Source organism: Lissotriton helveticus, chromosome 4_2 (assembly GCF_964261635.1).
Source record: "Lissotriton helveticus chromosome 4_2, aLisHel1.1, whole genome shotgun sequence".
Lineage (NCBI taxonomy): Eukaryota > Metazoa > Chordata > Amphibia > Caudata > Salamandridae > Lissotriton > Lissotriton helveticus.
Window position 1 is genome coordinate 117,499,474 of NC_136064.1, and position 72,089 is coordinate 117,571,562.

The window sequence follows — 72,089 nt, forward strand, 5'->3', positions numbered from 1 at the left end:
ATTATGGGTAGTATTTTCAGTGCACTGATACCTGGAGTGGGAGTGGTTCTGAACACTCACAGAATTTGTAAATTGTCTACTATAGTGGATGTATTGTCTACTGAGACAGCTCATGGATTTCTGCTGGTCAATACCGAAATGGTTGCGATCAGATCAATGGTTTTGCAGAATCGACTTGCTCTTGACACCTTATTAGCGAAAGAGGGCGGAGTCTGCCGGATGTTGAAGGTGCAACATTGTTGCACTTATATTCCGGATAAAAGTGTACAGATCAAAAGATATGTGAAAAATATGACTAATTTGGCAAAGGAACTCAGACCACTCGAGGTTGATAGTGCCTGGAAGAGACTGGTAGATGGTCTCTCAAATGTAGGTCATTGGCTTGCTAGCGTAGGTAAAGGCTTATTGTTCAAGATACTGATGCCAATTGGAATTATAGGTCTTATCATATTTCTCATTTTTGTTTGTTGTAAATGCCGCAAGCGCACCAAAAAGCACGAGGTAAATGCAAGAGGGTTGAAACGGAGTGTGGATGAGATCGAATTGGAGGAAGTGAATGATCAAATATACAAAAAGGTGAAGACTTCTCACCCTACCAGAACTGAAAGAGAGAAGTTGGAGCGATTGCTGGATGAGATAGAGCTGTATAAAGTGTGAGAGAAAGTTGGCATCTGGTTCCATGTATTTTGTGATGATAGTAAATATCATCAAAGAGGGGATTGATGAAGCAAAGCTTCGCATATTTGCGACCTTGCTGTATTCAAGAACCTCGTTTATGTGTAACAAGGTAATAAGTGTATGTCTTACTAACATTTATATTAAGTTTGAGTAAAAGTTTATGAAGCTTGCCTATGTGTATTTCTAATGCATTTAATCCGTGTACTTAAAATATGGCCGCCGCTTGTATTTTAGTTACTGCGCATGCGTCAGCCACACTCACGTGTCCTGACGCGTCTGCAGAAGTGGAGGGAAAATAATGCGCATGCGTAATACATAGCTGTGCCCATCATGTGGTACTGCTCGTGCCACTGCTCTTGTGATTGTATCCATGTAGCTAACATATAGACTGCATAAGTATATTTTATGATGATAAGTTGAAAGTACAACCCTGTGATGTGATTTCATAACGTTATGTTTGTGTATTAATTTGTTCTCGCTTACTTTTCATGTACCGCGGGGAATGGGGGTCCGAACTGATTGGGAGCCATATTGACGGTCTCTTCTGCGCATGACCAGAGAATACTGAAAGGTGGCAACTTTGGACAGTGGAACTCAGCCAGCTGGCAGCCACAGTCAAGATGTGCCTGGGAAAGCCACCTCTGCGCTACGAGAGCGGAGAATGTTGCTCCTCATGTGTTACAATGTTAATTGTCACTCGTATTTCTGCACAGTTTCTCATGAGAACCCCAATCTCTCTAGGCGGTACCCAAGTATGCTAATATAGGCTCAAAATAGCGTATTCTGATTGGTGTGTTACCCAAATCCTACCTTAGGACCAATCCAAATTGAGGGATTCTGACACTTTGCAACATTGGGGGGTGGTACACCGTCCCAAAAGAGTATATCTACCCTGGGTTTACCTAGGGAATTGTCCGACTTGTCTGGTTTAGCTGACCTGTCACTGACCCATCGTACTCAATAGGTGACTGAAGATACAGAGAGCTGCGGAGCACTCTGTCCGAATTTGACCATAGACTAAGGTTCTACTGAACCTTAAAGTGCTGGCAAGCACTTTGCTGGGAGTTCGCTGACCCAATCAGGGTCTTGATCGATAGCTGCATAGAGGGTGGAGCGCAGGCGTTGCTTCCAAACTGCGGGTGCGGTCCTGTCCTGAGCGGTCCTGTCCTGAGGGTTTGCTGTCCCGTCCTGAGGTCCTGTCCTGATTCCTAATCTGAGGGTATCCTGTCCTGTCCGGGGTGTCCATTCTGCACCTGCTGTCCTTTGAGGGGTATCCTTCCTTGAGGGTTTCCTGTCCTTAACTGACCCGTGGCCAGGGTTTGGTTTCCACACCAGTCTAGGTAAATACTGCTCTAAGTTCTTTAAATTTGCACCTTTCTCTATTTCTACCTTTCGCTACAATAAAGTGACAACCTTTGCACATGTTGATTTTTCCATGCTTTTGCTGCAAACTATTGAATGAAAGTCATTTGCATATTTTTCATGATATGTTCCCATGTCACCCTACCTTTTAGAGATTATATTTTGCATTGCAGTTTGTCATTTTCTGATATGGTCTAGAACCTCCTTACCTAGACTGTTTAAAGGTCCCTTCACTTTAAGTTTAGCGTGTTACTCTTTATAGGCCCTCCTATAGTAACCCATGCATAGTCTGTCCATGCTTGAACATTTCTGAGATTATATAGTATTTTTTTCACTTGCATTCCATATTACATTTTGAATGGTTACCCTGTCGTTATTTCTCTATAGCTATATAATTTACGTTATTTTGGTTATTGATTGCCTCATTCTAGTGTATCTCATGCTTGATGATAACGAACTTTAGATAAACATTTTAAACCTTCCAGTTGTCCGTGGTCATTTAAACAATATTGAATGTCATTTGAAATTGCATTTGCTGCCTTTCCTTTTACAGCTAGGCCCCTGATCCATTGAAGTCATAGGTACCCGTGTCGGTGGATGGTAAGTCGGGTACACTGAGTCATAACAAGTAGGGAACACACACAATTGGTAGCAGCCCGTGAAGTCGCCTGGTCAATGAATAGTGTGAATTGAAAGTATATGGGCCCTGAAGCCGGAAACGGCGGAATCATTGGCTGGGTGACCTCGCGCGCTCTATCAGTACTTGAATGCTGCAAGTGGGCACTTACAGAAAACTTTTTTTCAGTTTGAAGACCTCCTGTTCAGACAACAGCATGGCACAAGCATGGGAAGTACTTTTGCTCCAAGTGAGGCTGGACTGCACGTCAACCACTTGGAGGCACAGATAATTCTGTCACAGCAGAACCAATATCGCCAAAAATATTTAGAATGGAAAAGATATATTGATGACATTCTAGTGATATGGGAAGGTGATGAGACAGAAGCTAACACTTTCATCAGTTGGCTAAACAACCAAGACCCCTTTCTGAAATTCACACACACAATGAGTAAGTCTGAACTAGTATTCCTAGACCTCAACATTTTTGCTAAAGATGGCGTCTTGAAAACCACAACACATTTTAAACCAACTGCCAAAAATGCCTTTTATTGTATAACAGTTTTCATCCACGCCACCTTAAAGAAAACCTCCCCTTCGGTCAGTTCTTGAGACTGAGGAGGAATTGTTCGGACACTGCTGATTATGATGCACAAGCAAAAGAACTTGCTGACAAACTCAAAATACGCCAATACCCAACGAAAACCATTATGAGGGCTAAGAAAAGAGCAAGGAACAATCACAGGGACGCCCTTTTGGAGACCTATGAAAAGGAAGACACAGTAAAAGAAACCAAACCAATATGCATAACAACAGTCAGCATAGCATCAGACCAAGTTGCATAATTTGTCAAGAAACATTGGCAAATAGTTAACAGTGGCAAACTAAATATACCCACACCAATGTTTTCCCATAGACGAGCAAAGAACCTAAGGGATTCACTAGTACACGCCCGCCCTAAGCCGCATGACAGAAACAACCAGCAACTTATCAGTACTCTACCCACTGGCCACCAACCCTGTGGCAACTGTAGTGTGTGCCACCTTACTAACACTACAAAAGAGTTGTATTCAACACAGGCCACACTTGGGAACTGCGCAAATTCACACATTGCAACACAGTAGGAGTTGTATATCTCATACCATGCATATGTGACTTACACTATGTGGGAATGTCCACAAGAAAAATAAGCACAAGAATTTGCGACCATCGCAGTAACATTCGGTGCCACAGGGCAAGCACCAAGATGCAAACCAGCATACCCCAAATGATTTGAGATGGGTGGTCCTGGAACACATGAAACAATGTGATAATTTAGAACAAGCACTGTTAGAAAAAGAACAAAGATGGGTGTTCAAACTCCGCACAGACAGTGTACGATTTAATGAGAATATACCTTGGGGACATTTCATGAAATAACATACAACACTCCCCTGGAGAAAAGATCCCAGAATAGTCTGCTTAGTGGGCTCCAGCCCTAAATGTAACCAACTTATGTGGTACAAGTATCCTTTACAAAATGTTGTGGTATTCTAGAATAACCACAACTCGCTCTCGTGACACAATGAGGGCTGAGCAGGGCCTTTTTTCATTCCTCCACTCCCAGTGGGAAGGTCATTCAATAACCCAAACATAAGTGCCTTGCAGCAACTGAATAAAGACTGTAAAAGAATACCATCTCCGTCATTAAAAAAGACAATAATAATACCTAGAAATCACTCAAAGCCCTTGATGCGCAAGAAGCGGAGTAACCATGTGTAACCATTTTTTCACACTAGTAAGAAGGCGATTCAGTAACCCAATCCAAAATGGCTGCCGAACATATCGACGGGAAGTGAGTATGGCTCCCCCGACCAGGAAATAAAATTATAAAAAAATTATAATTACATTTATAAGAACTTTTAATAAATCAAATCCCATTAAATATGGCATATTTAGTATAGACCCCGCATGTCTAAGAAAACGCACGCAACAACCAATCACAATAATGAAGTCCGTAGTGTACCACCAGTTGATACTAACGCGCTCTAGTCTTTTTTACAACACGTGGCAATCGCCATGACAAACAGTAATACTTAAGATGGCCCCCAACACTGACACGCTAAAATGCGGTCGGGCCTGGGGTGTACAGGTTGAATGGACGGAGGACTGCCGAGCTAAGTAAGTGTTACTTGAATTTCCTTTACAATAGAATACGGGTAAAATCCAAAAGCTTTATGAAAGGGTTCAATGCTTTTGCCTTTGACTCGTGAGGGACATCTCATAACGACTAGTGGAACTGCAGCTTGATGTAAGAATAATTTCAATGCATTTGCATTTGACTCGTGAGGGACATCTAGTAACGACTAGTTGAACTGCAGCTCTTTGTAGAATTATTTTGATATTGGATACTATAATATTCACTGCCCACTGCTAATCTCGTCCCATAATGCTTTGCAGGGCCTTTGGTTGGGATTGTTTTTTTTGCCAATAACTGTGCTTGGGGTGGTCCTAAGAGGATGTACCACCACCGAAGTTCAACAAGATGAGCTTTTTGTTTATGCTCTTTGTGTTACAGGCATCTGCTTGGTCCTCCCCCTAGGTTGGGGGGGAACCCAAAATCATCGCCTCTCTCATTGTCTAATATTTTCATTCAAAAAGTTCACTTTTGTGATTCGGTTATATGCTTTTTAGCATGTAAAATTGCTTTATCAAAGCCTTTGAGGATGTTGTTGATTTAGCTGCTATGCTACGTGATCACAAACACAACAATGATGGACAGAATGTGGATCAATGTCACACATTCACCCCAGTCCAAAGATCTGGGCCCAAATCCATCGTTTTTCCACTCCACACCACCCTGGGTTAGACAATGGCGATATGCAAATCAGCGCTGACCCTGTGCCCCATGGGAACAGTCCAGTCCGAACTACAAAAGCCATGTCTTTCCCAGAACGGAAACAAGCATCCGAGGACCGGCCCGGTTTTGAGGTAACACCTCTCTTCAGCCCGGCTAGCTTGAATCCAGTGGTGTGGAGTGCCTGGGACTCACGTCTGAGCATCCCCAGTACACTTAGAGCGGTAACTGCAAACACAACAATGATGGACAGAATGTGGATCAATGTCACACATTCACCTCAGTCCAAAGATCTGGGCCCAAATCCATCGTTTTTCCACTCCACACCACCCTGGGTTAGACAATGGCGATATGCAAATCAGCGCTGACTCTGTGCCCCATGGGAACAGTCCAGTCCGAACTACAAAAGCCATGTCTTTCCCAGAACGGAAACAAGCATCCGAGGACCGGCCCGGTTTCGAGGTAACACCTCTCTTCAGCCCGGCTAGCTTGAATCCAGTGGTGTGGAGTGCCTGGGACTCACGTCTGAGCATCCCCAGTACACTTAGAGCGGTAACTGCAAACACAACAATGATGGACAGAATGTGGATCAATGTCACACATTCACCCCAGTCCAAAGATCTGGGCCCAAATCCATCGTTTTTCCACTCCACACCACCCTGGGTTAGACAATGGCGATATGCAAATCAGCGCTGACCCAGTGCCCCATGGGAACAGTCCAGTCCGAACTACAAAAGCCATGTCTTTCCCAGAACGGAAACAAGCATCCGAGGACCGGCCCGGTTTCGAGGTAACACCTCTCTTCAGCCCGGCTAGCTTGAATCCAGTGGTGTGGAGTGCCTGGGACTCACGTCTGGGCATCCCCAGTACACTTAGAGCGGTAACTGCAAACACAACAATGATGGACAGAATGTGGATCAATGTCACACATTCACCCCAGTCCAAAGATCTGGGCCCAAATCCATCGTTTTTCCACTCCACACCACCCTGGGTTAGACAATGGCGATATGCAAATCAGCGCTGACCCTGTGCCCCATGGGAACAGTCCAGTCCGAACTACAAAAGCCATGTCTTTCCCAGAACGGAAACAAGCATCCGAGGACCGGCCCGGTTTCGAGGTAACACCTCTCTTCAGCCCAGCTAGCTTGAATCCAGTGGTGTGGAGTGCCTGGGACTCACGTCTGAGCATCCCCAGTACACTTAGAGCGGTAACTGCAAACACAACAATGATGGACAGAATGTGGATCAATGTCACACATTCACCCCAGTCCAAAGATCTGGGCCCAAATCCATCGTTTTTCCACTCCACACCACCCTGGGTCAGACAATGGCGATATGCAAATCAGCGCTGACCCTGTGCCCCATGGGAACAGTCCAGTCCGAACTACAAAAGCCATGTCTTTCCCAGAACGGAAACAAGCATCCGAGGACCGGCCCGGTTTCGAGGTAACACCTCTCTTCAGCCCGGCTAGCTTGAATCCAGTGGTGTGGAGTGCCTGGGACTCACGTCTGAGCATCCCCAGTACACTTAGAGCGGTAACTGCAAACACAACAATGATGGACAGAATGTGGATCAATGTCACACATTCACCCCAGTCCAAAGATCTGGGCCCAAATCCATTGTTTTTCCACTCCACACCACCCTGGGTTAGACAATGGCGATATGCAAATCAGCGCTGACCCTGTGCCCCATGGGAACAGTCCAGTCCGAACTACAAAAGACATGTCTTTCCCAGAACGGAAACAAGCGTCCGAGGACCGGCCCGGTTTCGAGGTAACACCTCTCTTCAGCCCGGCTAGCTTGAATCCAGTGGTGTGGAGTGCCTGGCACTCACGTCTGAGCATCCCCAGTACACTTAGAGCGGTAACTGCAAACACAACAATGATGGACAGAATGTGGATCAATGTCACACATTTACCCCAGTCCAAAGATCTGGGCCCAAATCCATCGTTTTTCCACTCCACACCACCCTGGGTTAGACAATGGCGATATGCAAATGTATGTGTATGTATGTATAGGCATTTATATAGCGCACTACTTACCCGTAGGGTCCCAAGGCGCTTCGACCGCTGCGAAACCCTTCCTGGCTTCCCTGAGAGATGGTCCCTTAATGGGTATCTCCAGGGTGAGACCAGGCATCCCCGGCGGTCTGGTGGGGCCGTTAGTGAAGATGAGGCAAGCTAATGCCCAGAGTTGCCGAGTGTGAACGCTGATCAGAGTGGGCACCGAGGCGAGAGAATTATCGAGTCCGCTGACCCTGGTCCAGAAACCTGCCGCGCCGGGAATCGAACCCTGGTCCCGGGCCGTCCTCTGCTCTCGGGTCTGCCACCTCTAACCAGTGAGCCACACTACTTCACAAATCAGCGCTGACCCTGTGCCCCATGGGAACAGTCCAGTCTGAACTACAAAAGCCATGTCTTTCCCAGAACGGAAACAAGCATCCGAGGACCGGCCCGGTTTCGAGGTAACACCTCTCTTCAGCCCGGCTAGCTTGAATCCAGTGGTGTAGAGTGCCTGGGACTCACGTCTGAGCATCCCCAGTACACTTAGAGCGGTAACTGCAAACACAACAATGATGGACAGAATGTGGATCAATGTCACACATTCACCCCAGTCCAAAGATCTGGGCCCAAATCCATCGTTTTTCCACTCCACACCACCCTGGGTTAGACAATGGCGATATGCAAATCAGCGCTGACTCTGTGCCCCATGGGAACAGTCCAGTCCGAACTACAAAAGCAATGTCTTTCCCAGAACAGAAACAAGCATCCGAGGACCGGCCCGGTTTCGAGGTAACACCTCTCTTCAGCCCGGCTAGCTTGAATCCAGTGGTGTGGAGTGCCTGGGACTCACGTCTGAGCATCCCCAATACACTTAGAGCGGTAACTGCAAACACAACAATGATGGACAGAATGTGGATCAATGTCACACATTCACCCCAGTCCAAAGATCTGGGCCCAAATCCATCGTTTTTCCACTCCACACCACCCTGGGTTAGACAATGGCGATATGCAAATCAGCGCTGACCCTGTGCCCCATGGGAACAGTCCAGTCCGAACTACAAAAGCCATGTCTTTCCCAGAACGGAAACAAGCATCCGAGGACCGGCCCGGTTTCGAGGTAACACCTCTCTTCAGCCCAGCTAGCTTGAATCCAGTGGTGTGGAGTGCCTGGGACTCACGTCTGAACATCCCCAGTACACTTAGAGCGGTAACTGCAAACACAACAATGATGGACAGAATGTGGATCAATATCACACATTCACCCCAGTCCAAAGATCTGGGCCCAAATCCATCGTTTTTCCACTCCACACCACCCTGGGTCAGACAATGGCGATATGCAAATCAGTGCTGACCCTGTGCCCCATGGGAACAGTCCAGTCCGAACTACAAAAGCCATGTCTTTCCCAGAACGGAAACAAGCATCCGAGGACCGGCCCGGTTTCGAGGTAACACCTCTCTTCAGCCCGGCTAGCTTGAATCCAGTGGTGTGGAGTGCCTGGGACTCACGTCTGAGCATCCCCAGTACACTTAGAGCGGTAACTGCAAACACAACAATGATGGACAGAATGTGGATCAATGTCACACATTCATCCCAGTCCAAAGATCTGGGCCCAAATCCATCGTTTTTCCACTCCACCCCACCCTGGGTTAGACAATGGCGATATGCAAATCAGAGCTGACCCTGTGCCCCATGGGAACAGTCCAGTCTGAATTACAAAAGCCATGTCTTTCCCAGAACGGAAACAAGCATCCGAGGACCGGCCCGGTTTCGAGGTAACACCTCTCTTCAGCCCGGCTAGCTTGAATCCAGTGGTGTGGAGTGCCTGGGACTCACGTCTGAGCATCCCCAGTACACTTAGAGCGGTAACTGCAAACACAACACTGATGGACAGAATGTGGATCAATGTCACACATTCACCCCAGTCCAAAGATCTGGGCCCAAATCCATCGTTTTTCCACTCCACACCACCCTGGGTTAGACAATGGCGATATGCAAATCAGCGCTGACTCTGTGCCCCATGGGAACTGTCCAGTCCGAACTACAAAAGCCATGTCTTTCCCAGAACGGAAACAAGCATCCGAGGACCGGCCCGGTTTCGAGGTAACACCTCTCTTCAGCCCGGCTAGCTTGAATCCAGTGGTGTGGAGTGCCTGGGACTCACGTCTGAGCATCCCCAGTACACTTAGAGCGGTAACTGCAAACACAACAATGATGGACAGAATGTGGATCAATGTCACACATTCACCCCAGTCCAAAGATCTGGGCCCAAATCCATCATTTTTCCACTCCACACCACCCTGGGTTAGACAATGGCGATATGCAAATCAGCGCTGACCCTGTGCCCCATGGGAACAGCCCAGTCCGAACTACAAAAGCCATGTCTTTCCCAGAACGGAAACAAGCATCCGAGGACCGGCCCGGTTTCGAGGTAACACCTCTCTTCAGCCCAGCTAGCTTGAATCCAGTGGTGTGGAGTGCCTGGGACTCACGTCTGAGCATCCCCAGTACACTTAGAGCGGTAACTGCAAACACAACAATGATGGACAGAATGTGGATCAATGTCACACATTCACCCCAGTCCAAAGATCTGGGCCCAAATCCATCGTTTTTCCACTCCACACCACCCTGGGTCAGACAATGGCGATATGCAAATCAGCGCTGACCCTGTGCCCCATGGGAACAGTCCAGTCCGAACTACAAAAGCCATGTCTTTCCCAGAACGGAAACAAGCATCCGAGGACCGGCCCGGTTTCGAGGTAACACCTCTCTTCAGCCCGGCTAGCTTGAATCCAGTGGTGTGGAGTGCCTGGGACTCACGTCTGAGCATCCCCAGTACACTTAGAGCGGTAACTGCAAACACAACAATGATGGACAGAATGTGGATCAATGTCACACATTCACCCCAGTCCAAAGATCTGGGCCCAAATCCATCGTTTTTCCACTCCACACCACCCTGGGTTAGACAATGGCGATATGCAAATCAGCGCTGACCCTGTGCCCCATGGGAACAGTCCAGTCCGAACTACAAAAGACATGTCTTTCCCAGAACGGAAACAAGCGTCCGAGGACCGGCCCGGTTTCGAGGTAACACCTCTCTTCAGCCCGGCTAGCTTGAATCCAGTGGTGTGGAGTGCCTGGCACTCACGTCTGAGCATCCCCAGTACACATAGAGCGGTAACTGCAAACACAACAATGATGGACAGAATGTGGATCAATGTCACACATTCACCCCAGTCCAAAGATCTGGGCCCAAATCCATCGTTTTTCCACTCCACACCACCCTGGGTTAGACAATGGCGATATGCAAATCAGCGCTGACCCTGTGCCCCATGGGAACAGTCCAGTCCGAACTACAAAAGCCATGTCTTTCCCAGAACGGAAACAAGCATCCGAGGACCGGCCCGGTTTCGAGGTAACACCTCTCTTCAGCCCGGCTAGCTTGAATCCAGTGGTGTGGAGTGCCTGGGACTCACATCTGAGCATCCCCAGTACACTTAGAGCGGTAACTGCAAACACAACAAAGATGGACAGAATGTGGATCAATGTCACACATTCACCCCAGTCCAAAGATCTGGGCCCAAATCCATCGTTTTTCCACTCCACACCACGCCGGGTTAGACAATGGCGATATGCAAATCAGCGCTGACCCTGTGCCCCATGGGAACAGTCCAGTCCGAACTACAAAAGCCATGTCTTTCCCAGAACGGAAACAAGCATCCGAGGACCGGCCCGGTTTCGAGGTAACACCTCTCTTCAGCCCGGCTAGCTTGAATCCAGTGGTGTGGAGTGCCTGGGACTCACGTCTGAGCATCCCCAGTACACTTAGAGCGGTAACTGCAAACACAACAATGATGGACATAATGTAGATCAATGTCACACATTCACCCCAGTCCAAAGATCTGGGCCCAAATCCATCGTTTTTCCACTCCACACCACCCTGGGTTAGACAATGGCGATATGCAAATCAGCGCTGACCCTGTGCCCCATGGGAACAGTCCAGTCCGAACTACAAAAGCCATGTCTTTCCCAGAACGGAAACAAGCATCCGAGGACCGGCCCGGTTTCGAGGTAACACCTCTCTTCAGCCCGGCTAGCTTGAATCCAGTGGTGTGGAGTGCCTGGGACTCACGTCTGAGCATCCCCAGTACACTTAGAGCGGTAACTGCAAACACAACAATGATGGACAGAATGTGGATCAATGTCACACATTCACCCCAGTCCAAAGATCTGGGCCCAAATCCATCGTTTTTCCACTCCACACCACCCTGGGTTAGACAATGGCGATATGCAAATCAGCGCTGACCCTTTGCCCCATGGGAACAGTCCAGTCCGAACTACAAAAGCCATGTCTTTCCCAGAACGGAAACAAGCATCCGAGGACCGGCCCGGTTTCGAGGTAACACCTCTCTTCAGCCCAGCTAGCTTGAATCCAGTGGTGTGGAGTGCCTGGGACTCACGTCTGAGCATCCCCAGTACACTTAGAGCGGTAACTGCAAACACAACAATGATGGACAGAATGTTGATCAATGTCACACATTCACCCCAGTCCAAAGATCTGGGCCCAAATCCATCGTTTTTCCACTCCACACCACCCTGGGTTAGACAATGGCGATATGCAAATCAGCGCTGACCCTGTGCCCCATGTGAACAGTCCAGTCCGAACTACAAAAGCCATGTCTTTCCCAGAACGGAAACAAGCATCCGAGGACCGGCCCGGTTTCGAGGTAACACCTCTCTTCAGCCCGGCTAGCTTGAATTCAGTGGTATGGAGTGCCTGGGACTCACGTCTGAGCATCCTCAGTACACTTAGAGCGGTAACTGCAAACACAACAATGATGGACAGAATGTGGATCAATGTCACACATTCACCCCAGTCCAAAGATCTGGGCCCAAATCCATCGTTTTTCCACTCCACACCACCCTGGGTTAGACAATGGCGATATGCAAATCAGCGCTGACCCTGTGCCCCATGGCAACAGTCCAGTCCGAACTACAAAAGCCATGTCTTTCCCAGAACGGAAACAAGCATCCGAGGACCGGCCCGGTTTCGAGGTAACACCTCTCTTCAGCCCGGCTAGCTTGAATCCAGTGGTGTGGAGTGCCTGGGACTCACGTCTGAGCATCCCCAGTACACTAAGAGCGGTAACTGCAAACACAACAATGATGGACAGAATGTGGATCAATGTCACACATTCACCCCAGTCCAAAGATCTGGGCCCAAATCCATCGTTTTTCCACTCCACACCACCCTGGGTTAGACAATGGCGATATGCAAATCAGCGCTGACCCTGTGCCCCATGGGAACAGTCCAGTCCGAACTACAAAAGCCCATGTGCCCATGGGGCACAGGGTCAGTGCTGATTTGCATATCGCCATTGTCTAACCCAGGGTGGTGTTGAGTGGAAAAACGATGAATTTGGGCCCAGATCCTTGGACTGGGGTGAATGTGTGACATTGATCCACATTCTGTCCATCACTGTTGTGTTTGCAATTACCGCTTTAAGTGTACTGGGGATGCTCAGACGTGAGTCCGAGGCACTCCACACCACTGGAGGCAAGCTAGCCGGGCTGATGAGAGGTGTTACCTCGAAACTGGGCCGGTCCTCGGATGCTTGTTTCCGTTCTGGGAAGGACATGGCTTTTGTAGTTCGGACTGGACTGTTCCCATGGGGCACAGGGTCAGCGCTGATTTGCATATCGCCATTGTCTAACCCAGGGTGGTGTGGAGTGGAAAAACAATGGATTTGGGCCCAGATCCTTGGATTGGGGTGAATGTGTGACATTGATCCACATTCTGTCCATCACTGTTGTGTTTGCAGTTACCGCTCTAAGTGTACTGGGGATGCTCAGACGTGAGTCCCAGGCACTCCACACCACTGGAGGCAAGCTAGCCGGGCTGATGAGAGGTGTTACCTCAAAACCGGGCCAGTCCTCGGATGCTTGTTTCCGTTCTGGGAAGGACATGGCTTTTGTAGTTCGGACTGGACTGTTCCCATGGGGCACAGGGTCAGCGCTGATTTGCATATTGCCATTGTCTAACCCAGGGTGGTGTGGAGTGGAAAAACAATGGATTTGGGCCCAGATCCTTGGACTGGGGTGAATGTGCGACATTGATCCACATTCTGTCCATCACTGTTGTGTTTGCAATTACCGCTCTAAGTGTACTAGGGATGCTCAGACGTGAGTCCCAGGCACTCCACACCACTGGAGGCAAGCTAGCCGGGCTGATGAGAGGTGTTACCTCGAAACCGGGCCGGTCCTCGGATGCTTGTTTCCGTTCTGGGAAGGACATGGCTTTTGTAGTTCGGACTGGACTGTTCCAATGGGGCACAGGGTCAGCGCTGATTTGCATATCGCCATTGTCTAACCCAGGGTGGTGTGGAGTGGAAAAACGATGGATTTGGGCCCAGATCCTTGGACTGGGGTGAATGTGTGACATTGATCCACATTCTGTCCATCACTGTTGTGTTTGCAATTACCGCTCTAAGTGTACTGGGGATGCTCAGACGTGAGTCCCAGGCACTCCACACCACTGGAGGCAAGCTAGCCGGGCTGATGAGAGGTGTTACCTCGAAACCGGTCCGGTCCTCGGATGCTTGTTTCCGTTCTGGGAAGGACATGGCTTTTGTAGTTCGGACTGGACTGTTCCCATGGGGCACAGGGTCAGCACTGATTTGCATATTGCCATTTTCTAACCCAGGGTGGTGTGGAGTGGAAAAACGATGGATTTGGGCCCAGAGCCTTGGACTGGGGTGAATGTGTGACATTGATCCACATTCTATCCATCACTGCTGTGTTTGCAATTACCGCTCTAAGTGTACTGGGGATGCTCAGACGTGAGTCCCAGGCACTCCACACCACTGGAGGCAAGCTAGCCGGGCTGATGAGAGGTGTTACCTCGAAACCGGGCCGGTCCTCGGATGCTTGTTTCCGTTCTGGGAAGGACATGGCTTTTGTAGTTCGGACTGGACTGTTCCCATGGGGCACAGGGTCAGCGCTGATTTGCATATCGCCATTGTCTAACCCAGGGTGGTGTGGAGTGGAAAAACGATGGATTTGGGCCCATATCCTTGGACTGGGGTGAATGTGTGACATTGATCCACATTCTGTCCATCACTGTTGTGTTTGCAATTACCGCTCTAAGTGTACTGGGGATGCTCAGACGTGAGTCCCAGGCACTCTACACCACTGGAGGCAAGCTAGCCGGGCTGATGAGAGGTGTTACCTCGAAACCGGGCCGGTCCTCGGATGCTTGTTTCCGTTCTGGGAAGGACATGGCTTTTGTAGTTCGGACTGGACTGTTCCCATGGGGCACAGGGTCAGCGCTGATTTGCATATCGCCATTGTCTAACCCAGGGTGGTGTGGAGTGGAAAAACGATGGATTTGGGCCCAGATCCTTGGACTGGGGTGAATGTGTGACATTGATCCACATTCTGTCCATCACTGTTGTGTTTGCAATTACCGCTCTAAGTGTACTGGGGATGCTCAGACGTGAGTCCCAGGCACTCCACACCACTGGAGGGAAGCTAGCCGGGCTGATGAGAGGTGTTACCTCGAAACCGGGCCGGTCCTCGGATGCTTGTTTCCGTTCTGGGAAGGACATGGCTTTTGTAGTTCGGACTGGACTGTTCCCATGGGGCACAGGGTCAGCGCTGATTTGCATATCGCCATTGTCTAACCCAGGGTGGTGTGGAGTGGAAAAACGATGGATTTGTGCCCAGATCCTTGGACTGGGGTGAATGTGTGACATTGATCCACATTCTGTCCATCACTGTTGTGTTTGCAATTACCGCTCTAAGTGTACTGGGGATGCTCAGACGTGAGTCCCAGGCACTCCACACCACTGGAGGCAAGCTAGCCGGGCTGATGAGAGGTGTTACCTCGAAACCGGGCCGGTCCTCGGATGCTTGTTTCCGTTCTGGGAAGGACATGGCTTTTGTAGTTCGGACTGGACTGTTCCCATGGGGCACAGGGTCAGGGCTGATTTGCATATCGCCATTGTCTAACCCAGGGTGGTGTGGAGTGGAAAAACGATGGATTTGGGCCCATATCCTTGGACTGGGGTTAATGTGTGACATTGATCCACATTCTGTCCATCACTGTTGTGTTTGCAATTACCGCTCTAAGTGTACTGGGGATGCTCAGACGTGAGTCCCAGGCACTCTACACCACTGGAGGCAAGCTAGCCGGGCTGATGAGAGGTGTTACCTCGAAACCGGGCCGGTCCTCGGATGCTTGTTTCCGTTCTGGGAAGGACATGGCTTTTGTAGTTCGGACTGGACTGTTCCCATGGGGCACAGGGTCAGCGCTGATTTGCATATCGCCATTGTCTAACCCAGGGTGGTGTGGAGTGGAAAAACGATGGATTTGTGCCCAGATCCTTGGACTGGGGTGAATGTGTGACATTGATCCACATTCTGTCCATCACTGTTGTGTTTGCAATTATCGCTCTAAGTGTACTGGGGATGCTCAGACGTGAGTCCCAGGCACTCCACACCACTGGAGGCAAGCTAGCCGGGCTGATGAGAGGTGTTACCTCGAAACCGGGCCTGTCCTCGGATGCTTGTTTCCGTTCTGGGAAGGACATGGCTTTTGTAGTTCGGACTGGACTGTTCCCATGGGGCACAGGGTCAGCGCTGATTTGCATATCGCCATTGTCTAACCCAGGGTGGTGTGGAGTGGAAAAACAATGGATTTGGGCCCAGATCCTTGGACTGGGGTGAATGTGTGACATTGATCCACATTCTGTCCATCACTGTTGTGTTTGCAATTACCATGCTACGTGATCAAGCACAGATTTTGTACAGTGCTACTTGCAATTTGCGGAGTGTGAATTAGTACAAACTACGTATGCTCCATTGGCGTAGCGTAGTATGCGCCCATGGTTATTATTTACACATATATTAATGGCTGTCAATACAATAAAAAAATCACAAAATAGGTGGTGGTCAAGGGACATTAGTGCTCAGTGTTCAGTGGTGTGCAATATATACAGGGTGGTGACATTTTTTTACAAGTAGGTAATGGGCCAGATAATACAAGGAAATGCAATAAGGCTGCCGGATGATGATTCTTTCCCCTCGGCAGCGCGTTTGGATGATCCGGGCCTAGTATGGTTGTCGAAGTTTCAATAAAATCTATGCTCCCTTGGGTAGTCAAAAGAGGGTCTTCATCATGACGGGATTGAGAGGGGGAGGATGAACGACAGCGGACTGATTTTGTATTGTATTGACAGCCATTAATATATGTGAAAAGAATGTGAATGCTACTATTTGGATAAAATCTACACATTAGGCAGCAATTTGAGCCATGTGCCTTATTGTTTGTAAAACATTTCTCTACATCTAGGCAGTTTGAGATACGCTTGTGACATTTACATGCGCTATTAGAATTAATCTGAAACCCAACAGAACCACCTTTGTTTATTACTATACACCCAGGTTCTGAGGGACACAGGGTTGCCCCATTTTTGTGTAATTATTGGCACACAAACTGCAGCCATGCGCTGGTGCAGGCAACCTTGCACCATCATGCAAGGATGCCTGCATCATGGGGAGGTTGTTTTTGTGCAGGAAGGGGCATCTTCCTGCACAAAAACAATCACTACTGGCCTTTTCCTCTTTAAATGCGTGCTGTAGAGTGCAGCATGCATTGAAAGAGGAAAAACAAGGAGAAATGAAAACATTTCTCCTAGTTGCGCCTCCCTATGCCTCCCCAGGCGAGGCATAGCATTCAGAAACATTTCCATATTTACGATTCCTCGTAAATCTTGAAATGTGTCTGGTTCCATGGGTGCTGCATAGGAACACTCACAGCAACACCCATAGAATATCCCTTTCACACAAAGTGCTGCGTGTAAAGAGGTCATATTAACAAGGACAGGAAAAGCCACCCATGGTGGCTTTTACTATCCTTGTAAATATGGAGCAGTAGGATACGCCACCAGTACGTCACAAAATGTGATGTACCGGTGGTTTAGGGGGCTTGCAAATCTGCCCCTAAATTTTGATATTTCTGACATCTTGCCTCTTAACAAATTTTGTCTATGAGAACATTTTAAAGATTTGGGTTTTACCCACTACGCCGGACACACACTCGACCCGATCTTCTCTTCCAGCAAGGACATCGCCTTCAGCCACGCCACGGGACTCCCATGGACGGACCACAGCTGCGTCCACTTCAGCTTCAGAAGGACCACGCTCCACCATCACCAGCAACAGGCTCCCCGCAGAAGCTGGAACAAGATCACTGCAGACCAGCTCACCACGTCCTTGAGCAAGAACCCTCCCACCAGCACAACGAACCCCAGTCAAGCAGCCACCAACCTCACGAAATGGATCAGCGACTGCGCAGACAAAATCGCCCCGCTGAAGCCCCCGCCGAGCCGACCCGGCAGCAAGAAAGCCCCATGGTTTAACGACGAACTCAAGAGCTCCAAGAAGAACTGCAGAGCACTCGAGAAAACCTGACGCACAGACCCAACACCGGACAACATGACTGCCCTCAAGCTCGCCACCCGAAAACACCACCAGCTGATCCGCGCCACCAAGAAAACTGCATTCAAGGAACGACTGGACAACAACGCACACAACAGCAAGGAACTCTTCAACATCGTGAAAGAGCTCTCCAACCCCAACGCCGGAAACAACGACATCACCCCTTCGCAAGACCTCTGCAACTCCCTCGCCTCCTACTTCCACAACAAGATCGCGGACATACACAACAGCTTCAGCACTCAGCCGACGCTCGCCACGACCGAACCACCGCCCCCCACCACCACCCTCCGCGCCTGGACCCCGATCAGCACCGAAGACACCATCCGCACGATGAACTCCATCCACTCCGGATCTCCGACCGACCCCTGCCCTCACCACGTCTTCAACAAGGCCGACACTGTCATCGTACCCCACCTGCGGGACATCATCAACACCTCCTTCGACATCGCTACCTTCCCGGAGAGCTGGAAGCACGCCGAACTCAGCGCTCTACTCAAGAAACCATCAGCAGACCCTACCGACCTCAAGAATTACCGCCCCATCTCTCTGCTCCCGTTTCCGGCCAAAGTCATCGAGAAGACCGTCAACAAGCAACTGGCCGCCTTCCTCGAGACGAACGGCTCCCTCGACCCCTCGCAGTCTGGCTTCCGGGCCAACCACAGCACCGAGACCGCCCTGATCGCAGCCACAGACGACATCCGAGCCCTGCTCGACAACAGAGAAACAGCGGCCCTCATCCTCCTGGACCTCTCCGCGGCCTTCGACACTGTCTGCCACCGCACCCTAGTACAGCGCCTCAGCAACGTCGGAATCCAGGAGAAGGCACTGGAGTGGATCACCTCCTTCCTCACCGGAAGGACACAGAGAGTCCGCCTCCCCCCGTTCAGATCGGAGGCCACCGAAGTCATCTGCGGCGTCCCTCAAGGCTCCTCGCTCAGCCCAACTCTCTTCAACGTCTACATGAGCCCCCTCGCAGCCATCGCACGCCAGCACAACCTGAACATCATCTCCTACGCCGACGACACCCAGCTGATCCTCTCCCTCACCAACGACCCCGCCACCGCCAGAGCCAACCTGCACGAAGGGATGACAGAAGTAGCCAAATGGATGTCGAACAGCCGCCTGAAACTGAACTCAGACAAGACGGAAGTCCTCATCCTGGGATCCTCACCCTCCGCCTGGGACGACTCCGGGTGGCCCCCCGCCCTGGGCAGCGCACCCAAACCAACTGACCACGCACGCAACCTGGGCTTCATCCTGGACTCCTCCCTCTCCATGACCTGACAAGTCAACGCCGTCTCCTCGCCGTGCTTCCACATCCTGCGAATGCTATGCTTCCGATGGATCCCCACCAAGACCAGGAAGACGGTCACCCAGGCCCTCGTCACCAGCCGTCTGGACTACGGCAACTCCCTCTACGCCGGAACCACCACCAAACTCCAGAAGAGACTCCAGCGGATCCAGAACACCTCAGCACGACTCATCCTGGACATCCCCCGCCGCAGCCACATCTCCGGACACCTGAGAGACCTGCACTGGCTCCCGGTCAACAAGAGAATCACCTTCCGGCTCCTCACCCACGCACACAAAGCCTTACACAACCAAGGACCAGGATACCTCAACAGCTGCCTCAACTTCTACGCTCCCACGCGCCAGCTTCGATCGACCAGCCACGCCCTCACTGCCGTCCCCCGCATTCGAAGAGCCACCACAGGAGGAAGGTCCTTCTCCTACCTGGCCGCCAAGACTTGGAACTCCCTTCCGACCCACCTCCGCCTGACCCAGGACACCTCGCCTTCAGGAAGCAGCTCAAGACCTGGCTATTCAAGCAGTAGCGGACCCCCCCCCCCAGCGCCTTGAGACCCTCCGGGTGAGTAGTGCGCTATACAAATGCTCTGATTGATTGATTGATTGACATGGAGTCCAACAAAGATGACATGTTTGGGTTTGTGAACTACCAAAACTATTAAAACAACTCATACCCTAAAACTAACTTTACAAATTCCTCCCCTTGGTACAATAAATGAAAAAATAAATAGATTCTTCCTTTCAAAAACATGGAAAGAAAAAGGTGTTAAATGTATGAATCCATTCATTTTTTTATGAAAATCTACTCCCATTTTCAACTGCCCAGTCTCTTTTTAACTTACCCCAATAATGTTGACATAAATACTCATACTCTGTCCAACATATTCAAGATTCCATATCATCACTACAAAATGATAACATATCATCTCAGTATGAACATATATTAGTTACTTAATTGACACAAAACTCTAAACCTGCTTTTATATATAAGCACCTGGTCACATATTCCACTTTTAGAGACAAATCTGCTCTATAAATACAATGGGAAAATGATTTGTATGTGCAGTGGTCCACCCAATTTTGGGATAAGATCTGGTCTGAGTTGCAGTGTGTTTCAAGAGCGGGAAATGTTATCTAAAGAGTGTTTTGTATACATAATGTACTTTTCACTCCTATCTTCCTACATTAAATGAACGTCACTACGCATGACAATTGCTGGTCCTGCAATGCACCTCATTGTGATTTGTTGCATGTGTTATTTGTTTGCCCTCACATTGCTACTCTTTGGCGAGAGGTTTGGGATCAGCTTTCTTAGGAGTTTAAAATCAACATCCCATATACTATGCATAATGTATACTTAGGAAGCCATTTCCCAGGTTGATCTCACATAATGCGCCCTCCTCGCCTCCTGGACAAATTGATAGCTTTAGCCTTTCAACAAATATCCTCTTATTGGAAAAAAAACTAAACATGTGTTTGTTATAAAGCATGGTGGTATACTGTTTTCTGCAATCATAGATCTGAAAAGGCCTATGTTCACCCAATTTCCTTAGTTCTTTAGAGACAACAAATATGGTTTAACAATGTTTCTCAATAGTTCAAGAAAAAATAGTAAATCAGTTGATATTTTTGATAAAAAAGGTTCATAAACCTCCCTGAATTGTTCTTTGTTTTTCACTTATAGGATTATGTTGTATTAGCAATAAGAATACACATTTAAATTGTTCACAATATCTTGCTTTATAATCTTCCTTTTCATTCATATATCCAGTTTTAAATTGTTCTTCTAATTTTTTTTTTCTTTCTTTCTCCCTCTTATTTGAAATGTCTTATTGGAACTTTAACTCACTCATCTTACATGTTGCTTCTTTCTTATTGCTCATACGGATATAACCTGCTCCATTATTGCATCATCTTTTACATTTTCAATACTATTATGTCACCATGCTACTATTTATGACTATCCTTTAAATAATTCATGCTTAAACTAAAAAAGATGGGTTTATTAAAACATCAATGGGTGTCCTGTGACATAATCCATAAGCACTAAAACACAATGCAGAGGGAAATGCTGAAATTGTATGTTTAAATCGCCAACCCATCATCATTGTTTGTTATCTTTTAGATACATAATATCCACCATCCACATCTGCAAAATCTAATTGGGTTGGAGATATCTGAGAGGGAAAAATAATCTACAATAACACAGTTCCTTATGTCACAGGTATCACTAACTGTAAACCATGTGTGTCATCAATTAATATAACTCTAGATTTCTCTGAATGTGTGTTACCCAGCCTTATGGTCTATAAAGCAAGCAGGCCGGTGAATATCATTGAAAAATAATTTAGTATAACCTAGGGTTGATTTAGAAAAGTATGCTTATGAAAATGAGTCTATATCATGGTTTGATGAAACACAATCCTGCTGGGTATGCTGAAACACACTCTATAATGGAGCAAACTATTGAATGGATGTGCTTAAATACTAATCTGGAATGGTATGATACATTTTTCTTCATCAATATTCCAAAACCCATTTTTTAGACCCCCTGCCACTAAGGACTTTGTCAATGTTCCAGCCCAGAGACAGCCAGAGACAGCAAGCCAGTTGGACTGCAGCTATAATTAGTGGACTCCAAATCCTCTTTTCTCATGGAGAAGCAAATTCAAGGACACTAAAAACAAGGTGTGTATTTTAAAACCTTATTTCTCAAACTAAAATTGTAATCTTGTGCATGCAATATGAATGACAACTATAAAAAAAATCACTGTTTACCAGAAGTGTAAAAAAACAATTAATGTCACTTATTGGCAAGTCAGAAATCTTTGTTTATATCGTTATTTGCAATCCAACGATAAAGCTACTTACCTAGCAACATTTTCTATTCTGCTAAGAGTTGGGTGGAAGGCCAATAAGCCCTCCAAGTGAAAGCTAAGTGTGCCTCCTCGTCGCTTTCAGAGCATCAAAAACCAAAGTGTTGAATGGAATTCTTGACTCATTCTCAAACACTGGTGATCACTCACGCTGCATCCCAGTCCATCATTTCTGCCCACCATGACGCCTCAGTTTGGACAAAGCCATAGAAAAATCTGCCTTGATTCTGTTCTGCATGGGAACATTCCAGCCTAAACTGTAAGGCCAGGTCCTCCGTGAACCGAGATACAAGCAACCCAGGACAGTTATTTCCCTTCTTATGGGTTCATCAGCCAGGTACAGCTTGATTTCTGTGGCACAGTGATTTGTAGATGACTAGGTACTTACTGACATGGCATTGTTGTTGAAAAAATGATGGATTTTGATGCATCCCAAGAGATGCCAGGGTTGTATAACATTACCATGCATGTTTTTATATTGCAGGTTTCACCAAGCATACCATTACCACCTTCACATACACTTACCATGCAAATAAATTAAAAGCAAACACACTTTTATCAGGAATAACATTACTTTGGATTTCATTACCAGAAGTTCACTCACAGAGTAACACTGCCACCTACAGATGAACTGAAAATATATAATATCTGTTTACCAATTCTAGTTAATAAATAAACGCCACATAAAATACTTACTAAATACTCAACTTCTGTCTATTACATTCCTGTAGTCCTCAGAAACTGCTTAGCTCATCGAAAAGACACCTGATTTGTATAATATGCATTGCCTTCTCTACATTGCACAGGAACGTTTTAGTAATGTTGCTGATTGTAAAATAGGTTTATGTCTTTTAAAACAAACATTTTAGAGCAGACTATCTTAAAATAAATTGAGTACACTAATAAAATGTGTCCTACATACACAAATGACAGAAATAGTAATTCTCACTCCCTGTCAGATTTCAAGGGGGAAGAAGACATATCCTATAGTTGATGTACTGGTAGACATAACTTTGTTTAATATCACAAGCCCCCATACATATAGTGCACAAGTGTAGGAACAATGCAAAATACCAGCACACAAATGTATAGTTTGCAATAATTGTGATTTGCATGCTTTTTGATAGCACAAAATTAGTTCTGGAGTCACAAATTGATGCAAGGGCACATTGTGTGCTAAAATATAGAGCTAAATGACAGAAGTGCATTTTGCATAATTACTGAAGAATTTTCCCCAACTTTTTCATATCCTGATTAAATAAGTTTTGCTGAACAGCAAAGCAATGAATGTGCTGGAAAACCAAACCATATGGTATGCGGAAGCCAATGTTCTGTATATATAGCATATTGTGAAAAAAAACAATTGAAACAGGTTTGCTGAAAAATCAAACCATATGATGTCCTGAAACATAATCCAGAATCCAGAAGGATGTGCTAAGACACTAAATCATAGGATGTGCTGAAACACGTGAGGGGCTGACTCAGCAAACCATAGGATGTGATGCAGAAAGGTCTACTGAAATGCCATAGGATCTAGTGAAATGACACAAAACTGCAAAACAATAGATTTGATAAAATAACAATATGTGCTTAAGAAGGAGATGCCCAGAAGGAGATGCCCAGAAAAGGTGTGTTAAAATCACAAGATGTAATGAATTATAATCTATAAGAAAGAAAGAATTGAGACAAGAGTTTGAAAAATTAAATTCTGATTGAGATATATCTTGGAATTGATACGATTTCTCACATGGAAGAGTTTTGCAATTCTGTTATATAAAAAACAATTCTTCTATGGGTGAACTCCGCATACTAGTCATGGATGAATGAAACAACTGTTTCCGTGGTGTTTCTTTAATTGAAACATTGTTTATCCATGTATGGCATTGGATTACATTCATATTTTATTCTGTAAACAGTGTATAGATGGTTTAATTATATTTGATGCCTTTGGAGGATGTATGTAAGTTGTTATAATGAAATTACATAATATTGGCCTCTGCGTTCCGGAGGCCAATATTATGCTTGTTCAAAGTTCCGCAACAACACTAGTCAACACATTCTTCACTGGCTTAAAATAACATCTCTTAAATGTTGACCGACAACTCCAATCTGCAGCCTTCATAATCCCACTTAAAGTAAAACCTTTCATATAATCCTTGCTAGCCATAGCCCCTCTCACAGAATGAGCTCCAAAAACACTAGTATCTATCCCAGCCTACAACATCACCTCTCCCACCCATCTAGCCAAGGAAGCAGATGAAACTGCCTTAAAAGGCTTCCTTAAAGAGACCAACAACTGAGAACATCCACTTGGTCTCACTCCAGAAGTTCTTTTTTTCATATTCCTTTAAACAATGTAAAAGACACACATTTGTATTATCATCAAATTGAGGATAAAAAATAGTCCTAGACATAGTCTTAGTTCTCTTTCTTAACTCAAAACAAACTCCTTCCGGTTGAAAAAACCTAGAATCCACCTCCAAAGCCCTAATATCAGATACCCTTCTTCAAGAAACCAAACATAATAGCATGGCTAGTTTCCATGATAACAATTTCATATTCAAAGACACATTCTCACCCCAACTGTCTAATTCTCTCAAAACTAATGAAACGTCCCAAAGAACACCATACTTTGCCTTAGGAGGTACAATCATTGTTATACTATTAACCAACCTCCGTACCAGAGAATGTTGTCCAACTGGAAGGCCTTCCACTTAAACATGCCCTGCAGAAATAGCCAAAATGCTAATATTCACTGAATTGTAAGCTAAACCTTTTTCATACAATTCAGACAAAAAATTCACCACTTCTACCACAGGAGCTGATATGGGTCCAAATCCCTCTCAAAACACCAACCAGACCATCTTCTCCATGCTGACTTATACACTGTTGTCGTTCCTTTTGAGCATGAACCTGTGATAATAGTTTCAGCTTCCTCCGATAATCCATGCACTTGCCAAATTCTCCTGAAATCAGCCACGCCACCAGTCTTAATTGCCCTGTTTCTACTAAATTGTGTACATTCCCGGGTTGGATCCAGATTATTCTCTCTCAAATTCGGTTTTAACACCGGGTCCTCCATCAACAGTTCCATCATGTCTGGAAACCACACTTGGGATTTCCAGTATGGTGTTATCATCATGATCTCCACCTTCTCTCTCCTGACTTTTATTAATGCTCTCTGAATCAAAGAGAATGGGGGAAAATCATAATTCCTTCCTGCACTCCAATACTGTAGAAAAGCATCTATTCCCCTTGCCTCCGGATCTGGTCACCAACTGTAAAAGTTCTTCATCTGAAAATTCATACTGTCCACAAACAAATCTACTTGAAAAGGTCCTCATCTCATTTTCAAACTCCTGAACACTTCCCTGTTCAACTTCGAATTGCTCACATCCTTCAGATTTCTTGAAAACCAATCTGCTTCTACATTGCTCAGACCCGGAATATACTGAGCTTGAACCACAGTCTCCTTCTCCAAGCAAAAATTCCCAAAATCCTTTGCTGAGTTCGCTAGTCCCTTCGTCAGAGGTCCTCCTAACTTATTTACATGTCTTACTGGAGACAGATTGTGCATTTTCAAGAGCACACAACACTTTATTTGATCCCTCATAAAACTCTTCATTCAAAAGACCCTGCAAGCAGTTCCAGACAATTTATATGCATCTGCGACTCTTCCTTTTACCATTTCCCTCCTGTTAACACCATTCCACACCTTGCTCCCCAACCTTGAAGACTCGCATCCGACTCTATCTCTATCTCTGACACCTCTCCAAATATCTCCCTGCCGTTCCATGCTTCCAAATTGATCATCCACCAATTCAATTCCTCCCTTGAATCCTGATTCAACCATAACTTCTGAGAATATTTTGCTCCTTTCCTCAAGTGATAACCTTTCAATCTCTGTAACGCTTTGTAATGAAGAGGAGCTGGGAAAATCGCCTGGATCGATGCAGACAACAGACCCAACAACCAAGCTAACTGTCTTAATGTGATCCATTCTGAATCCATAGCCCTCTTCACTTCCTTCCGGATTGTCTTCACTTTCAATATTGGCAACTTCAATACACAATCTAATGTCTGAATCTGAAAACATAAAGATTGTATCTCCTGTTGAGGAACTACACAAGACTTCTCCCTGTTCACTACAAATCCCAAATCCTCTATCAGTCTGATTTCAAACTCTGTCTGTTCCTTTGCTAAAACCATAATATTTTGATCTATATCCTGAATTATAGGGTCTGCCTCTTCTGAAATTTCCTCGTGAAATTCCTTGACCCAGGCTGGGGACAGACCCCGCATTCCCCTGGCCACTCCAAAAACTCTCCTGATGTCTTTCTGCGCTTTCTCAAGGGAACTAAAGGTTTTGACGTACCGGGACATATCTTTAACAAAGTTGTCCCCAAACAACAAACCCTCACAACGTTCCCCCGGCTCTTACTTGCCAAATCGACTAATTTTGGATCAATCTTTAACCAGATTGACTTCCTCCTCTCAATGCACAAAGCTGTATTTGCATTCCCTAAAAGGCATATAGTCCTCTGGACCCATTGGCGCATCTCCGCCACATCAATTCCAGTATTATTTGAATGCGCCTCCTCGCACATATCAAAGATCTTGGTTAAAGGCCCCAAGATATCCAAGAGCCTGTCCTGACACCCTTTTAAGCCCTTCTCCAGGCCCCTTCTAGGATCCTTTCCTGATTCCTTAATAAACACCAACATCTTTTGATCTAACTCTGGCATGTAAGCAACTTTACTGTCCAGGCTAGGCCTCGGACACTCACCACTCATTCTTGTCCTTACTTCCGTACGTATTTCCCTTCTTATCCAGAAATGAACATATTTGGCCATGTGCTCCACCGGAGCCCATTGTGGTGACAAAAGGTGCTGAATTAAAAGAGGATCAAACATTTCCTCACCTTGTGGGTCAATAATATCATTTTCTTCTAATTTAATTTCTCTTTCAACCATTTTACATGTTTTTAGTGGAACTTCCTCCACGTCTGAATCCTCCAAACTAGAACTACAAGTTAGTTCTACATCGCCACTTGAGCTTGTATCACATGCCACAGTGGTATGTTTCATCCTTTGCGCCTTCTTTGCATTTCCTTTTGCCTCTATAGCGACACCTCTGAGAACCTTACGTTCTCTTCCTTTCTTATTCGCATCCATATGCTTCCTTTTTTGACCCTTTTTTCCTCCATGACTGGAAGTTCCAGCATCTGTATCCACCTCTTCTGTGGTCCAGAAACTCTCTTCATCATTTACTCTCTGTTTCTTTTGAATACTTTTTTCTAAAGTATTCTCAATTTTTCTATCAATGGATGCCGCCATCTTTCCGATTATTTTGTCCATATAGAACTTCATTCTTTCTTCAACATTTCCCTCAGCACCCTCCATAATAAATTTGAACTCACAGTATAAATTCATTAAAGTTATACAAAAAAATCACCACTTCCTTCAAATACCTATCACAAAAATACTCCAACAACAAATCCTTACTAACCCTCAATAAATCAATGCCTTCCTCACTAAACGATTAACGTGACCTCTCACTTAACTCTCGACCGAAATCTGACAGAAACTGGCATTCGATCTGACAGACTTCATTATAAAATAGCCCAAAACATGGATGTCATCTCCTACATAATGTTTAATTCATACTTCCCAACTTTACAACAAGGCCGCAATACGTAACGTGAGTACGGCGGCCTGTAAATGACATAAAATCTCTTGCGAGTCAGTTCCTCATGGCAACGCTGCTCTGAGGATACCAGCCTCGCGCCGAATCTGTGGTATTCAAGCCCGCACACATTTGGGCTGCCTCGTGCTTCCTTACACTTAAAAGGGAATCAATCTAACCGCCCAACTGCCTAAATGACTGTAATTTTACTCTTTCACCATTAAAAATCGAATTAAAAAAACACCATCATTTTACTTAAACCGCTAATTCAAAGACAGACTATGTCCCAATCCTTGCACCACCATAACTGTCCAAAATTAATTTTTAAAATAATCCTCAGTTAAAAACCAAGATCTAGCCTTTGAATTAAACTCTGTTTCTATCGAGCAATTTCTTTAAATGTTTTGTTGTAAATACTCTTTTATAAAAAACGTTCTTAAATACAAACACAGTTATTTATGTAATAATTTTAAAATCTAACAGATTTAAATTTAAAAATATCTATTTAAATAATAATATTACTAAAAACAATTACAACTATTTAAACATTAATAAATTAAATGTATAAATATTCCTCTATTATATAATTTCAGTCACTAAACAAAACGACAGTTATGAAACGTGACTTATCTGTAGCCTGAGCAGCAACAAAAGAGGAAGATAGCTGCAGGTTCTATGTGGATATGCATGCTCAGAATTCTAGAAGTTTAATGTGTTCTTATTCTATTTATGTGTTGCTGCTGCCTGAGTGGTAATAAGAGGTGATGATTCATGACCTCTTTGGAGTTCTGAAGTTTTCACATCAGCCCACTGATCTCATCCTAAAGAGTATCACATAAAACGCAGAACAGACAAAATTATGAGTACACCAAGATAGAACTAACAGAGCATAAAAGGTTTAGACATACACCAAACATTGTACATATTTGTTGTTTGATTAACAGAGTTTTACATTTGAAACTGAATGAAGGGATCTGGTTGTACATTGCCCAGGGCCCAATTTATGCTTATGACTATTTAAGCTTGCGGCGTTTGAATGATGTTCGAGAAGTAGGTGCTGTAAAACAAACTCACTAACAGTGGTGCAATATATGCAGTGATGTGAGGAGCCACATTGGATTTCATCTTCACCCCAAGCTGCTCCACTTACTGGCTTGCTTTTGTATGCCATGCCTTCTGATTTGAAGATTGTGCGTAGTGTGCTCCCCTCCTCCAATACCACCCCAGTTGTCTAAGATTGTTCATAACACACCGGTGAGAGCTCCCAGCAGTTTTAGAGTAAAAGAGGAACCACTGAAATCAACATGTTATTAGTTATGAAGCCATTTATAGGCGTGCCACCTTAATTGTGGCCAAGATCCAAACCCCTTGTTGACCTATTTCTATATCCTGGTAAAGTACTAGGCCTGACTGGATGGAGCCTTCCTGTGTATAGTCTTATTTCTGGAACAAACAATCATGTATGCTAGAATATGGCTCAAAATTGCTTCATTTTTGTAGTACTGTCATTGTGCAGATGACTCATCACCTGTACCTTACTCACTACTTGTAATTATCTTTCCAAAGTTACAATACTCACAGGATTGCATTGATCTAAACAGAAGGTCCCTGGTTGTTATGTATATTATGTGTCCAAGTTCATCTTAACGTTTCAGATGATCTGTCTTGATTCATAGCTACATAGGAACCTGTAATGAAAGGGCCCCATTTCATTATGGATGAGTGTTCTCATTGCAGGTCATTTTGTGCAGAACCTTCTATTGGCTGCAGTAGTTTCTAAAAAACAAATGGCAGCACGTGAAGCTGGGTCAATTTACTCTTCAACTGCTGCTAATTTCTATTCAATTTCCTAGGGATCAACACGGTCTCTCAATGTTTTGTGTAAATATTGTTAGGATAATTGTTATTACTTCTATAAAATTAGGAGCCAGTTGTATGACCACTTTTGGCAGTCACACATGGAAAATTGGACAATTTTTAATGGCTAAAATGGCTTGAGTAATGTACCAGCCCTATTTTGTGAGTTAGTAGCATACTGTTGACTTGCAAAATAGGGTTTCCAAGTCTCTTTTAGGAAGGGGCATGCCAACAGCATCCACTCCTAAAATCGAGTCACAAGGGCATGTACAATTGTTTTGTGACTGAATGCAGTCATAAAACAATCACAGGTTACCACGAGGTAGTAATCCAGTCGCAATGGGGAGGGGTCGTCTCCTATGTGACCGGCAGCAAAAATATGTTATAATAGCAGGTAGTGGACCCAAGGACCACTGCCTACTCTTAAAATGAAGCAGAAACATGTATTTTTTCTTTTTGATGTGCATCTTTTTTCCCTTAAAGTTGCTTTATTTAAAGGCAAACACAGACATGGTGGTCTGCTGTCCCCAGAAGGCCACCATCCCTATGTTATTGCCCATTCCAATGGGTCGCAAGATGTGACCCTTTCATTTTCATCGAATTATGAGTTGATAAAAATCACAATTATCAACTCGCAAAATGAAATGGTCTTGCATCTAGCCCATAGTTTGCAATTTGAAATGTGCATTCTGATTAGTGTGACTAGTAGTAGTGTGTTATTGAGGTATTGAGCTTGGAGGGGAAATGTTTGGGAAGTCAAACTACTTAGACATCCCCCTGCAGGCATGTGCAGTCACTCACAGTAGATGACTATGGGGGATATTTGCCCCTTTCTTTTAAAAGCAGGTCTTGTGTCACCTAAAAATGAAAAAAAAGTGGCTGCTTCTAACAGTCTTCTACTTTTTACCAGTTTGCAGCCCCTAGGGCAAACATTTGTTTAAATCCCCTTGTTAAAGGTACACCAGGGGCAAATAGGAATAGTGTGTCCTTTACATAATACTGTCCATGGTTTATTTGCATTTGTAACATGAGGTAACTTAGTTGGAAGGGCTGGAGTAGCTTTTCCTTTGCAAAATACTGTCCAATATTTGTATTAATTGAACCCCACAGCATTTCTGGGAAGTCTCTTTGATTTTGAGGTCTCAATTGGTTCCTCACATCACAGTTGATGGGCAGAATGTAGAACAATGTCATACATTCACCCCAGTACAAGGATCTGGGCCTAAATCTATAGTTTTTTGCAATTTTCACCCCGAGTGGGCTGGGTATGCTCAGACGTGAGTCCCATGCTCTCCACACCACTGGAGTCAAGCTATCCAGGCTGATGAAGGCTGATAGCCAGAAACCGGTCCTTGGATGCTTGATTCCGGCCTGGTAAAGACATGGCTTGGTAGTTCGGACTGGACTGTTCCCATGAGGCACAGGGTCAGAGCTGATTTTCATATAGCCAGTGTCTAACCCAGGGTGGTGTGGAGTGCAAAGAAACGATGGATTTAAGCCCAGATCATTGTACTGGGATGAATGTATGACATTGTTCTACATTCTGTCCATCAACTGTGTTTTTTGCCATTTTCACCCCGAGTGGGCTGGGTATGCTCAGACGTGAGTCCCATGCTCTCCACACCACTGGAGTCAAGCTATCCAGGCTGTTGAAGGCTGATAGCTAGAAACCGGTCCTTGGATGCTTGATTCCGGTCTGGGAAAGACATGGCTTGGTAGTTCGGACTGGACTGTTCCCATGAGGCACAGGGTCAGAGCTGATTTGCATATAGCCAGTGTCTAACCCTGGGTGGAGTGGAGTGCAAAAAAACGACGGATTAAAGCCCATATCATTGTACTGGGGTGAATGTATGACATTGTTCTACATTCTGTCAATCAACTGTGTTTTTTGCAATTTTCACCCTGAGTGGGCTGGGTATGCTCAGACGTGAGTCCCATGCTCTCCACACCACTGGAGTCAAGCTATCCAGGCTGATGAAGGCTGATAGCCAGAAACTGGTCCTTGGATGCTTCATTCCGGTCTGGGAAAGACATGGCTTGGTAGTTCGGACTGGACTGTTCCCATGAGGCACAGGGTCAGAGCTGATTTGCATATAGCCAGTGTCTAATCCAGGGTGGTGTGGAGTGCAAAAAAACAATGGATTTAAGCCAAGATCATTGTACTGGGATGAATGTATGACATTGTTCTACATTCTGTCCATCAACTGTGTTTTTTGCAGTGATCATGTGGATGGCAGCCATTTTGTATACCTGGCCAGTGTGCTTTTGCCATAGACCTGCATGTGTACTTTGCTGTCTGTATCTCGTGCTTGTTGTTGTAAATATGTGGTGGGTGGACATTTTGTGTAGCCAGCCAGTGTGCTTTTGCCATAGGCCCTCATGTGATCTTTGTTTTCCATGCCTCCTGCTTGTTGTTTGACCATGTTTCTGGTGGAAATTTTGTATAGCCAGCCAATGTGCTTTTCTCATACGCCTGCATGTGTTCTTTGTTATCACCATGCCTCCTTGCTAATTGTTGTTGTTGCTGTGACCATGTGGCTGGAGGTCATTTTGTGTAGCTAGCGAGGGTGCTGTGTGCATTTGCCATAGGCCTGCATGTGTTCTTTGTTTTCAAGGCCCACAGCCACATACAGCCAGCCAGTGTGCTATTGACATAGGCATAAATGTGTTCTTTCTTTTCCATGCCTCCTGCTTGTCATTGTGAGTATGGGGCTGGTGGGCATTTTATGTAGTCAGCCACTGTGCTTTTGCAATTGGTCTGCATGTGTTCTTTGTTATGGCCATGCCTCCTTGCTGGCTGTTGTTGTTCACCATGTGGCTGGCGACAATTTTGTGTGGCCAGACAATGTGCTTTTTCCTTAGGCCTGAGTATCTTCTTTGTACCAATGCCTTCTTGCTCAGTGTTGTTGCTGACCATGTGGCACTGACTGACAGACTTTCTGTGTGCATTTGCCATAGGCTTACCTGAATGAATGAGGATAATTGTAGTATATACATATAGAAAATAGGATATGATTTTGATGAACAGTGATTATATATATTACATGCATTTTATTCACCTCAAATAGGTTCTTCTCATCCTCCCATATAAACATTAGCAATTATTGTTTTTTTATCAATCTGTATTTTTTCTTCTTCCGTCATTCTTTATTTTCTTTTTTACTTCACTTTTTTATCTTCATTTTTTAATATAATGTCTTTATTTAATCTTTATTTGTTTTAATGGTAATTGTTTTATTATTATTAAGTTAGCTATTTTTATTATTTATTTAGTTTCAGTTTACATTTTTGATTGTAACTTTTTCATTTGTATTTTTCTGTTCGATTTTTTTTTCCATTTGCCTTTGATGATACATCATCTATCCATTCATCCACCATAGGCACACATCCGTGCAACAGCATTCTTGGGTACATAATTCCATTCCCTCCTGGACACCCTGGCTATGGTGCACTTTAGAGTAGACATCATTCATTTGTGTAATGATGACGATTGTTCCGTCCCCTGGAGCACATTTCCTGCCATAGGTGCAAACTAACCTCTATTTTTAAAAACATTATTATTCCATTTACCCATTTAGTGCCCTGAGTGCCACCACATGTGTCTCCTTTAGAATGTATGGACATAAAGGAAAGAGCTTTAGCATTCTGTATATTGTTTGTTATTCTGATGGGGAATTATGGTAGTGTGGTGTTGTTTGACTTTTAGGTTGTTACCTAAGTAAACAGAACAACCACACTAATATTGCCGTTGTCCTTACTAATTCTAACTACAATCAATTTCATGTTTCATACAAAATGTTTTTCTTGTTTGTTTGCTTTTAGGTGCATAAGAGACATCACCTGTAGTACGGCCAAACAGAAGGCCTGTGCAGTCACACATCAGTCATCCAATCTTTTCTGCTCGTACAGCATAGTGCAACTGCCATCTGAGAACTGTAAGGTGGGCCCACAGAAAAATGCTTTCAAGAAAGTGGTCAGTGAGAAGAAGCAGCTTCCCAACAGTGGCATGTTACCTCAAATGTTTTTTGGACAACGATGCTGTGTCCTTGCCGCTCCAATCTCTGGGAAACACGCTGATACCAGCACCCCCGCATCAACAGCTGCACCCCAGCATAAGCCCAAGACCATGTCTGTCAGTGAGGTGGTCACTGCAATTCTGTTGACGCAGACTTTACAGTGACACTTAAGTAGATTTGTCCTTTTCGCAAACTATTACGCAATCATTTCAGGAACAGATAAAAGTGGACATCAGCTGCAGCCAGCAAAAGTGCATTTTCCTCATGTAATTCTTTTTTTTAGAATCATTGGCTCCTAGATGTCTAGCTAGGAAAAGGAAGGGTACTACTTCACCTTTCTCCAAGCAACACTTCTAATCATTACAATAGGGACATTGGCAGTTCGGGCTGGACTGTTCCCATGAGGCACAGGGTCAGACTGATTTGCATATAGCCATGTCTGAACTGGGGTGGCAGAGTGGGCTAGAGAACGGTGATGGATCAAACCCAGATCTATTGACTGGGTGTGAGTATTTGATTGGTTCTGATGCTCCGTCCATCACCACCCCATTTGGTACCGATGGAGTGGACCCCAGCAGTGTCCAGGAGAAAAATTTGAGAGACAAAGGAAAAGTTCCTGGAAGCCTTAAACTCATGGAAGGGGATGGTGAAGAGGATGATAAAAACAAGGCAATGGTTATGGAAGATGACACAGAGGAGTCCAACCTTGCTATCCAACCTGTTCTGAGGGTTGGAGCACAGGTAGCACCACCAGCCCCTGAATTTGCAAAGCCCCAGCAGAGCCCTGCACTAGTACCCACTACCTTAGTAGAAGTATGCACCACAGAGATACAATCAATGATATGCCCACCTGCCTGCAGTTTTTTTTCAGGCGTTGGAAGATGCACAGTAAGAAAGTACTTCTCCACAGTTTGAAACTTTTTTCACGGTTAGGAAAGAGGGAGCACATTGCAGTGTGCAGCATTTGCCAAACAAATGTTTGTCAAGGTAAACTTAGTACAAATTATGCTAGATGCAGAATGACCTACAGGAAAAGCACCAGACAATCAAGTGGGAGGAGCATCTCAACATTATTTTACTAAACATGTTGATGGTGGTGAGGAGAGCCAGGTAAAGAAGGTGTCTGAGAAGTTTGCCCCTGCAGGTGGGAATGCATGGCTTGATTGAGAGCTTATTCTTTCACTTGGCAGGTAATGGAAGGTTGCAAAATCTCATAATCTCATCTAAAGACTACATCTGTGCCACACAACTTGATCTATGATACAAAATAATCTGCCCACTTTCATTCCTTTTTCTTAAGGAGATATTTCAAAATATAAGAGGTGTGTTGTTGAGTATGCCAGAGACATGGAAGAAAAACGTCTGAAACTTAGAGTCTCACCCCACAGTTTTGGGGTGCATTCTTTAAATTCCAGAGAGGGCAGTCAACAACACCATCCACCAGAACACTGGCAACAACAGCAGCAGAAGGAATAATGCCGACCTCTGCATTGTATTGGTTTCAATCAGCAGAGCTTAAGTCCAGTGCAGAGGTGAAGGCAAAAGAGGTTGAACAAGTGGTAGCACCAATGACCATCGACAGGATGTACCAAGGAGTATCTAGATGATCCAACATAGTTCTATGTGGGTCAAATCCCATTTAGGTTTTGTTATGGGGAGATAAACCAAAGTACAAAGTTCAACAGGCTGGCAATAAAGTGTCTGGTTTATCCTGTAGCCAGTGTGTCTGCTGAGCGTGTGTTCAGTTTAGCTAGTGCAGTTGTCACAGTGGGAAGGACCCATCTCTCACTTTAAAACATGGAGAGATTGACTATGATCAAAATTAACCGATATTTCAAACAAACAATTAAACTGTTTCTGAAACAGCACAGGAGGAGGAGCAGGATTGGTCAAAATTATGTCTCTTAGCTGACCAACTTCTGGGAGAATGACTTGAGTTTGAGGTCAAACTCTACTTCCCAAATGGAGTATCCCAGTGCCAAATAGAAAATTTTAATTATTGCTAGTTAAACATCTATCTTTGCAAAACAAAACAAAAATGGTAGCTAATGGAACATTATTATTTGTGTGCCAGATTTCTGCTGCCCTACCATTTTTTGGTCACATATATTGCTGAATTGCAGTTGGACCAGTGTGCATTTAAGAAGCTTCCACAATTCATTCAACAAATCAAGACAATGCCTACCCTTCATGCATGCCTATCCTTTTTTGGATCATTTAGCACTAGCAGGGATGTCCCAGAAGATCATTGATTTACAACAATGCCAACACCGAATTCCAATAATACCTACTAACTAACCTACCTGTGCTTGGATTGGAAGAGGGAACTACAACTATTGCAACAGTGAGTGAGTAATTGTGTGGGTGATGATTGATGATGCATATGGTGGAAGACAGTAAGGGAGGGTATTGAACTGTGATTTGGGAAGTTGCTTGACATCATCTGCAATGTTTGGGGCCTGAATGATGGGTGATCATTTTTTGTTTCCCAGAGGGGATTGGCCTTTAAAAACTTACTTAGTAAAATAAAAATTAACCACTTCATTCCACTCGTATGATCTTTCTGCTCTTTCATCACCTAGGAGGGCTGTCTCATGAGATAATTTTATTTACAAGTCTCCCAAATGTAAATCTGTTACTTGCATAAAAGGGGAGATGGTGTACCTACCACTGTGCTAGAATTTGAACAAGTATCCATTGCACCAATCAGTGATCTGATTATTGAGTAATTGTGAGAGATGATTCATGATTCATGTGGTGGCAGAAAGTGAGGGAGGCTGTTGAAGTGAGATTTGGGAGCTTGCTTGAGATGATGTGTAATGTAAAATCATCCGATTTGTAATGCTAGGGTCTGAATGATGGGCAATCATTTTTTCCTTCTAGGCGATTAACGCTTTCATAATTAGCCATATTTACTTTAAGTGATCTCTTATTTTCTGGAACAGTCACTTTAGTTAACAAACAAAAATCTGTGCAAAACACTGTAATTCTGTTGTTCTAATTGTTCTACAACACCAGTGCACTACATTTCTATATTGCTTGAATCATGACCTTTCAGGGATGGAGTAACTCAGAATCAGGAGGAGGATGGAAGAACTCAGGGTGGGAGCCATGGGACTATCTCATCAACAGGTAAAAGTAAGACGTTATTGGCTTCAAAGGTGAGTCTGAGGCATAGTAATCCGCTATTTGGAATGGAAAGAGGTGCTTTGATTTATGAAATGCTGCTGTGTGTTTGTGTGTCTGTGTTGCACTGGTGGTAAAATAGAAACTCTGAGTCCCCCTCTTGTTTTATTTGCTCTACCTTTGTGTCATGAAGTTTAACTTTCTTCTATCCTTCTCCTTGACTGTTTCTGTTTTACAATCCACAGGCCTTTTAGTCTCATTCCTAACATCATCTGCTATTTGTTACATCTTTACAAATGCAATCTAGCGTACGCCTCCATTCGGATACACTTATCCGCCATAGCGGCTTATCTCCAGAACAGGCAGCATCTCTCTGTTTTCAGGGTGCCTGCCATTAAAGCCTTCCTGGAGGGACTGAAACGAGTCATTCCTCCAAGAACACCACCAGCTCCAGTGTGGTACCTCAATGTGGTCCTCACTAGGCTGATTGGCCCACCTTTTGAGCCACTGCACTCCTGCGAAATTCAGTTCCTGAAATGGAAAGTGGCTTTTCTCATTGCTATTACATCGCTCAGGCGTGTTAGTGAGCTGCAAGCGCTCACAATCCAGGAGCCATTCATACAAATTCATTCAAACAGGGTAGTACTACGCACTAACCCCAAATTCCTTCCGAAGGTGGTGTCACAGTTTCATATCAACCAAACTATTGACCTGCCCGCATTCTTTCAAAACCCACAAACAGTAGCGGAAAGAATGCTCCATACATTGGGCGTTAGGAGGGCGTTGATGTACTACATTGACAGAACACAACACTTTCGGAAAACACAACAACTTTTTGTTGCCTTCTCGGCACAGCACAAAGGCAACCCTATTTCCAAAGCAGGAATAGCCAGATGGATTGTTAAGTCAAATCTGTTATCAAAAAGCTAAACGTACTTTAACAATACCCCCAAGGGCGCACTCCACACGCAAGTTGGGGGCCTCCATGGCCTTCCTGGGGAACATTCCTTTAGAAGACATTTGTAGAGCAGCCACGTGGTCTACACCGCACACATTTACCAAACATTACTGTGTCGATGTGCACTCCAAGCAGCAAGCAGCTGTAGGACAGGCTGTTCTCAAGACACTCTTTCAGACTTCTACGGCTGGCACGGGCAACCGCCGTTAATGGAGGGACTGCTATGTATTCTATGCAATAGATATGAATTTAGCAGCCCACATGCCTCGAACTGAATATGCTACTTACCAGTATGCATCTGTTCTTGGCATGTAGGGCTGCTAACATTCATATCGCCCACCCTCCTCCCTGGTGCCCGTAGCGGCCGTAGATACTCTCTTGCATTCAATCATTAGCATGGACATCCTTTACACTATTTCACTCCATCTCTGCCACAATGGCTAAAAACAATCTGGGGATGGAGTCGATGCCCATGCGCACTGTAGTCCAGGGGAGGAGCCACCTATCTCGTGATACTTCGAAGACTCTTCCAGGACAACAATGTGCAATCATCCGGACCCAACACTAGGCGGCGATCTATGCAATAGATATGAATGTTAGCAGCCCTACATGCCAAGAACAGATGCATACTGGTAAGTAGCATATTCATTTTCCTATGTAGAAACATGGGGGTTCTTTAAATAACCAGGTTCACATTCCTGAATGAATGTTTTGTTGTGCATAAGCACAGCATGCTACCTTATTCTTCTTGCACGTCGTTGTGGAGTGTTTAAGTGGAGATGGAGTGCAGATTTCACACCACCAGAAACATTGGAACTTTTCAGTGGAGCTCAATGTACTTTGAATCTAAAGCAGGAGTCTCCAACCAATAGCTCGTAAGCTACTGTAGCTGTCCAGCTACCTCTTACAGCCCAGTTTATTAAATGAGCAAGTTTTAGCTAGGCTGAAGTATGATACATAAAAAAATTTCTTAATTATACAGCACTAATAATATTAGTAGCTGGCAATGCGTTTCATTTAACATGAGTAGCTCTCAATACAGAAAAGGTTGGAGACCCCTGATCTAAAGTTTCTTCAGGCTAATGCCTTTTATGCCAGCAAGCTGCACTATCTACCTAAAAAATTAGTTTGACCTCAGTTGCACAGCATATTCTTGATGAAACTGAAGACCAGGAAGAAAAATACGAGAGAACAAACTTTCTCTTGCTATACATCGATCATAACGAACTGCTCCTTCATCGGGGACTAGCTGTTACTTGGATGTCCTTGAGGACACTCAACAAAGGCCCTCTTTCCAGACCCCTGTGCTTGCCCGAGTCCAGCCCTTCCTTTCTTTCTCTCTTTCCCACTTGCTCTGTGTGTAAGTTTGTTTTCCTCTCTTGGACTCTTGTCTTACACGATCTTTCGTAAATGCCCTTCCATATGTGCTTCTGTAACAACCACATACTGACACATAACATTGTGGTAGGTGAAGTGCGCAACTGCTCCTCGGCTCTAGACCCATGCTTTATAAATGGCGCTGACATGCAGTTCTAGATTTGTTCCCATATTTTACATCGTATTTGTGCATGTAGTTATGCACTAGCATCCTGCAAGGCATATTTACATTTAAGCCTAACAGTTTAGTTTAAAGTTGTTATTAGTTGTGTGGTAGCTGATTGCACTGATGGTTTCTACCGGAAGGGGGCGTGGCTTGGAAGCCGATGGAGTTGGCTGCTTGAGCTCTGAACTCCGCTTCCATCCCCGCATGATCCTGTATATACTTAGCTCCCCAGAATACCCGTGATCACTGAGGGGTGGCGGGGGAGTGTGGACCTGCCCTTGCTCATGTCTGCCGACAATCGACCTGTGAGCTGCGAGATTTAGGCATAATTTGTCCGCTGCCCGCTGCGGAGACCGAGAAAATCGAGGCCTGTAAACCCGGCAGGCTGTGACTGCGGAACGCTAACGGCAGTAGGCGAGCAGAGAGAGCGTGGAGCCTCCACTCTCGGCCTTCGGGGCGGCGCTATTGGCAGCGGGACGCATTGCGGGACAAACGATGAAGAGAAACGGCTGGGTGCAGCACGGCCGGATAGTGGTGACTTTGGCCCTGCTGGGCTTTATCTACTGAGGCCGGGCCAGTGAGGCGGAGAGCACGGAGATCCTGGACCGGAGGGCCGGGCATAGCGGGCGCAGGCCGCAGGCAGTGGCGAGTGAACGCAGAAGGTGCGGGGACTGCGGCTCTAGCGCCAGGAGGAGGCCCTATTGACGCGGTGCAAAGAACGGTTGGGTGCGGCTGCCGAGAGCTGTGTGGCTGAACGGAGGCGACCTCAATCCTACCGCGGTGAGTGGGGGGGCGGTCTGTCCAGTGGCCCCGGGCCACGGAGCTGGGACTCCTGGGAGCTGACCATTCTAAGCTGGTTGACAGGGTGATACAAGTGGAGGATACATTGCTGGAGGTGGCGCCCGCCCATAAGGAGTTGGATAACAAAGTAGCGGACAGACTGCAGCGCATAAAGGCGTTGGAAAAAAGGGCAGAGGGCGCCAAAAGCCGGAATAGGAGGAGTAACCTCCGAGTAGTGGGTCTGCCAGAAAAAGTGGAAGGGATGGGCATGGTGAGATATCTGGAGGAATGGCTGCGCACGGTGGTGGCGGCGGAGGGGCTATCACCCTTCTACATGCTGGAACGGGCGCACAGAGTACCGGCTAAACCACCGCTTCCCGGGCGTCCCCCCCTGCCCAGTGGTAGCTAAGTTGCTGCATTACAGGGACAGGGATCTCTTGCTCCAGAAAGCGAGAGCAGATGGGCTTATCAAGTTGACAACAGTAAAGTGTCGATATTCCCGGATTCTACGTGGGAAATCCAGCGCCGCCGTGCTTCCTTCCTGACAATTAAAAAAGAATTGAGATTGGAAGGTATTCAGTATGCATTGTTATTTCCGGCGAAGTTAAAAATAATGCTGGATGGTAACACGCAGTTTCATGACCCTCTGGAGGATGCATGGGCGTGGCTGCAGAATTACAGAGCTGGAACAGATCACATGGAGCGGCACTTCATGGAGTCCTTGCTTGTAATTACTGTGCTATATGTGAATAGTTGTTGAGAGGAGGGCCGGAGGAAGCTTCCAAGAATTTTGGCTGGGGTGGGTCGGCACCTCTATGAGCTATACCCGGAAATCCCATAGTAAGGTGCGGAGGGCCTGGGGGCTAGCTGTGATTGTTTGAGGGGTAGAGGCGGGGGTAGTATTAGTACGCAAGGGGTCACCCGTTGGCACAGAGTCCCCCCCACAGCCCATAAGGCATGCCTACAGTGACTACTAATAGGCTTAGGTGTGGGTTACGAGTTGAAGTGGTTTGGATGGGGACTAGCAATGTTGTTCTAGGTCCTGTTCTTGGGGGGAGGGGGGTAGTTGGGGTTTGGGGAAGGGGTGGGGTGTGATGTTCACCGGTGTGTTCAGCTTTTTCCAAGGGGAGGAGGACCGATTGTGGTATGATAATGGGGGCAGTACCGGATTTGCGTTGCATCACATGGAATGTACGGGGACTCCACACGATGTCAAGGCGACACAAGATTCATGCATATTTAGTTAGGAGAGGTATACATGTACCGTTGCTTCAGGAAACATACCTTACTAAGGCGGAGGGACTGGCATTACAGCCTAGGTGGAGATGGCAGATTTTCAGCACCCCATATTCGGCATTTGCGAGCGGGGCACTGATCTGGATCAGAGCGGGAGTTCCCTTTCAGGTGATAAGGCAAACGTTAGACTCTGAGTGTAGATTTGTGGCAGTTGAAGGGCGCTTATATGGCAGAGAAGTAGCGTTTTGCAGCATCTATGCACCAAATGTGGACCAGGTACGCTTCTTGGATCGGTTATCGGGAGTGTTGGCACATTTTTGGCAGGTTCGATAGTGCTGGGGGAAGACTTCAATTCAATAGCAGATCCCTCACGAGATAGGTCACACCCTCCCTTGCTGGATTCCCCGGTCCACAATCCACAGGATAGAGACTATTCCTATTTTTCATCAATACACGAACTTCATGTTCGGCTGGACGCGATATTGTGCTCAAAGACGGTAGTGTCCACTGTATCCAAATCAGAGTACCTTACTAGGACACTATCTGACCACAACCCATTGTTGGTTACCATGCACTGGACGAGAGAGAGGTCTGACATACCGACTTGGAGATTGCGCCCCAAAACATTGGAAGACCCAGTATTCCGGAGAGAAGTGGGGGAAGGGATTATGCACTACTTTGTTGAAAATGCGGGCACAGCTTCTACCAGAGCAGTGGAGTGGGACGTCTTTAAGGTGGTGATAAGGGGATTCTGTATTAGCAAATATGCTGGAGTGAGGAGAGTATTGTTCCAGGATGTAGACAGAGCAGAACTTAAATTGATGGGTGAGTCGCGCGAGGGGGGGGATGGGTGAGTCGCGCGAGGGGGGGGGATGGGTGAGTCGCGCGAGGGGGGGGGATGGGTGAGTCGCGCGAGGGGAGTGGGGATGGGTGAGTCGCGCGAGGGGAGTGGGGATGGGTGAATCGCGCGAGGGGAGGAGAGGGGGGGATGGGTGAATCGTGCGAGGGGAGGGGAGGATGGGTGAATCGCGCGAGGGGAGGGGGGATGGGTGAATCGCGCGAGGGGAGGGGGGATGGGTGAATCGCGCGAGGGGAGGATGGGTGAGACGCGCGAGGGGAGGGGGGAATGGGTGAGACGCGCGAGGGGAGGGGGATGGGTGAGACGCGCGAGGGGAGGGGGATGGGTGAGACGCGCGAGGGGAGGGGGGGATGGGTGGGACGCGCAAGGGGAGGGGTGGGGGGAGAGAATGGTCAGCTGCGCGAGGGGAGAGAATGGGGTAGGGAGGGTGGGAGGGAGGGAGGGAAGGAAGGAAGGGAAGGAAGGAGGGAGGAAGGAAGGAAGGAAGAGAGGGAGGGAGGGAGGGAGGGAGGGAGGGAAGAATGGAGGGAGGGAGGGAAGGAAGGAGGGAGGGGAGGAAGGAAGGAGAGAGGGAGGGAGGGAGGGGAGGAAGGAAGGAGGGAGGGAAGGAGGGAGGGAGGGAGGAAGGGAGGGAGGGAGGGAAGAGAGGGAGGAAAGGAAGGGAGGGAGGGAAGTGAAGGAGGGAGGGAAGGGAGAGAGGGAGGGAGGGATGGATGGATGGATGGATGGATGGATGGATGGATGGTGGTTGATTCGTGCGAGGGAGGGGAGAAATGGGTGAGTCGCGCGCGCTCGAGGGGGGGAGTGGGAGAAGAAGAAATGGGTGAGTCGCGCAAGGGAGGGGAGAAATGGGTGAGTCGCGCGAGAGAGGGGAGAAATGGGTGAGTCGCGCGAGAGAGGGGAGAAATGGGTGAGTCGCGTGAAGGGGTGTAAATTTAATTAATAATAACAAATATTTAAACCTACCTTTTCGGCGGCCAGGTCCTGCGTCTTCAGTAAGCAGGCAGCCTCCTTTCCCTTCCCTAAGCCTATTACAATGCTCCAGTGGAGCATTTTGATTGGTCGGCACGCCACCCAGGAAGGGGCTTATGGGGGGCTGCATTGCAGGCTACATGAAGAACTATAGAATGGCCATGACTGGTTTGGGCGGCCCCAGAGGGCGGACCAAACAGGCAGCTCCCTCATCAGTGGGCAAACCACTCGTTCCCTGCCCTAAAGCTGACCCGCCCACCCTCCGGCCCCCAACCAAACCCTTCTGCTTTCTTGCAGTGCGAGAAGCAGAAACATAAAATGCACTGCGAGAAAGCAGTGGGGCGACGCTCCTCCGCCCTAGTAGAGGAGCCGTCCCTGTTCATAGCAGTGATATATATAATTTGGCACCTAAGAAAGAATATTAGTAAAAGACTCTCCAACGCAGCATGAATTACCATATAAATCCCTCCCCAAATATATATTTTTTCTGCAAACACCAGCTTATCAGTTCTGAAGATACTCACATTTTACTTTTAAATAACTATTTTCAATTTTGGAAGCATACCTAATTCAACCAAACAAAATGTTTTCATTTACTAGATTGAATTACACATTGGGAAGCTACTCAAGAGTAGCTGGAGAGCCTCTAGTAGCTGTTGAGCTAATCGCTGAAGAAACATCTCCAGTCAATATGTGCTCATCACTGTGTCTTCTACCTCTGTAATATGCACACACCTCTTCTTACTGCTTTACTAGAGACCTGGGTTGCCAGGGCTGTATGTTCAGTGAGTAGTGGTTGGTTCTTCTTCGCTCCTCAGTACCTTCGCTGCTCCCACTTACTAGAATTCTCCCCAGAGAATTTTCCTGGAGGTCTCAACCATGAGCCTCCAGGCCTCAATTTCTTGTGGAGCATCTGCACCTAGCACTGTTCTTGTCCGTATGGGCAGCAGCAACGCCCTTTGCCTGCTGCAGAATCGTACTTTACCCAGTACTGTTTGAGGCCATCGTCGTGTCTCTCCTGAAAAAAGCCGGAGCCGACCCCACCTGCATGCTCAACTACCGTCCCATTTCCTTGCTCCCCTTCTTGCCGAAAGTATTAGACACACACGTTGCAAGATGTCTGTCTAACTTCCTGGAAGAATTCAATTATTTTGAGCCTCATCAGGCGGGTTTCTTGCCTGCCCACTTGACAGAAACAGTAATACTACCTGTCCTGGACACTCTCCGTAACTGCATAGACAGAAGCTCCCCCCAGGATCTTTCTGCCGCATTTGACACGGTCGACCATACTATTCTGGTTGATTGTGTCAGACAAGCCGGCATCCAAGGCACAGCCGCTAGCTGGCTAAGCTCCTTCCTTGAGGATCTGTCCCAGGCCATCCGTCTAAGCCATCTTTCGGCCTCCAAATGGAGAATTACCTGTGGCATTCAGCAAGGCTCCTCCCAGTCCCCCCACTTGTTCAACCTTTACATCCTCCCACTGATCCAGTCCCTCAGAGACAGGCAGGTGACTGTCTTCAACTACGCAGATGACCTTCAACTGGTCTTCACGATCAACAACTCATACAGATCAATCACCGAATTTCAGACCACCATGAGGCACATTCAACTATGGATGGAACAAAACCACCTTAAGTTGAATCCTGGCTAGACTGAGCTAGTACTCACGGGTGATAACCACAAGTACTGGGGCCCGCATTACTGGCCTACAGAACTGGGATCCCCGCCTTCTCTCTCTCCTTCGGCAAAAACACTCGGTGTCACATTAAACAATGATCTCTCACTTAAAACTCAGGTGGACTCGGTAATCTCCAAATGTTTCTTCCAAGTACGAAAAATTGGAACGATCTGCCATCTACTCACGCAGAAAGCCCTGACCCAGGTTGTGATAGCCACCGTCTTGTCACACTTGGACTACACCAACTCCGTCTACCTGGGTATGCCTCTCTACCTGCTCAAACGGTTGCAGATAGTCCAGAATCATGCAACTAAATTGATTCTACGGCAATCCAGATGGCAACCAGTGACTTCCCTGTTAAGGAAACTACACTGGCTCCCCATCCCTCAACGCTGCACATTCAAAACTGGATGCTTAATCTTTAAATCTCTGCAAGGTAAAAGTCCAAAATTCATCGACAACATGATACTCAGGCACACCCCCTCTCGGAACTTACGCTCTGCTCACCTCTCGCTCCTTTCCACCCCCACATTCAGGCGGAAACGTCTTGGAGGCTGCAAATTTGCAACTCTCACCCCTAGACTGTGGAACTCCTTCCCCCTGGAGATCTGAGCTTGCTCCGACCTTATGAAACTCAGAAGATCCCTCAAAACCAGCTTTTTGCGCAAGCCTACAACTGACGTTCTCTTTGGTAATGATGTGAGCCTTTCTTTCTTACAGCGCCATGAAACCACCCAGTGTACTTGCGCTTTACAAGCCATTTTTAACATTAACATTACCTGGTGCCTTTCTCCAGTGTTCTGTGTCGGGCCCTCAGCAGACTGAGCCCGGCCAAGCTCTCAGTGTGGGGGATGGGAGGCTACTTCTCCTGACTCAGGTCCCTCTTCATTAGTACCAACTTCCCAGCATTGGTAAAATGTCTGTAGCTCATCTGAGAGGCAGTCGCCATCTTGGAGCCCTGAACACCCCCTCAAATAGTATTTTATAAACAGATTACTTCAGAAGCGAAAATACCAGGTATTACAAAGAAGAGTTTAATTCTAACATTTCTCATGTAATGCAGGGCCTTCAAAACATTTTTGCTTTAAGATTACAAGGATAATAATATTGTGGAACTTCTAGCTCAGCACAGTCTGCTTCTGTACTTTTAGGTCTTCTTTAGCTGTGGTGCACCTCTTATTAATTGTTTGGTGAGCTTTCCATCAGTGTGGTCTCTTCATTAAACTTTAGTCAGAGCATTTACGGGAGCACGTAGGTGCCTGAGTCCTGAAGTCTGCAATGACAAAATGCATGTATAGGGTACAATATTAGGTACACACAGGTTCGAGGCATGTGGGCTGCTAAATTCATATCTATTGCATAGATCGCCGCCTAGTGTTGGGTCCGGATGATTGCACATTGTTGTCCTGGAAGAGTCTACGAAGTATCACGAGATAGGTGGCTCCTCCCCTGGACTACAGTGCGCATGGGCATCGACTCCATCCCCAGATTGTTTTTTTCCGCCATTGGGTTCGGATGTGGTTTCGACGTCTCCTTGTCGGAATCGAAAAAACTTACTTCTTTAAGGCCAAAAGGCCTTCGTACCTGCGTCGGTATTGTTCGCGTGCGGTCTCGAGCTTCATCCGACTCTTCGGGTCGGATTTCTGCGGAGTCGAGTAACTCTTCGGACATCGAGGCCCTCTCGTCGCAGCAAGACCCCGACGATCTGACCATGGAACGAAGTCCGTTCAAGTTCTGCCCCGTCTGTGGGTCCAAATACCCACATATTGACGTGCATCCAGTCTGTAACAAATGCCTCTCGCCGGACCACAACGAGGACAACTGCATGGCCTGCTCAAAGTTCAGGTCAAAGAAAACGCTCAAGCTTCGGCGCGCCTCGAGGCCCGGCGAGCGGCTCCGGCACCCGACGACATATTCGACAACCCCGCAGAAGACGGCCGAGGCCATCATCTTCAGATTTCACCACCGTCGACGGAGGTCGAGGCCGACCCTGAAGAACACGTCGAAGGACAGAGCCAAGACCTTGAATACGTCGAGGAGGTAGGGGACGACGAAGAAGTTTATGGGGCCGCGGAAGATAGCTCGGAGGAAGAGCTATGCCCCGAAAGTTACATGATTCAGCCACAGGTCACGGGATCGCCACTCGGCCTTACCCACGACCCTGAACCGCTATCCCCGGCCCCGCCTTCTGGCCCGGCCACGGACACACCAGCGGAGACGCCATTGCGCGTATCGAAACCAAAACCAAAACCTTCGGAATCGACGGCACCAAAGATGGCCGACGTCCCATCGAAAACGAAACCGAAACCTTCGGATTCGACGACACCTAAAATGGCCGACGTCCCATCAAAAATGACCAAGCCTGCTCCCTCATCGACTCCGTCGCCCTCCGGCCCTCCGAAGTCGAAGAAGGCTGTCGAGTCGACAGCGCCGCAGAAAGTGGCCAAGGACCCGTCCTCGAAGAAGGTCGTCCATCACGTGTCGAGCACGGTTACGCCGGCACAGTCCACTAAAGCTGTCGAAACACCTTCGGACGCGACTGCGGCGCCGACAGGCAAACAACCGGTCGAAGCGAAGTCAGCACAGGACCACGACCCGAAGTCCGGAGGCACTACGCATCGGCACAAAGACACCAAATCTAAAGCAACGGCATCGGCGCCTAAGCCTACAACGGAGGCACGGACCGTTGCAGCCGACGATTCGTCAGCGGCCACCTCGTCGACACCGAGGTCCTCCGATAGTGGCGGACATGGGGCATCTGTTACCAAACCCTCCGCTTCATTCACAAAGCAGGTCGCTGACTCCCTCAAACGTATTCGGGAGAAGGCTTCGTCGTCGACAACTCACACGCCGTCGGCTCCGAAACCAGTGGACGCACCTGCGAAGACTTCAACCAAGCTTCTCTACACTCTGCCGCCGAAGGTGGCACCGAAGGCATTTGCAACCAAATCGGTGCCGAAGATCGCTAAAACGTCAGAACCTTCGACACAAAGTGGCCGATTGGATCGACACCAAGCCTCAGAAGAACACTCTGAGCATTACATCGATGCCGAAACCGGGAAATTGACCCTCTATAAACGAAAGATCACTTTCCAACCATTGGAATCCTATGTCATTCCACTGAAAAAGAAAAGGCCGGCACAGGACGTTCCTGCCCTTGTTGAACCTATTCAGCATCCACCAAGGAGGAGTCCATCACCTTCCCCCAACCAGTCAGGGGGAGAGGACGATAACCAGGATGACCAGTACAATTTCCCAGCTGACAATGACCCTGATGTACAACAGGACTCATATGACGACACTGGTGACCAGGGAGGCCATCAGGTGGTACAGGACCCACAGGGTTTTGGTGCACGTACATCCCCAACTGAGGATTCAGCGGCATTTAATGCCTTGATAGAGCGGGCAGCTGCGAATCATGATGTGGACATGCATGCTGACCCGGTGGAAGAAGATTTTTTGTTTGACACTTTCTCTGTCTCAGAAAGAACAGTTAAAACACTTCCTATGCTAAAAGGTGTCCTTAAGCATGCCCCAGAGATCTTTAAGGAACCTACCAGGGCGAGAGTGGTGAACCCACGTATCGAAAAGAAATACAGACCAGCACCTGCGGACCCTGCATATATTCGGGGACAGTTGCCTCTGGACTCGTTGGTGGTCGCCAATGCCCGCAAAAGGGCGAACTCCCAGACAACGGGTGAAGCTCCTCCCCCAGACAAGGAGTCGAAAGTGCTTGAGGCATCGGGCAAAAGGGTGGCTGCGCAGGCTGCCAATATCTGGCGTATATCAAACACACAGGCACTATTGGCACGATATGATAGGGCGCATTACGACACCCTAGAACAGCTCCTTCAACACCTACCTGATGAGTTTAAGGAGGCAGCAGAAATGCTCATACAAGAGGGAAAGCTAATTTCAAACGCTGCAATAAAGTGTGCACTTGATGTGGCTGATACAGCGGCTAGGGCGATTAACACTAGCGTCATGTTAAGGCGCCAAGCATGGCTTCGCATATCAGGGTTTAAACCTGACATTCAGACAACAATACTCAACCAGTCCGTTAATCCTGACAGACTGTTTGGCCCAGATGTTGACACCACCCTCGAGAAAATTAAAAAGGACAATGAGACAGCTAAGTCCATGGGGGCGCTTCAGTCTCAACAATTCAGGGGGAGCACTTTTCGTCGCTCAGGTGCACGCGGTGTTACCAGAGGACACTTGGGTCAACAAACACAATTCACAAAAGGTGGCGCACAATCCTCGTACCCCAAGCAGGGTAGAGGGGGTTACAGAGGTAATAGTGCCAAGGGCAGAGGCAGAGGAAACAACAACTCCCGTTCCTCTGCCGCCAACAAACAGTGACTCTCTGTCACTGCCCCCCGACCATGCAACACCTGTCGGGGGAGACTCCCCCCCCCACTCCAGCAGTTCCTGCCAGTCTGGACATCCATCACCACAGACAGGTGGTTAAGACAGCTTATCCAGTACGGTTATTGTTTGGAGTTGACCTCCACTCCACCCAACATTCCCCCAAGACAACGTCCTATGTCGGCAGAGCACTTGCACTTATTGCAGCAGGAAGTAGTGGTGATGCTGCAACAAGGCGCAATCGAGCTCGTACCGGTGGAGGAGGAAGGCACAGGGTTCTATTCCCTTTACTTCCTTATCCCAAAGAAGGACGGATCCCTCAGACCCATTCTGGATCTACGCCCCCTCAACCTGTATATACTGTCAGAACACTTTCACATGCTTACACTGCAGCAGATTCTTCCCCTGCTGAACCAAGGGGACTTCCTAGCAACCTTGGACCTCAAGGATGCTTACTTTCACATACCACTCCACCCATCCCACAGAAAATACCTCAGGTTCACCATCCAAAACAGGCATTATCAGTTCAAAGTCCTACCCTTCGGAGTGACCACTGCCCCAGAGTGTTTACAAAGTGTCTGGCGACAGTTGCGGCGCACCTCAGGAGACAGAACATACATGTCTACCCTTACCTAGACGACTGGCTCGTTCAGGCAAAGTCGGAACAAAAGTGCGCCGCAGACATGTCCCACACTATTCGCCTCCTTCACAGTCTGGGGTTCTCGCTAAACTACCCAAAGTCGCACCTTCAACCAGCCCATGTGCGGCAGTATCTGGGCGCGACAATAAATACCCTGACTGCTATGGCTCAGCCAAACCCGGTCAGGATCGACAACGTTCAGTCGCTGATCCAGAGGTTCAGACCGCAACACTCACTACCAGCGAGAGTGTTCATGCAGTTGATAGGCATGATGGCCTCCTGCATCTTCATAGTCCCGCACGCAAGGTTGCATATGCGTCCGCTCCAAGAATGCTTGGCAAATCAGTGGACACAAGCTCAGGGACAACTGACAGACCTAGTGTTGGTGACCGGTCGGGCATACAACTCTCTGCATTGGTGGAATCCACACAACCTTTGCAAGGGACGACCTTTCCAAGAGCCTGTGCCACAGATTATCCTAACAACGGACGCATCTCTCCAAGGGTGGGGAGCTCATGTGCTCCACTACACGGTGCAGGGACTGTGGACAACTCAGCAACAGAAGTTGCACATCAACTACCTGGAATTGATGGCAATCTTCATGGCGCTCAAGTCCTTCAAAGTACATCTGTGCAACAAGGTCGTGTTGATCCGGACAGACAACATGACAGCCATGTACTACATCCAGAAACAGGGAGGTACTCACTCGCCACAGCTGTCTCATCTGGCTCAGAGCATGTGGAAGTGGGCCATTCAGAGGAACATTTTCCTCATGGCAGAACACCTCCCGGGCAAGGACAATCAGATGGCGGATCTGCTCAGCAGATACAGCCATCAAATGCACGAGTGGGAGATACATCCATCAGTACTACACCCGTACTTCCAACGGTGGGGTCATCCACAGATAGACCTCTTTGCCACAAGGGAAAACGCAAAATGCCAAAGCTTTGCCGCCAGGTTCCCTCACCCGGAATCGCAAGGGAATGCGATATGGATGAACTGGTCAGGCAGATTTGCGTGCGCTTTTCCCCCAGCGCCTCTCATTCCGCTGGTGGCAAGAAAGCTACAGCAACACTCGATGACGCTCATCCTGGTTGCTCCAACGTGGGCACGCCAACCATGGTACACCACGTTTCTAGACCTTTCCGTGGTACCGCATCAAAGGCTGCATCTCTCTCCAAGCCTCTTGACGCAGAACCATGGCGACATTCAGCATCCAGATCCGCAACAGCTCAACCTGGCGATCTGGCTCCTGAGGTCCTAGAGTTTGGCTACCTCAACCTGCCTCCTGAATGCATGGATATCATACGGGAGGCGAGAAAGCCCACTACCAGAGCTTGCTATGCAGCAAAATGGAAGCGGTTTGTCATTTACTGTACAGAACACAATATCAACCCGCTGGATGCATCCATTCCTAACATCATCTGCTATTTGTTACATCTTTACAAATGCAATCTAGCGTACGCCTCCATTCGGATACACTTATCCGCCATAGCGGCTTATCTCCAGAACAGGCAGCATCTCTCTGTTTTCAGGGTGCCTGCCATTAAAGCCTTCCTGGAGGGACTGAAACGAGTCATTCCTCCAAAAACACCACCAGCTCCAGTGTGGTACCTCAATGTGGTCCTCACTAGGCTGATTGGCCCACCTTTTGAGCCACTGCACTCCTGCGAAATTCAGTTCCTGAAATGGAAAGTGGCTTTTCTCATTGCTATTACATCGCTCAGGCGTGTTAGTGAGCTGCAAGCGCTCACAATCCAGGAGCCATTCATACAAATTCGATTTGTAATGCTAGGGTCTGAATGATGGGCAATCATTTTTTCCTTCTAGGCGATTAACGCTTTCATACTTAGCCATATTTACTTTAAGTGATCTCTTATTTTCTGGAACAGTCACTTTAGTTAACAAACAAAAATCTGTGCAAAACACTGTAATTCTGTTGTTCTAATTGTTCTACAACACCAGTGCACTACATTTCTATATTGCTTGAATCATGACCTTTCAGGGATGGAGTAACTCAGAATCAGGAGGAGGATGGAAGAACTCAGGGTGGGAGCCATGGGACTATCTCATCAACAGGTAAAAGTAAGATGTTATTGGCTTCAAAGGTGAGTCTGAGGCATAGTAATCCGCTATTTGGAATGGAAAGAGGTGCTTTGATTTATGAAATGCTGCTGTGTGTTTGTGTGTCTGTGTTGCACTGGTGGTAAAATAGAAACTCTGAGTCCCCATCTTGTTTTATTTGCTCTACCTTTGTGTCATGAAGTTTAACTTTCTTCTATCCTTCTCCTTGACTGTTTCTGTTTTACAATCCACAGGCCTTTTAGTCTCATGCACAAATGAAAGGCGAAAGCTGAGCTCAACACTCCTGCTTACCTACCGGAACAGTCAAGACAGGCACCCAAGAGTGATGGATATTCCAGAGGAGAATGCAGATGCACCACCTAATTTTGCAATACAGTATAAATATTTTTAGTAAATCATATTTGGAGAACTGGATGGGTGGGTGGGATCGGGTCCAACCTAAAATACAGAATATTTAGATATCTGGTAACTTGGTTCTCAGGAGCAGAAGTAATGTTTGCAATGCATCTAACTGTACTGTCTCATATTCATTGATATGTTTCTTCTCAATTTAGGAGTGTTTACAAGGGGAGACAGGTACTAGCCAATGGGAAAATTATCTTTAGGATGTCTACTTACCTTAGTAGCCAATGGGTTAGTTACCTTTAGGGAAAAATACCTCGGACCTACTTGATTCTGCTCTCTCCTCATGCAGTTCCGTCATTGTATCTCTGCCCTAGTACCTCTCTGCTTGCAAGTAGGTGTTTGAGGCCCTCCTCTACCCGCCGGCTCCTGCCTGTGCCTCATCCTTGGTGGTCCAGTGGGAGAGCCTTGCTCTTCTGCTGGTCTCGTCTGCCACCCTTTTTGTAGTTTCCGTCTTTGTCTGTCCGTGCCTCGTTATTGCTCTTTGTGGTCTGTTCATGGCCGTTGTGTCTCCTTGTGCCTTTTTTCTGCCCGTTGGTCTCCTTGTGCCTTTTTCTGCATGTTTGTCTCCTTGTGCTGTTTCTGTGCCCATTTATTTTGGGCCTCTTTCTACTGTTTTTTCACTGTTTGCTGTTTTTGCTCACCTCCCCCTGCTTCTGCCCCCATGGCCCTTCCCCGTGCCAATGCTCACTCCAGTCTCCCAGCTGCACTCCCTCCAAAACCCCTACTTCATGGTGGCCTAACCGCAACTGTGTTGCAATTTCTAAACCAACCACTGTAAGAGTGCCTAGGTCATTGCCACCACACTGCAAGATTAAGAGATTTGAATGTTGGCAATCTACAATATTCACAACCAAAGCCAACAATTGGGGCTGCTTTACACCTCTGTGGCTAATCCATTTGATGTCCACATTAGACAAACCTAAGTCCCTGTCAATGCCACTCTTTCTCGCACAATCCTTGGCACAGAAGAAATAGCTGTGACCCAGAATCCACAATCTAACCATTGTGAAGGAAGGAGCAGTAGCAATCGAGAGAAGGCTGCTGCAGAATGTGACCATTGGAAGAATGAAATGGAAGAGTGAACCTGATTTAAGAACAGAATGTACTTGATTGGGTGCTGTAAATAATTGATTTAATAAGTAAAGTAAGTAGACTTGTTAATTAAGATAGACTGAGAGTAGGGACTGTCAAAATCCACACCTGACAAATATTGCATTTTTAGTAAAGCGTATTAGTGCAAAGAACCAAGGAGCACTTCCCTCTATACTCCTCACCAAGGAATACATTCCTATAACCACATTAATTTACAAAGGTTCAGCACTTTACAATACAGTCATAAAGCAATGTTTAAAGCAGTGAGCACATGAAGAGAAATCCAAAGTCCAATTGTTTGTCTTTTTTGTGCAAATGCTGGCCTTAATTAAGTTCTCATTAAAATCTCAAAGATCATAGCCAACGCTGTTTCGTCTCACACTGGGACTTCTTCAGGGCTCATTTAAATACTAATGACACTTTCAGTAATTGCAATACAGTCTCATGGTTCCCAGGATCTGGCAACAATGCAACTGAAAGCAAATTAACTTGCATAATTGAATGTATTTATCGGGCTCACTGCGTTCTCTCAGCAGCAGCACTGCATGTCATCACTACTCTTCTTCACCGAACGACTACTGCTGGACACTGTAACAGAGTGTGAACAACACTGCAGTAAGCCTATGCTGGGAGCGGATATTGATGATGCTGGAAGCGGAAATTGATGATGCTGGAAACGGATATTGATGATGCTGGAAGCTGATATTGATAGACACGAGTGATGTAAAAAAAACTCTCTCGATCCTGGGAACCATGAGACTGTGTTGCAGTGATGTTATTTGAGATGTCATCAGTGATGTCACTGACTATGTCATCAATGATGTAATGTGTGATGTCATCAGCAGTGCATTGTGGGGGCGCAAGTTATAGTTAGCTAAACTAACTATAAGGGCTGAATTTCTCTGGTGAAATGTCCAACTAACTATAACGTCCCTGAAACCTGTGTTTTTTCAGTGAATTTCAAAGGTTTTTTAAATGCTAATTTCTAACTATAATGTCCCCGAAGCTTGTGTTTTTGTAAGTGAATTTCAAACGTTTTTAAATGCTCATTTTTAACTATACCTACAATGGTAGGACATGTGCAGTAAGAAGAAGAAAGGTGCAGAAAGAAGCAAGAGAGGTCCAGAAAGTCAAAGAAATGTGCAGAAATAAGTAATAGTTCACAAAGAAACAGCAGAGGAGCAGAAAGAGGCCTTGTTGCAAAGTCATCCTGTGCCCCCAAATGTTTGCTGACGGGTACTGGTGGTAACTGACTCTGACTAACCAGGTCCGGAGACAGTGCTATGCAGAAAGACACTTGGAAAACAGTGAAAACACCTACATAAACTAGGGTACACTATGGGTTGGGATACCCCTGTGATTGGCATGACTTCCCCTGCTTGGCCCTACTACATAATAAGGCAGGGGGATTAAAACTACCTATGACTAAGAGGTGCAGAAGGATGTAAGAGAAGTATAGAAAGAATCAACATAGGTGCCAAAAGAAGCAAGAGAGGTGCAGAAAAAAGCAAGTGAAGTGCAGAAAGAGGCAAGTGAGGTGAAGAAAGAAGCAATAGCAGTGCGGGAAGAAACAACAGAGGTGTAAAAAGAGGCAACATGGGTGATGAAAGGGGTAGGAGAGGTGAACAAAGAGACAAGAGAAGTACAGAAAGAGGCAGGGGTGCAGAAAGAAGGAAAAGAAGTGCAGAAAGAGGCAAGATTATTGCTGAAAGAAGCAACAGCGTTATAGAAAGAAGCAAGAGAAGAACAGAAAGAGGCGAGTAAGGTACAGATGTAAATGTAAATTGTAAATTGATACTTGTATAGTGCACTACTCACCCGCAAGGGTCTCAAGGCGCTTGTACGAATGCCGCTGTGGAACGCATCCTGGCTTTCCCTGTGAGGTGTCCACTCCTGGACACAGCCAAGGTGGAGGCCAGGCATCCTTAGCGTTGTGGGGGCCGTTGTAGAGATTAAGCAAGCTATTGCCCAGAGTTGCAGAGTGGGACTCCATGATTAGAATAGGCACCGAGGCGAGAATTATCAGGTCGGTGGAATTTTGAGCCCAAGACCTGCTGAGGCGGGGAATTGAACCCTGGTCCCGGGCTAGACCTCTGCATCAGGGTCTGCTGCTCTAACCATTGAGCCACACTTCCACATAGAAGCAAGAGCAGTGCAGAAAGAAACAACAGAGGTGCAGAAAGCTGGAACAGGGGTGGGGAGAGAGAGAGACTAATAGAAATGCACAAAGAGGCAAAAGAGGTACACAAAGAGACAACTGGGATGCAGAAAAAGGCAAGACGGATGCAGAAAGATGCATGGACAGTGCAGAATAAAGCAACAGGGATGCAAAAAGAGGCAAGAGAAGTGCATAAACAGGCAACAGAAGTGCAGAAAGAGGCAAAAGAATTGCTGAGAGAAGCAACAGAGGGTTAGAAAGTAGTAATAAAAGTGCATAAATAGGAAAGTGAGATGCAAAAACAGGCAGGGAAGGTACAGAAGAGGGTCGATGAGTGCAGAAAGAGAGAACAGGGGTGCAGAAAGAAGAAAATGAGGTGCAGAAAGAGGCAACAGATATGAAGTAAGAGAAAAGAGAACTTCAGGAAAAGGCAACAAAAGTGCAGAAAGAGGCAAAAGAGGTACAAAAACAGACAATACAGGTGCTGGAAGAAGCAAGACAGGTGCAAAAAAAAGCATGGAAAGTGCAGATTGAAGCAACAGGGGAACAGAAAAAGGCAAGGAAATGTAGAAAGGAGCAACTGAGGTACAGAAATAGCCAACAGAAGTGCAAAAAGAGGCAAGAAGCAACGGAGGTGTATAAAAAAGCAAGAAAAGTGCTAAAAGAGGCAAGTGAGAGGCACAAACAGGCAGGAAAGGTTCAGAAAGAAGGAAGACAAAGTGCAGAAAGAGACAACAGGGGTGCAGAAAAGAGCAAATGAGATGTAGAAAGAGGCCACACATGTGCGGAAAGAGGGAAGGGAGGTGCAGAAAAATGCAAGAAAAGTGCAGAAAGAGGCAAAAGAGGTACATAAAGAGACAACAGGGGTGCAGAAATAAGTAAAACGGGTGCAGAAAGAAGCATGGAAGGTGCAGAATGAGGCAAGTGAGATGCAAAACAGGCAGGAAAGGTAAAGAAAGAGGGAAGACGAGGGCATAAAGAGACAACAGGGGTGCAGAAAGAAGCAAATGAGGTGCAGAAAGAGGTAATAGATGTGAAGTAAGAGGAAAGAGAACTGCAGAAAAAGGCAAGAAAAGTGCAGAAAGAGGAATAAGAGGTAAAAAAGAGACAACATAGGTGCAGAAATAAGCAAGACAGGTGCAGAAACAAGCATGGAAAGTACAGAATGAAAGCAACAGGGGTACAGAAAGAGGCAAAAGAAGTGTGGAAAGGAGCATATAAGGTGCAGAAATATCCAACAGAAGTGCACAAAGAGGCAAGAAGAAATAGATGTGTAGAAAAAAGCAATAGAAGTGCTGAAAGAGGCAAGTGAGAGGCACAAACAGGCAAGAAAGGTTCAGAAAAAAGGAAGACAAATGCAGAAAGAGACAACAGGGGTGCAGAAAATAGCAAATGAGTTGCAGAAAGAGGCCACACATGTGCAGAAAGAGGGAAGAGAGGTGCAGAAAAAGGCAAGAAAAGTGCGGAAAGAGGCTAAAGAGGTACATAAAGAGACAACAGGGGTGCAGAAATAAGTAAAACGGGTGCAGAAAGAAGCATGGAAAGTGCAGAATGAATCAATGGGGTGCAGAAAAAGGCAAGAGAAGTGCAGAAACAGGCAAGAGATGTGCACAAAAAGGCAGGAGATTTGCTGAAAGAAGTAACAGAAGTGTAGAAAGAAGCAAGAAGTCATAGTCATAGTCAAATCCTTTATTCGATCACCGGTTGTGCCTATTGATCTTTCTCATCCTGACGACACGACGCACCACGTTTACTTTTGTATTGCTTGGAATGGGATCTCGGTGTCACCTCGCGTAGCAACCTGCGGATAAAGAAGCTCCAACCAACTTGGAATTCGGTGGTAAAAACACTTCTGCAGTTCTGGTTCCGGTTTCCTGTGGACTGTGGAGTGTGGAGTGCGGAGTTCGGTGCCCAGAGGCGAGCACGGCGTCCGTGGGCGAGCTGAGACAGGACTGTCGAGCGCAGTGAGAGCAGCGGCGTTACGAAGTAGCAGAGAACCGTTGAGCTGTTTGCTCGCCTCTGTCCCTGAGTGACTCGGCTCAGAGGCCAGTCACAGCCGCAGCTGCTGCCACGATCAGCTGTATAGAGGAGGCTCCTAAAGACAAGAGCCGGCAGCAAGGAAAAGCACGGTGATCCTAGCCCCTCGGCGCCGCTTTGCAAGCTGTAATCCCTGCCGCAGCAGCCGCCCTCTACCTGCCCGCACAGAAACGTGAACAAGGAGTGGATGGGAGAGCGGGTGAACTATGAGCTGCGAGGCGGGCCGACCTAAACAATACCCGTCGCAGCTTTGCCCCGGCGCAAAATAATTCCACTGTCGCCAGGTCAGAAATTCCTCTGGGGATAATTGGAATAACTGTGGCAGTCTCAGCGTCGGTCACCACTGAAGTCGCTATTGACCTACTGAGCTGCTACAGTGTGGCAAGTTTTTCACCAACTCTGCAATTTCTTTGCAATTTCTCAATACAGCCTGTGCTCCCTAGGCTGAGCCCACTCCAGAGTTTATCGTACGGAGGAGGCACTCCCAGGAAACGGCTGCTGGGGAAAAAAAAGGAAGGAAAGCCGCAGCATCAACAGGTAAGACACAAGACACAGGGCACAGGGCACAAGGGCACAGGGCACAGGGCACAGGGCATAGGGCGCAGGGTACCAGCCCCCTCACCCTGTGCCCCACAGAGCCCATAGCCCACAGTCTTTCAGAGCTGCTATACAACCATTAAAGCAGCCGGTTAGCTGCCTGGAGGCAACAAGGACAGGCGTCCGCAACCCATAGCCCACAGTCTTTCAGAGCCGCCATACAATCACTAAAGTAGCCTGCTTGCCGCCTTGAGGCCACGAGGACAGGCGTCCGAAGGCGGCCAAAGGGTACGCTCAGCTGCACTCATAGCTGGGGAAGAAAACAAAGAGGGAGAAATGAGATCAGGAAGTCAGACAGACTCCAACCCAGAAGGCCAAGAGTGAAAAGCAAAGTAAAAGAAAAAAGCAACCTACTAAATCAGAAGGCTTTGACTTCAAGCAAAAAAGCCCATTAATTTCTCCATTAATAACAATGTTCGGAAACATTGAGGAAGGCACCAAAAGGAAGTCAGCCTTGAGTGACAGATTTTCACTTCTCAAAGACCCTGGATCAGCTATCTGTTCTACAATAGCAGATATCCTAGGCCTCATGACTCCTCTAGCCCCACAGACAGCCTCTTCAGCTTCTAATGGAAAAAAAGACACATAATTTAAACGGTACAATCAATCCATGGCTCACGCAAAAACCGACCCAGAATATGGATAAGTCTGCCATTAATCGGGCAGTCCCAGTGGAGAAGAATAATGAAGCAAGTTTTGGCATGATATTAAAAGAGGAAATATGCCTGAGCAATGAACTGCTTCGAAACGACAGGACAAAAAGTGCAGACAATACAAAAAATAACGACGATGAAAGATCAGACCATATGAACCAACCAGTAGGTTCGCAACACTACGATCAAAAAGTGCACAAATGTAGGGAAAAATCTAACTCCCCAATAACAATCTCTAAAACACCTCAAGGAAACCTCACGTCCTCTACCCCTAAGTCAGTATCCAACATTGTAAGAACATCAAGATTGAAAACAGTCGCACAGGTCCATCAGGTGGACCAAGATGACCCAGAAGGCATGAATAACCCTTGGCAGATTGACACAATGTCTGTATCAACTAAAGATATTATGCAAACATTTGTGTTTGAAACAAGCGCCTCAATGGGGGAAAGCATGAAGTTAACTCTCAAGATAACCCGGATTTATATGGACTAAACACCACCCAAACAAATACCAATAATAACCCCTTTAGGATGACCGACGATATTAGTTATCTGTTTAATCAAGACCAAATATTCAACCAAGAATTAAAATCACAGCTGCGACAAGGAGAGACATTTAATGACCAAAGCAGTTTTTCGGAGATTTTTAAATCTCTATTAAAAACTTTACAGACAACAATAAAGGCATTTAACATGCAAACGAACAAAATGGACATACAAATAGACCTAATGAACATCATAGCACCACAAATTAAAGAGATTAACACCAAACTGGACAACATGAATAATTTGATAACAAGAGTCCAAGCAAAATATTCAGTTCAGTGTGCCTGCAGCCCAATAATTAACAAATTAAGTTTACTCCCAACACTTTTAGAACAGATAATAATAATCAGTAAACCAACTTTGGAAGCGAGAGATTGGAAGGATGAACCAACTGAATTTAACCCAGAAAACATACAAGTCCACTTAAGCCTGGTACCTCGCAGAGTTGAAGTTGACTACCAGTCAACCGAGAGTATCGAAGCAACTAATCAGGATAGAAAAACAATAAAGAACAAAAGCTTTCACGGAAACAAAAAAAACGTGACAGGAAAGCTAGGAATAAACGACGCAGCTCACTACCAAGGTATACCCAATGTTATACCCAGTCAGGACAAGTAATGCAGCTACAGATCCGGCTAGTGTTTCAGATGAACACCAGTCAAGTAGCAAAAAGCCAGATAAGGCAGATGGCGATATACCAGAAGAAGTTAATCAGAAAACAGGAGGAGGAGGAGACATAAACGCGGGACAATACATAAATCTTGGGGATTCACAGAAGACGACGAAAAGAAAAGCAGACAATTAAAAATGAACCCAAGAAAAAAATTACTCAATCCTGGAATAAATCTGGCAACAAGCAAACGACTAAGATAAAGGAACTCAAAGATCCGCAGACAAAACGTAGGCAAGGTACCGACCCCATCAAGGAAGATCTGATAAGCCACGAACAACCAAGACCAACTACTAGCAATCGAACAGCTCACAACGCCCTTGTTCAAAAAACTATGGAGAATAGGGTTGAAAATAACCAAAGAGGGGAAAAAAAGGAATACCGTCCCACGGAAATTTACGAGGATAGATGGCGAGAGCCAAAAATGGATCACAAAGAACAAGATAACTTAAACCAAGAGACCAAAAAACTTGGAGATAACATGTCGGAAGGACTGACAACGGATAACCCCAATGTGTTTGGTCCTGGGGAAATTAATCCAATGGAGAAAACTCAAATGAAACCCTAATTGAAACAGATCATCCGAGGGAATTTAGATCAGGAATTAGTAACTAATTATAACCCAGAAAGCCTTCAGGAGAACATCGTTTCAGTAGACAAACAAGTTCTAAACATCACGTTGGGTAACAAGATCCAATATGTAAACTTAAAAGTTGAAATAAAAGACGACAAAAAACAAATTACAGTCGATAACAAGTTACAGATAGATCATTTTAATTCGCTTCCTAAACAGCAACTACGGTTAACACCAGAATATGACTCAAAAGGGCCACATGATATACTGAACAGGGGGAACATATTGAAACTAACAGCTAATATTCCAGCTTTAAAACATCTGACCTCATCGAATTTATTGGCAGTAGAATCCATAGCAAAGGGTAGTAAAAAAAATAAGGAACAAACGCTGACAACATGGCAGACTGAAGAAGACGTGCAGCACATTATGAACTCCAATTGGCAATTTGAAGCTTGGGGAATAAAACTGTCAAGACCAACAATACCACGCTATCCTGGCCCTTTAACCATTAATTCTAACTACAACAATAGCTATGGACAAAGTCAAAGAGAAATCATGCCGAACAAACATACAGTGCTCAAAGGAGCAAAAGGTAGCAACCTTCCAATTGCCCTGAAGAGAGACATACAGAATGATCAGGCAACCAGAAAGGATTTGGTCCAGGACAGTTGGAAGTGGCTGCCAGGAGCGCTAGGTTCAAATTCAGGCCATTGACCGTTGGAAAAGAGACCAGCTGTACAAGATCCAAGAAACATACAAATGCTCTCATGGAACATAGCAGGGGCAAAAAAATGGCTAGAAAATGGGTGTCAACCAAATAACTGGGACAAATATGATATAATAGTACTGCAGGAGACTTAGGCACTGGAAGATCTCCCCCTGGCGAATTATATACATTATACAATCCCAGCTATTAAAACTAAAATTTACGGATGGCCCAAAGGGGGACTGGCAGTCTATATATCTACAGAGCTAAAAATCAACACCGAACAGATGGTCTCAGCAGGACCTAATATCCAAATGATCAAACTAACATCTGGGCCAGTAGGTAGAACAAAAACTGTCCTGTTGATCAATACATACGCACATCCTTTACTAAGGAATAAATCAGCCCACAACGCCCAGCTGATTGCAATTATCACAGACATAAGGAGTACCTATCCCTTATGGTATTCGATACTCACAGGGGACTTTAATTCCAACTTAGGGGTCGATTACGATGGCGGACGAAAGGACGACCGCCGTCCTGGAGTAGGCGAAAAATGCCTTTTTACAGTCCACCAACTGCGGCCAGTCCGTCCGCCATATTAGGATGGGAAGCACTGTCAAATGTCCGTACGCCGCGGAAGAACACGCACCGCCGTGGAAATACACCCGACCCCGCGGCGGACGTAACCAATCCAGAGACACCGCCGTACGGAATGACGTCTCCGACTGTCCTCTAAATCACGATGGCGGAAAAGACACAGCAAATCGCTGCGGAAAAACAACCTGCCTGAACACGGCGGATTCACCACAGCGGAGAGACAAAACGTTGCAGAGATACCCACCACATGCAGATCGCCGTCATGGATACAGCGCTACACGCATTTCGCATACTCTTCGTGCTTCACCACCAGCATGTCATGGACCATCTACGACGACGACGCAGGTACGCAAACACACCAATTGCTGTCGGAAGGGGAGTACCTGCCGGGGCCGTGACGTGGGGAGGGGGAGGGGCATGTTGGGGAACAGCATTTACGATAGCACCTATATATCAACAATGCAAGGAGACAACCAGTAATGACAAAGACAAACCACTACAAACGTTTAACTTGCTTTATTGCACATAATAGTGTTTCAATCCTAGAGCAGCCAGGAGCATGGGCACTGGATAGAACAGAGCAGGTACATCTGAGGCGGCACATGAGAGGGCCTAAGTGCATCAACAGTCCATGGCAAGGCACAAAGCAGGTACATCAAAGGCAGCACATGAGAAGGGCTTAGTGCATCAATAGTCCATGGCAAGGCACAGAGCAGGTACATCAGAGGCAGCACATGAGAGGGGCTAAGTGCATCAACAGTCCATGGCAAGGCACAGGTACATCAGAGGCAGCACATGAGAGGGGCTAAGTGCAATAAACAGTCCATGGCAAGGCACAGGTACATCTGAGGCAGCACATGAGCGGGCACTATGCAGTATCATAACAGCAACAGGGCAGTGTTCATAACAGAGTAGGTACATCAGAGGCAGCACATGAGAGGGGCTAAGTGCACCAAAGGTCCATGGCAAGGCACAGAGCAGGTACATAAGAGGCAGCACATGAGAGGGGCTAAGTGCATCAGCAGTCCATGGCAAGGCACAGGTACATCAGAGGCAACACATGAGAGGGGCTAAGTGCATCTACAGTCCATGGCAAGGCACAGGTACATCAGAGGCAGCAAATGAGAGGGGCTAAGTGCATCAACAGTCCATGGCAAGGCACAGGTACATCAGAGGCAGCACATGAAAGGGGCTAAGTGCATCAACAGTCCATGGCAAGGCACAGGTACATCAGAGGCAGCACATGAAAGGGGCTAAGTGCATCAACAGTCCATGGCAAGGCACAGAGCAGGTACATCAGAGGCAGCATATGAGAGGGGCTAAGTGCATCAACAGTCCATGGCAAGGCACAGGTACATCAGAGGCAGCACATGAGAGGGGCTAAGTGCATCAACAGTCCATGGCAAGGCACAGAGCAGGTACATCAGAGGCAACACATGAGAGGGGCTAAGTGCATCTACAGTCCATGGCAAGGCACAGGTACATCAGAGGCAGCACATGAGAGGGGCTAAGTGCATCAACAGTCCATGGCAAGGCACAGGTACATCAGAGGCAGCACACGAGAGGGACTAAGTGCATCAACAGTCCATGGCAAGGCACAGAGCAGGTACATCAGAGGCAGCACATGAGAGGGGCTAAGTGCATCAACAGTCCATGGCAGGGCACAGGTACATCAGAGGCAGCACATGAAAGGGGCTAAGTGCATCAACAGTCCATGGCAAGGCACAGAGCAGGTACATCAGAGGCAGCATATGAGAGGGGCTAAGTGCATCAACAGTCCATGGCAAGGCACAGGTACATCAGAGGCAACACATGAGATGGGCTAAGTGCATCTACAGTCCATGGCAAGGCACAGGTACATCAGAGGCAACACATGAGAGGGGCTAAGTGCATCTACAGTCCATGGCAAGGCACAGGTACATCAGAGGCAGCAAATGAGAGGGGCTAAGTGCATCAACAGTCCATGGCAAGGCACAGGTACATCAGAGGCAGCACATGAAAGGGGCTAAGTGCATCAACAGTCCATGGCAAGGCACAGGTACATCAGAGGCAGCACATGAAAGGGGCTAAGTGCATCAACAGTCCATGGCAAGGCACAGAGCAGGTACATCAGAGGCAGCATATGAGAGGGGCTAAGTGCATCAACAGTCCATGGCAAGGCACAGGTACATCAGAGGCAGCACATGAGAGGGGCTAAGTGCATCAACAGTCCATGGCAAGGCACAGAGCAGGTACATCAGAGGCAACACATGAGAGGGGCTAAGTGCATCTACAGTCCATGGCAAGGCACAGGTACATCAGAGGCAGCACATGAGAGGGGCTAAGTGCATCAACAGTCCATGGCAAGGCACAGGTACATCAGAGGCAGCACACGAGAGGGACTAAGTGCATCAACAGTCCATGGCAAGGCACAGAGCAGGTACATCAGAGGCAGCACATGAGAGGGGCTAAGTGCATCAACAGTCCATGGCAGGGCACAGGTACATCAGAGGCAGCACATGAAAGGGGCTAAGTGCATCAACAGTCCATGGCAAGGCACAGAGCAGGTACATCAGAGGCAGCATATGAGAGGGGCTAAGTGCATCAACAGTCCATGGCAAGGCACAGGTACATCAGAGGCAACACATGAGAGGGGCTAAGTGCATCTACAGTCCATGGCAAGGCACAGGTACATCAGAGGCAGCACATGAGAGGGGCTAAGTGCATCAACAGTCCATGGCAGGGCACAGGTACATCAGAGGCAGCACATGAGAGGGGCTAAGTGCATCAACAGTCCATGGCAAGGCACAGAGCAGGTACATCAGAGGCAGCACATGAGAGGGGCTAAGTGCATCAACAGTCCATGGCAAGGCACAGGTACATCAGAGGCAGCACATGAAAGGGGCTAAGTGCATCAACAGTCCATGGCAAGGCACAGAGCAGGTACATCAGAGGCAGCATATGAGAGGGGCTAAGTGCATCAACAGTCCATGGTAAGGCACAGGTACATCTGAGGCAGCACATGAGCGGGCACAATGCAGTATCATAACAGCAAAAGGGCAGTGTTCACAACCGAGCAGGTACATTTGAGACAGCACATGAGAGGGCACAATGCAGTATCATAACAGCAACAGGGCAGTGTTCATAACAGAACAAGTACAACTGAGGCACCACAAGTACGTGGGTCAAGCGCCCCGTCCCATGGACATTAATAATGCAAGGGTGGTTACAATGGACAATCTAGTCACCAAGTACAATGACATGTGAGTGATGGGAGCTACACCTCACAGCACATAATCTGGTGGACTGCTTGACCTAGTCGCCTCGGACACACTGCCAGCACCAGAAACAGGAGTGTGAGACACAGCCACCGCTCTATTGACTGACATATGAACCATAGAGCCAGACACACTGCCAGCACCAGATACAGGAGTGTGAGACACAGCCACCGCTCTAGTGACTGACACATGAGCCATAGACCCGGACACACTGCCAGCACCAGGTACAGGAGTGTGAGACACAGCCACCGCTCTATTGACTGACACATGAGCCATAGACCCAGACACAGGAGTGTGAGACACAGCCACAGCTCTAGTGACTGACACATGAGCCATAGACCCAGACACACTGTCAGCATCAGAAACAGGAGTGTGAGACACAGCCACCGCTCTAGTGACTGACACATGAGCCATAGACCCAGACACACTGCCAGCATCAGAAACAGGAGTGTGAGACACAGCCACAGCTCTAGTGACTGACACATGAGCCATAGACCCATACACACTGCCAGCACAATAAACAGGAGTGTGAGACACAGCCACAGCTCTAGTGACTGACACATGAGCCATAGACCTAGACACACTGCCAGCACCAGAAACAGGAGTGTGAGACACAGCCACAGCTCTAGTGACTGACACATGAGCCATAGACCCAGACACACTGCCAGCACCAGAAACAGGAGTGTGAGACACAGCCGCAGCTCTAGTGACTGACACATGAGCCATAGACCCAGATACAGGAGTGTGGGACACAGCCACAGCTCTAGTGACTGACACATGAGCTATAGACCCAGACACACGACCAGCACCAGAAGCAGAAGTGTGAGACACAGCCACAGATCTAGTGACTGACACATGAGCCATAGACCCAGACACACTGCCAGGACATGTCCCTGTACAGTGACCAACAAATACCATGCCAGCATCTGAGACATGAGAGTGTGGGACACACACAGTGGCAGTACCTGAAACAGGAGAGGGCACAACTGACACAGTGCTACTACTTGAGGCATGACAACGAACAACAGACACAGTGCCTCTATCTGACACATGAGAGTGAACTGCAGCTGACTCACTAGGACCACTGAAATGATGAGCCACGGGGCTGTATGGGCCAGGAGGCAGGGTGGCTCTGGGAGATGGGGACAGCTGTACTGGAGCTACATTGGGGTGGTCAGGTGTCAATGGTGTGTGTCTACATTTCTTAGGGATATGTAAGGGCACCCTGGACATGACTGGACTGGTAAGTGGTGCGGGCTCATCTGAAACATCACCCATCAAAGGTGGATCATGTGCTGGTGGGGGTCTGCTCTCTGGGGACTTGCTGGACCCTGCTTGACGTTTGCTGTGGCCCTGCCTTCTGCCCTCTACATCTTGGGTAATGGGGGATGCAACAAAATTGTACTCCTTCCTCTGCTTCAGCGGGGTGTGGATGGGAGTAGAGGTATGGGGGGACTCCACCGCTGACACATGTGTTTTACGTTCTTTCACCAACACCAGCCTCAGAGGACGCAGGGGTGATGTATGCCTGGCCTTGGTGGATCTTGTGTCCATGGGAGAACCCTTGGCCCTGGGAGGTGCCTTGGCCGTAGGAGGTGTCCTGTCTATGGAATGTGCCTTATCCGTGGGCGGTGCTCTGTCCCTGGGAGTTGGCTTGTCCTTTGTAGTGTCCCTGTCCATTGTAGTGTCCCTGTCCTTTGAAGTGTCCTTGTCCCTGGGAGTGTCCCTGGCCTTGGGAGGTGCCCTGTCCTTTGAAGTGTCCTTGTCCTTGGGAGTGTCCCTGGCCTTGGGAGATGACCTGTCCTTTGAGGTATCCTTGTCCTTGGGAGTGTCCCTGCCCTTGTGAGGTGCCCTTTCCTTTGAAGTGTCCTTGTCCTTGGGAGTGTCCCTGCCCTTGGGAGGTGCCCTTTCCGTTGAACTGTCCTTGTCCTTGGGATTGTTCCTGGCCTTGGGAGGTGACCTGTTCTTTGAAGTGTCCTTGTCCTTGGGAGTGTCCCTGGCCTTGGGAGGTGACCTGTCCTTTGGGGTATCCTTGCCCTTGGTAGTGTCCCTGGCCTTGGGAGGTGACCTGTCCTTTGAGGTATCCTTGTCCTTGGGAGTGTCCCTGCCCTTGTGAGGTGCCCTTTCCTTTGAAGTGTCCTTGTCCTTGGGAGTGTCCCTGCCCTTGGGAGGTGCCCTTTCCGTTGAAGTGTCCTTGTCCTTGGGATTGTTCCTGGCCTTGGGAGGTGCCCTGTCCTTTGAGGTGTCCTTGTCCTTGGGAGTGTCCCTGCCCTTGGGAGGTGCCCTTTCCTTTGAAGTGTCCTTGTCCTTGGGATTGTCCCTGGCCTTGGGAGGTGCCCTTTCCATTTAAGTGTCCTTGTCCTTGGGAGTGTTGCTGGCCTTGGGTGGTGCCCTTTCCTTTGTAGTCTATTCTAGAGAACAAAGGTCCTTAGGATAATCTAATGACACATACGATGAGATATATAGACTTGAATCAGTGCTATATCTAGTTATTCCAGTACCCAGCCGGGCCTGGAAATGTTATTCAATACATTGACAAGAGTTTAAGAGACCGCGGAGAGGGTCAGATTCAACATTTGATAGGGTACAAACCTGTACCTATCCAAGAGTAAGCTGACAAACAGTTCAAGAGAAAAATAGAAACAGAGAAAACAAACAATATCAGGCAAGAAAGACGTGGGAGCCAACTGTCCCTTGCAATTGAGTAATTTGTAAAGCAAGTTTGGACACACAATCACTGCAATAAAAATAGTCACAATGGATACACTGCAGAATTGTTTAGACGGTCGACGACGTTTCGATCCCCTGGCTCCTAATGAACCGGGATCATCATCAGGACTTGGTAATAAGTTGCCTGTTTTGTTATTGATTCATAACAGGGGGTGGTGATGGACAGAGTATCTGAATTAAGCAGAACACTCCTACCCAGTCAAAAGATCAGGGCTTGATCCATCACCGTTTTTTAGCTCACTGCACCATCCGAGTTCAGAACCTGGCTATATGCAAATGAGTCTGTCCCTGTCCCAGTGCATCATGGGAACAGGGCAGACCAAACTACCAAGCCAATTCTTTACTGGAAAGGAAACAAGCTTCCGGGGACCGGTTGCTGGCATTACAGCCGTCTTCGGCCCGGCTTGCTTGAATCCTGATGGTGCAGTGAGCAAGGGACTCATGTCTGAGCATACCCTTCCACACTTGTGGTGGCCAAAACGATTCATAACAGGGGGTGGTGATGGACAGAGTATCTGAATTAAGCAGAACACTCCTACCCAGTCAAAAGATCAGGGCTTGATCCATCACCGTTTTTTAGCTCACTGCACCATCCCAGTTCAGAACCTGGCTATATGCAAATTAGTCTGTCCCTGGCCCTGGCCCAGTGCATCATGGGAACAGGGCAGACCAAACTACCAAGCCAATTCTTTACTGGAAAGGAAACAAGCTTCCGGGGACCGGTTTCTGGCATTACAGCCGTCTTCGGCCCGGCTTGCAGTGAGCAAGGGACTCATGTCTGAGCATACCCTTCCACACTTGTGGTGGCCCTTAAACGAGCCTGGTATAGACCTCGAGAGACCCTGCTAACACCCACTCCCAAGAAAGATCAGGAGAGGATAGCCTGCGTCACCACATTTTCCCCACTGTCAAACAAACTGAGGAAAATGATACTCCATCACTGGCCAATCATTAATGGTGGGACTGTAGAAATTGAACGACCCTTGTTTGCTTTCAAAAAAAGCAAAAACTTGAAGGATCACCTGGTTCGGGCAGCCCTTCCTTGTCCCACTCACCCTTCCACACTTGAGGCTGTATGGGGTCTGTCCCCCATTGTTGGACATGTGAAATGTGGCAGTTGTAGCGTGTGTGACCTGACCATTGAGGGTAAATCCATGATTTTTAACAATGTTACCTTTAAAAGTACCACCCTCTCTAACTGTAACACGAGTAATGTTATATATTTGATCCAGTGCCCTTGCAACAAAATGTACGTTGGGCAAACATCACAGAAAGTCAAGACACGTATTTGCCAGCATAGAAGCCGCATTCGTTGTCGAACCCCCAATGCCCCGCTAGTGGAACATTTCACCAATGCCAATCATAGGGAGGATGATCTTCGATGGACCATATTGAAAGTCTTGAAGTTGCCACCAAGAGGAGGGAACATGTCCCAACTACTGAATAAGGAAGAACTTAAATGCATAATTTTGTTGGAGACAATCCAGAATGGACTAAATCGGACAGAGGAATGGGTGGGACTTCTCTGAAACAAGTCCTGTAAAAGACATTAACTGCCAAAATCCTAAACATGACTGCACTTCTGAACCATGATTAGTAATGAAATATGCTGTTTTTCAAATGCCAAATGTTAACCTAATCATGTACAAGTTTATAGAATAGGCTAACCCATGTTTTATATGTATCACTGGGCCATTCGCCAACTCTGTCACTCACTCATCACTGGTTTTCACTGTTTTCTAATGCATGGTTCCAAACATGACCCCATCCCAATATGGCCGCCGTGGCAACTAGTAGTCTTCTTTCACTTTCCACTTTCCACACGCCTCATAACTCGACAGAAACTTCCGGCTTCCCAACAACATACGGAATTCCGTGCTGTCGGATGCATTGGCCATCGAGCCCTCCGACTTCCAGTATACTGCTCGACTGTGGAGCAATACTGATGCTGATATTTCAAAAAAGGTAAGCCCCCGAGCCTTGAAATGCAATTACCGGCTCTATGCACAAACTTTATCGTCCTCTGACACCTCTCCATTTTGCAGCGTCCTTCAAGAAATTTCCGCCAACTGTGGCAATCGTTCTCATCTGGAGCACTGCTCTCCGTTAACCCAACCAGAGGACTCCCCATCTGGATGTCCGTGATTTCCATTTTTTGCTAATACCGAAGCACGAGGTAATTATTGGTACCCGGTCGAGTCACTACCCCAACACAACTGTCAGCGGTGGTTAACTAATTCACAACATAACTCCTCTAGGTTCCTACCTCATACCTGGTTCGCACCACGAGGAAGTAATACAACAGTCCCAGATTCGATCAACGTTAACTTACGGACCCCCACAGGTCAGCAGATCAATCTCCCGATCCCCTCCATTAAGTCGCTGCGGCAAATTCACCACCCGTTTCCGTCCACACCAAGCACTATATCGTAATCGGTTAATTCACACACCGCTTTTCTTAGGCTAGCATGCTTATGTTCATGAAATACGCACTCAGTAATGAGACTCCGATCAATCTGGTACCTACCACCACGTGTGTTGTTTTTTGTGCACTCCAGCCAAAATTGTCGAGATTTCTGCCACTACGGTCGACAAAAGCTACACGTGAGCTGGTGTTTTCTAGATACTGTTGCACGTAATACTGAGGAGAAGCATGTGGAATTCTATAAAAATGGTCTGACATACGAAGTACGTTGCTCCTACTTGGGAATATGTTTTATATTGTTTTCGTTTTGTTTCTCCCTTTATCCTTATTTTTCACAGGCGCTGCAATAACAAAACAGGCAACTTATTACCAAGTCCTGATGATGATCCCGGTTCAATAGGAGCCAGGGGATCGAAACGTCGTCGACCGTCTAAACAATTCTGCAGTGTATCCATTGTGACTATTTTTATTGCAGTGATTGTGTGTCCAAACTTGCTTTACAAATTACTCAATTGCAAGGGACAGTTGGCTCCCACGTCTTTCTTGCCTGATATTGTTTGTTTTCTCTGTTTCTATTTTTCTCTTGAACTGTTTGTCAGCTTACTCTTGGATAGGTACAGGCTTGTACCCTATCAAATGTTGAATATGACCCTCTCCGTGGTCTCTTAAACTCTTGTATACATATTGAATAAAATTTCCAGGCCCGGCTGGGTACTGGAATAACTAGATATAGGACTGATTCAAGTCTATGTATCTCATCGTATTTGTCATTAGATTATCCTAAGGACCTTTGTTCTCTAGAATAGATTGTCTGCCCATGGTCCGAAGGTATCAATTGGGTTCCCTTGTTATAGTTTAAAAGACTTTCCTTTGTAGTGTCCTTGTCCTTGGGAGTGTCCCTGGCCTTGGGAGGTGCCCTTGCCTTTGTTGTGTCCTTGTCCATTTGAATGTCCCTGGCCTTGGGAGGTGCCCTTTCCTTTGTAGTGTCCTTGTCCCTGGGGGTGTCCCTGGCCTTGGGAGTACCTTTTGAGGGGGATGTCTGTGTTACATGTGAATCCCTGTCCCCCAACACCTCTTGAGGATCCTGTGTGTCAACTCCAGGGTAGCTGATGTCGTGTTCTGTGAAAGATGTCCTTGTCCTAGGGGATGGTGTATGTGCCCTCCATGCCCAGCCTTGCTGCCTGTGGCTGCTTCTAGTGCAATACCCAGAAAATGATGCCTGGTCTGAAATGTCACTCTGCCCTGAGACATCAAGTGGTGTGGATGAGGGAACTGAAGTAGAACCTTGTCCATGTTGAATGGCTGCAGACACTGTGTTGGATAATGACTGAACTGTTCTGTGGAGACCAGCAACATCGCCATGCATCCCCTCCATGAATGCTACCACCTGCCCCAACTTCCTATCGTGGTCTAGGAATGCATTGATCATGTTGGTCTGCCCTACACACAGCTGTTGCAGCAGATCAACCACCTCAGCACAAAGGGCACTTTGTGTCACAGGGGCAGGGGCAGCGGTGCCTGAACCGAAGGCCACTCTGCTCCCCCTACTCTGGCGAGCATGAGCAGTACTTGTTGCAGTTGGTGGCAGTGTGGGCCCTGTGTGCTGTGTACTGACTGAGAGGTTGATTTCCCACTCCCTGTGTCTACCAACAG